The following is a 72,089-nucleotide window of genomic DNA, read 5'->3' as shown; positions in this document are numbered from 1 at the left end:
TCGTGATAGCTTGCACATATTGCTACCAGGCAAATTCATCCAGTATAAGAAAATGAATGCAATTAATTATTATATATGATAGTAACAAGCATGTTAATGTGACTGAAGTTTTATTTGGAAAGCGGGTACTAGCGTGATCTGTACTTTCATTGCCCGAACCAGTATGATCTGAACTCCATGGTCCGGATGAAGTGGTACAAAGATGCATGGCGAACACTTACATGTTTCAAACTAAAGTTGTCTGTACGAACGTACTGACGTGGTCAATGGTAATTATTTATAAACATAGTTTACTTTATTTTCTATCTATTGTATCTGAGGGCTAGATATCATCGTCCAACACGGAGCCAGAACACATGTTTTGACAGGCGAGCAGATCTTCCAAATACAGCCGGGGTCACGGGGCTCATGTACCTTTTAAGAAGTTCCGGAGAAGAAATAGTTCCTTCTTTAAAAGGCTGTATCTCAGTTGTTCTTGGGTCTACGTTCAAAACAATTAGTGTTCTGGAATCACCAGGACATCATCTACCATACTATCAAAATTATTGGGTATTCGATTGTGCATCTGTACAAGAAATTTGGAACTGTTGGAACAATCAGTTCTTGAGATATTTGCTGTCAAACGTTGAAATGTTGGAATTAATTTTGAATTATCGCCCCTTTGCTATTGGGCCAAGAACATAGAGATTTTTAAGGGGAATATCTACACCTCGGTGCGCATCTGTGTGATATTTTTAAGTGATTCGTTTGATACAAAAATCGGCGGAATAATAAATAATAATAATAATAATCCGAATGATTACAATAGGTCTCCTGCCTAGAGGCAAGGAGCCCTAACAAGCTTACCTGACCTAACGATTCTACACTTAGCTAACTAACTATTCTATACTTACCTGACCTAACGATTCTACACTTAGCTAACTAACTATTCTATACTTACCTGACCTAACGATTATACACTTAGCTAACTAACTATTCTATACTTACCTGACCTAACAATTCTACACTTAGGTAACTAACTAGTCTATACTTACCCGACTTCACTATCCCATGCACAGCAACCTTACTTATTCTCTACCCACAACGTAATACCTATACTTACCGAGAGTAATCATTCTATACCTACCTAACATAACCATTCACGACTTACCTGAAACCGATCTTGTCGGTAATGTTGAATCAAGCGGAGATGCAATATACATTGCACACTATTTGTGTGTATCACTCATTAAGCAAGAAAGTTTGTAAACACATATCATCCAACCAATATCGTTGATATATGCGATCAGTGTTGCACCAATGTTATCTAACAACAGTCACCATGTTACCAGTATCCACTAATACACAGCGACTGACTGCTGATACTAAATTGTGCACTATGGCAACGTTGACACCCTTATGTGTTAAGTGGCGAATGGGTTAGTTGCATGTAAAACAGTCATGCTAAAGTATTAACCTGAAGCTCCACACGTAATGGGGTATAGGATCACTGACACGAATGAATAGCTGTCGGTAAGATGAAAGTAGTTTAGTTGGGTGCTAGTCTTTACCATAACACGAATAGAGTCATTTTAATTGTGAATACGTGCCATGTGTTGCTTTGGAATATCGCAGTTGTTGTCAGCACACTGGCTTGTGTAACAAAAGTGAGTGGAGAAGTTCGGCTTTACACTTTTTGAGCAGTACTTTAGTCATGTTGTGGCTCGTCAGCTTCATGCAAGAAGAAGTGAGGAAGGTCGAAAGTCTGATTCATAACATCCCGTCACGCCTAAGGGACACAATCGATAACGATAGTTCAGCCCATCCGTACAGCCACATATACATTGTAATGGTGATAGAAAGTTCCAAGCAAAGGACCTGTCCCAATAGATATCAACCACGCCCAAAACAACATTACAGGTCCTTCAATCTTGTTTGAAACGCTGTCATGAGATACCTCCATAAATTCCATTAAGTCACATATTTTGGAGTTTGACAAGGATGCATCTTAAGTCCTCTACTTATTTTCAATAAATGAATTAATTCCAGAGATATGTATACCTTGTAGTCATTGCATTTTCATGTCACAAAGTATTGACATTAGACTGTGAACTATGCAATACTTTCAAATACTTTGATGGGTCTACAGCGATAGTAACATTGTGATAAATTCATCTATTAGAACCCATACTAACGCAAGTTTTGGAAAAAGAACCAATGTAATTGGGGGTTTTCAGATTGGTGGTATTATCGCTAGAAATGAAAATGGACTGTTCTGGGTAAATCGGTGAAAACTACAACATAAACCTAATGTCTTAGAGTTATATTTTCGTCGACGTTGAGGCATAGGCTTCTTGAAATCGTTACACTCAAGCTGGAAAGGTACTCATTCGAACATTTAATCTACATACATGTACATGTTTTCTTTTCTTGTGCATGTAATATTATTTATTTTCACAAACCATGTTCTGCATCTGAAATATTGGGAACGAAAGGAAGTAAGAAAGTTGGACCGTGTTCTGCTAAATTAAGTACTCCTTGGTAAACAGTTCGTTATTGTCTGCATATGCCTACTCAGATGCTAAATGTAAGATCATTATGAATAAACTGATTCAGATATCTCCAGCAATGTTATATTATGCAACACAATTGTATGAAACTGAAACATATTGTGCATCAAAGTACAATATTTCGTATTGATTTTACACATAAGTTTGTAAAAGTTGTCAAGTACTACAGACGTACATCTCCTCCGTTTATATATGTATATTGCTGCTGTACTGCTACTGCTTGTACTTGTGTCTTTATATGAGTCTCAATCACAATAAACTGACACCCTGATATAGGTAAAATACTGCTAAAACAATTTAATCGAATATCGTTCACCTTAAAGAAGAATAATTTTATTGATAGACAGCTTTATTGTCGGTGTAGAGGCTAACAACGTCACTAAGCAAGTGATCTATCGATAAAAATGCCACTTGAGGAAGTTGCTTGAAGTTCATAGTTTTGTCCTTCTAGATTTAATGGGAAATATATACTATTCACACTTTGCTAAGGATCAAATCATGGATTCAACAGAAAACTATGATGTGGGGTTAAATTTAGTTTAAATATCTAAGCTTATTGTAAGCATGGACCCTAGGTTTCAGTATTCCTTTCATCTTGTGGAACGTATATCTGCTACTGACAGGTGTTGTGTACTTGTCAATGACTCGTTCCATGATTTGCAAAATGGTTGATTGATGCCATGAAAAACATTTTTATAGTTACTCATGTATCAAGTGCATAAGGTAAGATTAAAGTGACTGTTTGCCTAAAGAGGGGTTACCATATTATTATTTATCCAGTTTTAAAGGGATACAATTTCAAGTTATGAATCTACGTTTAAGTAAAGTTGTGATTTTTTTGTGATCCTTATCAAAGTGTGTATGCAGTATGATTCGATAAGTGAAGGATTTTGCTTTACTCTGAGAACCATTATTAATATCCAGCAGGTTTTACTCGAACGTCTACAAATGACCAGACAAGAAGTCCTGAGACTTCTCCTTATCACAGAGCCGGAGCGATACCTGGCAGTCATGGGGGATCTGCACCAGGACGCTGCCCAGTACACAGACATGATTCCTCATTATGCCACGAGACATCATGTAAGTAATATTACATGGCATTCATTCCAATCATAACATGCACTGTTATTACCACGTACGTATGACGTGGGTGAAGACAGCAGTACGCAGACAGCAGTGACCAGAGCGTGAAGTCATCCCATAGACCACCTTGTCACCTTGTAACCTCTTTGTTCATATGGACAAGGCTTCCGACTTCGGATCAGAAGGTCCGTGGTTCGATTCCCAGCACGGTGTGTTAAATGTTATGGCCGCTACATTATGTATTCACTTACAATGTACAAGTAATGCTTGAAAGACTGCGTTTTACTTTTTTGCTAAAATCCATAGCCAATGTTAAGGCTGTAATTATGAAAAGGCATTTTCAAGTTTCTCCATACATATATAAATATTGTATTTTTAAGATAGGTTGAATATGAAACCGATTGCAGAATATGAAGTGGCATTTATATAACTTCTTGCAATTGTATTCCAGGCTGCCGTTGCAGATGAGGAACAATATGTGTTTACAGTTTACATAGGCCACTGCTTGCTGGTTGGCATGACAACATCGGACGTGCTCATGATGATAGAGGACAGAAGGAGAATGTTTCTGAATCTCCTATAATGAGATTAGACTTTGTTGGAGTCCATTGCCAAATCAATACATTTGTATCGCCAATACTTGGACTGCCACTATTATGTCTCTATTTCTGTCATTTCTAGATGTGTATTGATTTTTATATTGTATAATTTTGTATAATTGCACAATACAATCAGTAATTATGTCAGCTTGCCTTCTTGTTTGTTGAACTCAAATCAAATTCCTTTACATGCAGATTTCCTGTTAACTTTAATAATTCGAAGTAAACTTAATCTTTCTCAATTTTGAAATCGATACTGCTTCTCTCCTTGCGGATCTGTTCGTTGTGCATATGGATTTTAATATTCAGCTCAGGAAATGAGAATAAGGTAATTTGGTAAAATAGTTGAAAGTTTAAGCTTCAGTTATGTCGATGATCTGATATTGTTAAATAACCATCAGATTAACTAATCCCGGAAATATTATTTCTCTGCCGAATCGTTGCAGCGTTCTATAATACACTTATGAAATGTAATACATTGTTTCCGTCCTTGAAGACATTGAAAAGAACTATCTATGCATTAAATGGAGGTTCACCTGATTAATGAGTATCGAGGAAGTTATGTTTATCTACTACAGCGTTCTATATGTTTTCCGACCGTGAAGTCATTAGCAAGAATTATGCATTTTCTGCAGTCACTTGTGAATTGAACTAAATGAAGGCTCATCTGATTAATGAGTATCGAGGAAATTATGTTCATCTATAAATTAGACGCAGCCTCATGTTTTTCAAGACATCTCTCCGGAATATGCGTCTGTGAAGGCGTTCAGAGAATGACGATATTGCACAGTATTATTCATGAGATTCTTGTCAAAAGTAAGGTCGGATAATAGATCGATTTTATAAAGCAGTGTTGGCCCTGGGGCCTATAGTACGATTCGACTTCTCTTTTTCCTTGGGGTGCAGGCGACATTTTGCGTTTCCATTTTTGGTAAACCGGAAGTAAACAGAAAACGGAACTTTGGGATACATGGAAGCCCAGATAGATAGTTAGTTAACAACTAAGTACGTTTCCACGAACGCCATCATTTTCTAATTTGTGCAATAAACCTTTATGCCATGCCCTGCAAAAAGCTTTTGAAATATCACAAAACAGCATACAGTAAAGGTGGTGATTATCTAGGACTGAGCACATATTATGATAAATGTCTATGTTGAGATGTAGTAGAATGACTAGCAGTAAAACCTGACTGGAATTTACTTAAAATGTTATGTTCATGGAAATGGTCGTGCACATGCTTTACCATTATTCTTTCAAGGATTTTCCAAAGGATAGGTATTAAACTAATAGGTCTGTATTTAGTTGGGAGGGGTGCATTTCCTTCTTTCAAAATAGGAGTAACATTACCCGTTTTCCACAATGTAGGTAATACAGTCACTCAGTGATATATTATACAACAAAGAAAGAGGTTCAGCTATAGATGTACAAATTCGTTTTAACATCTAGGTCTTATCAGATACCTCCTTTTCGGTTACAATGACATTTGTTATACTGTTAACACAGCGATGGCTAACAGGTGGCAAAATCAGTAACATTTGAACAGATACAAAATATTCATGTTAATGTTTGAGCTTTATCCAAATCTGTAAAAACTGAAGGTATCCCAGAATCATCAGTGACAAGAAGGGGAATGGGTCCCGATGAAGTAGTAACCACCTGATTGAGTAGACTGAAGTTTCCCTTGGCTATTCTTTTCAGATTATTACTTTATTCCTTTGCTTTTTGTATTTAAATAGCTCAGAAGTATTCGGAGATCGAAATGCTTTTTTCCTTAGACGTTCTCATTTCTTTTAAGTATGTTACGAGGGGCGTTGAAAAAGTAGTCAAACTATTCTCGATGTCCAATGTTTAAAAAAATGCTTCCATTTTATTTTGAAGGAATCATTAGCAAAGTCATATCCAAAATTTCATGTGGGTAATGTGGGTAACGATATATTAGTCATCACCACATTGGGGTATTATGTTTCTTGCAAATTTGCAGAATATGGAAAACGATCTCCCATTTGGTATCTAGTAATAGTAATAGTCCGCTTATATGGCTCTCACATCCAGGCACATTGCCTGCTCACGGCGCTACGTACATTACTATCCCCGATCATAGGACACTATCGTAGTTTCCGATACTTTTTCAACTCCCTGGGGACTGTACAGCCATGCTGCCTGTTAGGCGCAATGAACTAAACACTCACATTGCCAGCACATACTCACGGGTACTCAGCTGGGTGAACTGAGACAGTGTAGATCTAAGTATCTTGTCCAAGGATACGACGCAAATGTACCCATCTCGTGAACCGAACCTCGGTGCCTCCTCGAAACAGGGCCTTCAGCGTGATAGGCAGACGCCTTACAACTGCACTATTGCGCTACCTCTTGGATAATGGTATCCCCTCAGATAGTATCATATAAAATATGTTCAGCATAGTATTGGATGACTTCCCGTTATCATCAACATTCAAAGATTTGGATTGCTTGATTTACAATTAGACGGAGACTGGGTTTTTTAGGACACCCTCATTTTAAATTTTCAAAAACATTGTGTCCAGATATACAACATATTGAGAGCTGACACTTGTGCGACCATTAAGTATTTAGTTTGAACCCTTGACACCATGTATGAATAAGTGAAAACTTTAGGATGAGTTTTATCCTTATGATGACGTCAACTGAAACGGGGTGGGTAGTGTCTCCAAAACAAGCCCTTTCAGTAAACATGAAGGGGGAGTCACTTGAACAAGCAAGTATAGTTTAAAATTGCCTTTTTGTGCAGTTTAATATCTAAGTTTGACTTTTACCAACATACAACATGGTTTTTGCATATTTTGTTTCAATTGGTGTAGGGGGATTCCCGCCAATACACCTTGATATACATTGGATCAAAATCTATAAACTCTTTCTTAAGTTCGCGGCTACCAAGCTTGGCATGTGCAAAACTGTTACACCTTCGATGTGACCTTTAAAATGACCTCAAGGTCACTAAATTCAAGTGGTGTCGGTAAATCTCGTCAATAAACCTTGGTACCAAATTTGAACAAAATCCATCATTTCTTTCTCGAGTTCTTTCAGTAAACCGAAGGGGGAGTCATTTGAACAAGCGATTGTAGTTTCAAGTTGCCTTTCTGTGCAGTTTAATATCTAAGTTTGATTCTAGCCGACCTCTACCAGTCTCAAACATACAAAAATGTTTCTTGCATATTTTGTTTCCTGAAGTTTAACTTGTGATGCATTTCATTGCTAGTCAGCTAGGCTATTCCATTTGTCCGAACCACAACATACGGAGACAGATCATTTAGCAGACCGGGTGCTGTACTCTGGAATTGATTACCTGAAAATGTCAGAAAATCGGACAATATCAACAGTTTCCGATCTTGTCGCAAAACCATCCTCTTCAAACGAGCATTCGACTAAGCGCACATGAACAGGACTCTTGATATGTAGCGCTATACAAATGTCTAATTTGATTTGATCTGATATATCCGTTAGAAACCAACCCCACCCCACCCCACTTTATATTTATACATATCAAAACCTCAAAAGATATTTGCGAAAAGACATGATACAGAGGACAGTTTATATCGATTATATATCAGGACGAATATCATTTTCGTCATTTGGCTAAGATTTGTCAATTCTTTCTTGGGTTATCGCGCTAACAATCTTTATATTGGCAAAACCCTCAGATTTTTGCTGTGAACTTGAAAATTATCTCAAGGTCACTCCATTTCACTTGTGTTGGTGAATCTCGCCAATATACCTTGGTACCAAATTTGAACAAAATCCATCTTTTCTTTCTTGAGTTATCGCCCTAACAAGCTTATTTGATGTATGAAATGCAACGAAAACCAAACACCCGCGTATTTACGAGTGATTAAAACTGTTATTACAATTTACGTAAATATTTATTACATTTTACCGCAACGAAAATTATTACAATATCCGTCAATTTTTATTACAATTTGCGTATTACAATTTACGTCAATTTTTTACAATTTACGTTTTTATTACAATTTACGTCGTAACAGCGGCGGGGCATACTACTGATCAAAGAAGTTAGAAAGTCGTGGTCCATGCTGTCCCAATATCCGACCACCTCTTCTTTCATTTCAGCAATATTTGTCAGATTTTTCTTATTGACACTTTCCTTCATATGTCCCCAAACATTTTCTATTGGATTTAGGTCAGGGCTATAGCTTGGCCAATCTAATAATATCATATTTTAGGTCCGAAACCAGGCCTGTGAATGCTTTGAACGATGTTTTGGGTCGTTGTCCTGCTGGAAAATCCAAAAATGTCCATAGAACACGTGAGCAGATGGAAGTCCCTCGAGAATATCGGTGTACCGCTCACTGTTCATATACCCTTTAAATACACAGAGGGGCGTTGCCCTTAACACAGATATGCCACCCCATACGTTAAATTTCGGACTGTACTTTGGGCGCTGATACAAAGGTTTTTCAGTTTGATTGGTCCAGAACTTCAGTGTATTAGGAAACAGCCACATAGAACTTTCATCTGAGAAAATCACATTGCCCTAGTTAAAATTGCTATGCTGGAAGCACGAGTTCAACCTTTGCCCCATTTTGTTCAGGTTTCATGATCGGTGACGGAATTCCTCGACTTTTTGCCAACCCATTGCATGCAGCTCAGTTCTAATTGTCTCCTTACAGACAACCACAGTTCCTCTATCAATCAAATCTTGCTTTAAACTCCTTCGTTTGTTTTAAAAAGAAGAATACCAAGCCGCCTCCTGTCACCGACAGCCAATTTTCTTGTCCTACCTGCGCCTCCCTGGTGCTCAATGCCATATCCATTTGCAATATTTTTCAAAACACAATAAACAGAAGACAAAGGGATGCCTGTTCTACTTGAAATCACTTTAGCTGATCTGTTGTCCTTGTTATAATACTCTAAAAGCAACTTCCTCTTCTCTAAATCATCCATACTGAGGATCACTGAAAATGTCGTCTGCTAGCAGGGGGGGATAACTCTTACAAACTAATGAAAATGGATTAACGGAGTTGTCTCTCTTGAATGAAACCAAGCACTTGATAGCTGGTCAAGGTTGTTTATACTAGAAATCCAATTAAATATATTTCTAAAATTCTCAATAACTTCTGGTCATACTATACCTTAAGTCCACGAGAACATCATAAATAATTTTTCGTAATATGTGGATCCTGTAAAATAATGGAATGGTGCTGTGTACTGTTTGCTAAGATAATGACTTCAGAGCCTGGAATGAATCGGTGGTTATGTGGCCAGTGGTCATGACAGATAGGTGAAGTAACAGACACAGATAAGTACTTTTGATGTGCTAAATATTTTTGTGCGTCCATACGGACGCGGTATTAGTGGTTTTCTGTATCCAATCTTCAAATTTGTGCGAACTGGACACACATTTGTGCGTCACTGAAAACCCTGCCTAATGCCATTCATCATTAAAATTGAGAAGAACGATACTGGGTGTCAAGTTTAGTGTGTCATATGCGTGTGACGAGGAAAAAAATGTGACAATCGTGAAAATATAATCTGCCAGTAAATCACTGTTGGAAACCTGTCCTCTGTGATAATCACACAGTTCAGCTGACGGGCCAAGCATAGGATAAAACTGAGGAAAAAAAATCATTGTCATGTGTGTTCACATGAATCACACACTTCATGTTTTGACCAATGCATCGATAAGGCAAAAGAAGGACAAAACGGTTGTTTTAAAGTCTTTAATAAAGGGTTTCCTGACATGTGAAACATGACGAGTTGTTGATGGCGACAAAACATATGATGACATTAATGTATACAATATCTTTTGTCAGACATTATCTCAAATGTTCTCGAAAATTATATCAGTTTGAACAATCGGTATCCGCTGTCATTTTGCTATGCATTGCAAGATGTTAGACGTCTGGAATGTGCTGGTTTAAGAAGGGACAATGAAGTTTTAGTACTTGTTTCTTTCATGGTGAAATAATTGTACTCTGATTTGTGCATTATGAAGTGGCTGTGCATGAACGGGATAGTGCTCCCCTGGTCTGGGTGTACTACATGTAATGATTGTAACATCAGTTTGTACTATGCAGGAAAGTTGTGGGTCGTGAATTGTACATATGCTTACGCCAAATACTAGAACAAAGACACGTGTTCGATGAGAGATTGTCTGTGTCAGTAACGGTGTCGAGCAGTACTATTTGTTGTTTTTTTTGGGTACCTATTGGATAATCTGCTAATCACAGACGTGAAATGTAACATAGTACATATTTAGGATTATATACTGAACATCATTGAAAACGCACCAGTCTAAAATTTTCCATATTTTCATCAAGATGGATTTCAGCATGACAATGATCAATGAATATAACTAACATGAAGTCGAAGGACATGTCCAGTTGAAAAAATGCTTTGGAAACAAATTCCTGTCCACAGTATGACTCTTAATTCCAAAATGCATCAACATGCAGCCGCGCCAAGAAAAAAGCGCGAATTTCATTCTGAAATCATACTGACTGTGACATTAAAAGCAGGTGTATGAGAACCGATTCTCATTGCTTCACTAACGATTGTGAAACGAGGACAGAGATGCCGAGGTTAACACCTCACGAAAGAGAAAGTGCACTAGGCATGATTCAGGTTGGCACCAGCAGCAGGGATATTGCTCGACAACTTGGACTTGGCCACTCCACCATCGTTAGGCTTCATAGACAACATCAGTAGACAGGCAGCACCCGTGACCTTCAATTACCTTGGCAACAACGTGTTACGACGCTCCATCAGGATCGCCATATTGACCTTGTCCATATCAGTGATTGAACACTGCCGACTGCAAGCACTGCTGCACTAGTTCAAGGTTGAGGTGGGGGTCATCAGCGCTGACTCCATGCGACGCCGTCTACACACGACAGGGCTCCATGCTCGACGTCCTTACGCTGGACCCATTCCGACTGACAGACACCGTAATGAGCGTATACAATGGGCTAGCAGGCATTTTCAGTAAAGGTTACAACAATGGCATGGTGTGGTAGTCACTGACGAGTCACGTCTTCATCTACGTAATGCTGACGGCCGATTACGTGTTGGGCGCAGACGTGGGGAACGTTATGCTTATGAGTGTGTGGTTCAGACAGACCTTTGGGCGGTGGGAGTGTCATGGTCTGGGATGGAATAAATTACAATCACAGGACTGCCTTCATGTCTATCAAGGGAGAGTTAATGCCCTTTATTACCGTGAGCAGATTCTTCAGAATCACATCGTATCTGTCTTCAATCACCACCAAGATGTCCATACTTTTCAACAGGAAAATGCACGGGCACACACAACAAGACTTTCCATGCAGTAACAGGCCCAGCAACACATCGTGGTTATTCATTGGCCAGCACAGTCACCGGTTGTATCCCCCATGGAGCAGTTGTGGGATGAAATTGGTCAAAGTCTTTCGCGGCGACAACAGATGCGAAACATCCGGGAACTTGAGGCTGCACTACTGCAGAAGTGGAATGCCATCCTCAAGAACTCTATTCGGACGCTTATTGACTCAATGAGGAGACGTTGAACTGCATGTGTCAATGCAAATGGCGGTCACACGCGATATTGACTTTTCAATTTGACCCCACGTGTGTTTGATCCTTTCTGACTGTGGAACTTGTCAATGAACGAGCGTCTGTTTGTGTTGTTGTTTTTGTCAGTCGTCCATCTGTTATTATCCACTCAAAAATATCAATTCCTTACACGTGCTTTTAATAATCTGAAATTTTATGGTGCGTTTTCAATGATGTTCAGTATACTTTCTCAGTTAAGTGCAGATTCAAGTGCTTTGTTAGGTTTGAGTCCCATCCGAGATTCGGAACCATACACTCAGAGCCATTCACCTAATGGCCATTTCACAAAGTCAGCGATCTAATCCACTCTGCCACCTCGGTTTCCACAAATATGGAAATCAGACAAATGGTCGTCTGGACTATGTACTTTATGTACCTGTCTGACAAAAGGTAACTGGTATGGCTCCCACGTCCCACGAAGCTATGCATACAGAATGGCATTAAGAATGCAAAAAACCATTCCGATTCAACGCGGTTCGATTTACTTCACTCACAGCTACTTCCAGAAAACCAATGCTTTGGGGTTTTTGGTTGTTGTTTAACTCTGCGCTAAGCAATGTTCCAGCTACATGATGGCGGTCTGGAAATAATTAAGTCTGGACAAGACAATCCTGTGATCAACAGCATGAGCATCAATCATTTGGGATACGATGACATGTATCAACCAAATCAGCGAGCCTGACCACCCGATCCCGTTAGTCGCCTCTTATGACAAGCATGGGTTACTGAGGATAAATTCTAACACAAATCATCATGGGTCTCCGTAAGTAAAGGATATATCGCCATATATCAAATGTTTCAGTGTCACGGATTCTTGGGAAACTGGATACACTTGGATACACATATTGGTGTTAACTAGATACGCATGTACAGCGATCAGCTCTTTTTATGTTTAGTCAGCAAGATGTTTAAAAACATCAAATGGAAAGTATAAATATTCCTTGATACTGCCAACGAATGAATATCCATGCGTATCCCACTTCAATATTGTGTCAGTCTCTTACCACTTCTTTTGATATCAGTGAAAATCTTTGATTAATCGACATTTGTCAATAATGATATGGTACATGTAGATTGTTTTGCTAAGTTAAATGAATGATTATATAGATATGTTCGCATTCGGGTTAATGATGAACAAATTCAGTGCAACGTACTGCAACACTTCAAACGTTGGTAAGACCTAACACTAAGAGCCAACAAGTGTTGTGATATGATTATAAAGTTGCTGCTGTTTGTAAGAAATACTGCGCGTCTGTTTAAGTATTATGAACGTATTGTGTCGATTTATGCTCAGTACAGAAACAGCATTTTGATATTTCCGAGAACGGTTTGTTAACAATGGCGCGATTGCTTCTGGACTTGTTCACTTGTGCAAAACGCAGTCACAGATCGTTAAGGGAATCTAGTCTGCTTCACATGCTGTGATAAAAGACTGACTGACTGAGTTTGGTTTTACGCCGCTTTTAGCAATATTCCAGCAACATCACGGCAGGGGACACCTGAAATGGGCTTCGCACATTGTACCCATGTGGGGATTCGAACCCGGGTCTTCGGCGTGACGAGCCAACGCTTTAACCACTAGGCTACCCCACCGCCCCTGTGATAAAAGAACTGTAAGGACAAAAACTATCTCTGAGTACGGCCATGTTGATGGGTCGGGATGTTTCACCTATGTAGCTTTGTCCACAATTACAGTTTATTTTATAAATAACACATTTCGGGTTGTTGTTGTTGATGGTGGGTTGTTTTCTTCCGTTGGCATGGAGGAGGTTGTTGAGGCTGGAGGACGCTGAGAAGGTTGTGTCTATGCCTGTCTGTTGTTTCAGGAGTCGGCTGATTTGATGTGATGGTTTACCTATGTAGGGAATGGATCATCAACACCCGAGTGAAAGAACATCGCACCTATGTTGCTAATTCCAACACCAAATCAGCTATCACATCAAAGCTAACCCCAATCATCAAATAGAGTGGTCCGACTTCACCATTCTCGCCAACAACCAAACGGACTTCACTAAACGCAAGCTCGCCGAAGCCATTCACATCAAACGCCATAAGCCCACCATCAACCGTGACCAAGGATACTTCATTCCATCAGCTTATGATCCACTCCTCCACCAAGCTCAATCTATTGTATAAACATCGCACCTATTGTATAAACATCTCCTTCATTGTAACTACTCTTGTATTTATACATCTCTGGGTTCCATTCACTATCCTTTGTGTACTCGCTGGCTTCATCAGCCTACTGCTTAACCAATTATGGCAATTATGTTGTTTCCTTTGTCAATTACAATGTATGTTGTTTCATTGTTATATACAGTATATATATGCAGCTCCTACACTTCATGTATCACTCTTGCTTGACAACGGTACAAGAATCTGTATCGAAACGGCGCACTCACGAAATAAAGAAGTTGTTATCCTTAAAAACTTGTTCCATATTGTACGTCTCAACTTCTAAAAATGCCACTCAAACAAACATATAGAGTCAGTGGAGATCCAGTACAAATCGAACATTATTTATGTGTGTGATTTATTACGCAATGACTGACTGAGTTTGGTTTTACGCCGCTTTTAGCAATATTCCAGCAACATCACGGCGGTATTACGCAATGAAGTGTGTGAATGCAATGAATAATAATAATGAGTTCATTAATATGGCGCCAACTGCATACACTATACAAATATCCTTCAATATCAATTGTAACTCTGTCAATGGGGACATATCAGCCAGTCAATACCAAATGGCATTATGTATTCACATACAGTCACAAATGACAGCACGTAATAAATAGGCTGTAATAAAACTTATAGACGGTCCGTAATGGGTCCCCAATGGGACGGGAGGCATGTGTATTCCCCGGCTTCGCACGATCCTTTCAAGTTTTGGATCGTGATTTTTTTGGCGTTTTGTCACAGTGGTTTCACCCTTGCTGCCTGTTTTGTCCAGGTTCTCACGGCAAGCTTGGTTGTATGGTAATCGATTCGTCCCGTTCTATCACGACACATCCAGGCGTGTGACGGTTTACAGGGCAGGCGAGATACGGCAGGTTACGTTCTCTGGCATTCCCTCTCTGCACCTGATGCTGGCGTTCTTGCTGACGCAAGGACTCAATAAATTCCCTCAGCAAACATACAAACGCAAAATCTTCTTCTTCTTGGGGGGTTTATGCTGCTCTTGTGTCTCAGGATACAATGGCTGCTACTGCTTGGGAGGCCTTATTTTTATATAGTGGGCACAAACGTGGTCCAAAGTCTTGACAGAACGCGCAAAACGTATCGAAACCTTAACCAGAACGTGAGAAACGTGAGAAACGTGAGCGAACCCATCAGAACGCGACAGGCCGGGAGGAAACGTAATGGCATCCGTATTGAACTGCGGGCCGAACCGTAGTGCGCCTTTGAGTTTCCGGGACTCAGCATCCCGAGTTTCCTAACGGCCCATCACGGATACCGTGGTAGACCGTGGGAAAACTTAGCAGGACCTTATACCCCCATTTCGCTGGGCACCGATCAAATCCAGACTTAATTTTGTTTTGAAATCGGGGAGAATCATGAATTGGTCTGTAATTGAACGGCAGAAATGGTTAATTGATCTTTAGATATCGGCAATGGTCTGGAATAGATCTCTATGATTTGGGAGAGCGGGATCAATCTTTGAGCCGGTTCAAAAACTTATCACGATCTAAGAAACTCGGCGGAATTAAACGGACGCAGGGAGGTTTACGTATGGCAACATACTTTCCATCAAGGGCCCCAATGGCATGAGGCTTATTCCAATTGAGTTCAAAGTCTAAGCTCAATCTTCGCCAGTCCTCAGATGTAACAGGGCAGTTCCACCTGGCATGAAATGCACGTCCTGCCTACAAGCACAAGGGGTCATCTCAAAGATATTTGGGGCGGTGGGGTAGCCTAGTGGTTAAAGCGTTGGCTCGTCACGCCGAAGGCCCGGGTTCGATTCTCCACATGGGCACAATGTGTTAAGCCCATTTCTGGTGTCCCCCGCCGTGATATTGCTGGAAAATTGCTAAAAGCAGCGTAAAACTAAACTCAGTCAGTCAGTCAGTCAAAGATATTTAATGCTTTTTCATGTGTGTTGAATATGTCTCATCTATTGATCATAAAGGGTAATAAAGGGTAGGATACCCATGGCCATGGAAAAGCTTAAATCAGCCATCGTATTAAATGTCTCAAAATATATAGGTGGCATGACCACCCGAAGATCGACAGGACTGGATATTATTTGTAAATTGTTATGACATTCCGTTTGCCTCCCAGTTTAATTCCCCTAAAGGATTATCTTCTCTATCCCCCAGTCCGACCCCCAACCACCGTCTGCGATGTCCGTCCTGGATTTGCTTTTGGGACGACCCCTTGTACCCGTTTCTTTTTATAGTGAACGTGAGACTCCATGGTAGCTACTTACTTCATAGATTCAGGGGCGGTGGGGTAGCCTAATGGTTAAAGTGTTGGCTCGTCACGTCGAAGACCCGGCTTCGAATCCCCACATGGGTACAATGTGTGAAGCCCATTTCAGGTGTCCGCCGCCGTGATGTTGCTGAAATATTGATTAAAGCGGCGTAAAGCTAAACTCAGTCAGTCAGTCAGTCATAGTTTCAGCCATCGTTTATAATGAAGCTAAGTTTAATTTCAAAATGGACATTTAAAAATTGTCCTTTGTAATATAATATCATTGCACACTAATTTGCATAAAGCCATGATCTGTTCCAAAGAAGTTGCATGTCATTTCTGCACTAATCTCTCCTCAACAAAGCCCTTTTCTACGTTTCCTATCTCCCTACCACCGAGACTGTGGTTAGGCCGAACTTAGTGTAACAGATATTTCACACTTACAAATATTAACTACATAAATTGTAGATATCAATGCGAAAAAACATTTTTTTTCTATTTCCGACAGTACTTTAGTTTTACCCAGCTATCTGTAAATGATGGAGTCTGGATAATACTATCCAGTGATCAACAGCATGAGCATCGATCTACGCAATTGGGATACGATGACATACCATACACAAGTCAGCGAGCCTGACCATCCGATCCCGTTACCCCTTACCACAAGCATGGGTTACTGAAGATCAATGCTAACCCGGATCTTCACGGGTCAGAAGCAAAGCAGACCGTTGAGACATCTGATCTGTTTAACAGTTGAGTTCTTTGGATAACGATTGCAACAACAACAAGGCATTGTATGCCATGCGGCATAAATTTCAATCTCAAACGCAACGTTCTCCATGCGTCGGACAATATTTCAGCAGCTGCATGCTTATGAGACAAAACCATGCATTCTCTGCAATTTCAAATGACGTTATAGAAAACTTGCACGTTTTATTTGATCAAGGTTACAACTTTGAAGGCTTCTGTAAAACTCGCAAAAAGTTTAAATAGAGACATGTAAAGGACAGATTCAAATCTGACACATCAGTGCAGAGTTCGAAATTACCGTCGGTCTTTAGGCTCGAAGCCGACTGAAAACCAATCGGACTCACAGTTTTTGTTTTCTACAGGTCCTTATGGCCTTGTTTGCTGGGAATTAGTAATATTGTAGCTAAATTTAGGGCCTACACATTCTGATCATGCCCCACAACATTTCATGGTTCTGGGCCCTTAGGGCCTGCATATTTTCAGGGTTAATGAAAAAATGGCATCCGGTGTAATTCCCTATTTTGACTGATGGCATTTGGCTCCCATAGGTTTTTCGGGTATACAGTCAGCTTGTCCCCTCGTCCACGATCTTCACTATTTGTTAGTGATTCATTGACATGTGCTCATGAGATTTTGTAACTCTGTTTCCGAACCCTGGTCTTCGGAGTGACAAGCGAACGTTTGAACCACTCGGTTACCCCCACCGCCCTAAATAAACGTCATGGCGTTACAGAGTAGGTATTTCCGAGGAACGAACGGCGTGAGAATTAATTCTATAATTTACTTGAAATCAGTCTGTATACGTGTTCATGAGATTTTGTAACTGTTTCTTGTAATGATTTCATATAACATCTGTCGTTTATGTCATTACGATTAAATGACACACACTACCAAATAAAACATCCATCCTTGCAGATGATGACTCTACAATGTCGACAACACGTAACGCATGCATATGTGTCCAGTTTACTTCCGTTTGCTCTGCTGATATTTGTATTTGTGTACACATATAGTTCCAATATATATTTGGACTTCCTATGTAAACATTTCCTTGTTGTGAGTAGTATATAAATCACAAACTAAAGTCTCTCTCTCTCTCTCTCTCTCTCTCTCTCTCTCTCTCTCTCTCTCTCTCTCTCTCTCTCTCTCTCTCTCTCTCTCTCTCTCTCTTTAAATGTTACAGCTTTACAGTTGCGGTATATTAACAATTTAGTAATATTCCAGCAATATCACGGCTCGGGAAGGGGGTGACCCCCAGAAATGGATCTCACACACGGTACCCATGTTGGGAATCAAACCTAGGTCCTTGGCGTGGCGAGGAAACGCTTTAACCACTAGGCAACCCCACCTATGTAGAGGGTAATGTCCGAGTAACTCTCCATTCCTTAAAAATAATGGAGCCGAGGCACATTATTTTTAAGACATGGAGAGTTACGAGGATATTACCCTACTTAAATTACATTCAAAGTATTGGGAATGTTTCTGTTATCAAAATTAAATGTCAAAGTGAGAAAATCAAGGTTTTATTTTGAAACTGGTACACATCGCTCCATTCCTGAAAAGTAATGGAGCGAACAGACAATGGGATGACGTCACAAATGTAATTTAATACGGAGTACTGTATTAAGGAGGACACCCGTAGTCTGCCGCCACACATGCAGCTCTTGTCGTTAGGGCTGGGACGAAGCTAGCTGCAGCCGCTGTGTTACCGGTCACACAATAGTTAAACAAGCAGTCAGGCATCAGAGTCAGTAGTATATCTCTGTCCACGGGTAAGGCGGGGTTTGCCAGTAAGCAGCTTGCGAAGGCGCTGTCGTAGAAGACCCCACAGCATCTAACAGCGTTAGCGAGTTGCTGGGGTGGGGCGCATAATGTACCGTTAGCCACCTGACGAAGTTCGGTACATCTTGGTCCGTCGGGGGTACTGCGAAAAAAAATTAAAAAAAATAATTGTGATAATAATTATAATCGTGTGCATTGTTCCAACTATATACAGCACCATACCGCGATAACGAGATTCACCAATAGGTAATGTTTAAGATGTGCACTATCGCTGACCAGCTTGTTACAGCGGTCTGTAAATAATTTCATCTGGATCACATAATCCAGTGATTTAAATCATCAGCATCACATGGGATACTATCACATTCATTTACCGAGTCAGAGAGTCACACCAATAATACGACGATCTAACGTTAACGATCACTTTTCTTTTAAAGACTCAATAAAACTTTGCACATAGTCGACACTCAACGCTGAAAACAAACTGACGTTGGTAAAAGAGGACCTGAGAATATAACAATTATGCGCCGCTGACGAGTTGAACATAGACTGTTCTCTGATGAAGCAATCTTCTCCGAGATCAATAGTTCGAAATCATATCCGAAAAACATGTTCATTGTCCTATTAGCAATATTTCTGTGTATCACAACCTTAGCGTATGCATTTAACAAAAACCTAACTTGAAACTCAAGGAACAATCAACCCCTCATTTCATGTTGGCTATGTGGTGTTATAGATGGTTTATCTGGTATGGAACTATTTGTAATATCCGTCAAGCTACACCACTTGGCCATTTTCGCTTTACTTGGTCTAAGGGAGGCTACTCTCAGTTGCAATTCGATGTTCATGGTGGGTACATTTGGGCTTATATCACACTTATCTAGGGATATTTTAGTCTGACTTTTTTGTTTCATTTATATTCTTTTCAGTAAAAATCCTTTTACAACTCCACAAATATGGAAGTCGGACAAGTGGAAGCGAGTCTGAGCGGGTTAGGCGGCTGACTTTGTGTGCTGGCGATTGGGTGCCTGACTCTGAGGGTGTCGGTTCGAATCACGGATGGGACTCAACCCAAAAAGTCCTAGAATCTGTACTTTACTAATCCTTTGTAATCCTAAATATAACATATGTTACAGCATTACAATATACGAATGCTTGGCGATATTACGTACCATTGGAATCAACCAGGAATAGAGTTACCGTTCTTGTTTAAAGTAGTTCGATGTTCATACGCAAATAAGAAGGACTCGCAATTCGGCTTGTCTCGGAATAACACGAGTTGGTCACGAATGGGGTTAATGTTGTAACAATGCTTGAACAATACATTGAGTTTATTGAACATGTATAATGCCTTGATACTTGCACTACTGCAAGACAATATTGAGAGTCTATTATCTCTACTGTAGGTTTAACGTATTTGTCCTCGACTTCCGTTATAGATCATTATTAAATACAGAATCTCAAGTGAAATATTTCAATCATAAAGCTTATGAATCTCTCGTGTTTTGTGAAAACCGAAATGTCTATCATAGTAGTACATAGTTCGTCCAGAACAAACTGCGCAAAAACGGACTCACTTATAATTCCCGCACGACATTTGTTTTGAAGTTAAATAATTTTGATTTCAATTTAAATAAGTTTAATTTCAGGTTCCGGCATGATTGTAGACTGCAAGAGTTGAAAATGTTGTATGAATGGAATGGAGATGAATGTTTGTTTAATATTTTCATGATTCATACAGACTAGGATTTACAAACCTTTGTTCAATGGAAAGCTCTCGAAGGCTGAACGCCATATCCGCTTCTCTAGCAGACACTCCCAGAAGTCCCTGGAACTCGTTGTCATCACCAGGGTTGCCGTTGCAGTTTCCACACAAGCCTTCATTGGGGAAAACTGCAGTGTTTGGAGCTCCAACTGCAGACGCCATCAGGATTGGATCAAACCCGATGATAGTGTTGTCGCACTCGGGTAGGAAGGCCCTCGCGAAGTCGTTGAACGGAGTTGGGGTAACGGTGATGTCCACGCCCGGAACGTCGTCGGGAACGCCGACGATGGCAGTACCCACGGGGGCAGCCTGGGAGTGGGTGATATAAAACAACCGATAATATTCGACTTGAAACTGTTGTTAAGTGACAATATAATTCACTGTGGAACAGTGTTACAATTCAGTTGAATTGTGTGAAGATTCAATTTCAGGATTGAATTTCAGGATGAATATCGTGTGTTGTGATTGGATGAATATTGTGTGTCGTGATTGGATGAATATTGTGTGTTGTGATTGGATGAATATCGTGTGTCGTGATTGGATGAATATCGGGTAGCACCGTTCGGCGACTCACCTCTTTTAATTGATTTGTTATTGTTTCAATGTAAGATTAATCTGTTATGTATTTCACGACGAATGTGTTCTGTCTCTCTTTCCATAGCCTACGGCTTAACGCCATTCTGAGGAGACTTTCCGTCTCCATACCGTGCCTTACCGTTATGACTCATGAGCAAAACTGCAAATCTAAATACGGAATCTGATGTAATTCTCTCATGGTTTTAGGGATGCATTTTTACCATATAACAGTAGTATTAAGTATCCACTTTTATGCACAACTATATAGATCATAGAGCCAACATAGGAAGGATTGACGGGCCATTGGCGTCCAAAAGAACATTCGGAAAGCAAACACTGGTCTTCGGTGTGACGAGCGAACGTTTTAACCACTAAGGTTACCCCAACGCCCTAAAAACGTCATGGTTTTCTGAATATTTTGCAAAATGGCTCAATTATTAAGTTAAGTTAGTCGATCTGGATGTTGAAGTATGGGACTGACAAAAAGACACAAACCGATCTATTAGATCTTCGGGAGAACCAATGATGAATGGCATGAGCAACGTCGCGCGCCGTTACAGAAGCTAAGCACCAAGGCAACCAAAAGCTTGATCATGGTGGAGGTCGGAATTATCCCACTATGCACTACCTCGGGTCTCCCATCTTTCCGACCTCCGTGGGCAGACGTGGAGGGCAGCGTCGCAATTTTCACATCGCCGTGTCCGTCGCATCGTCTTGCCCGGGGAACATAGGCAAATATCTGAGCCAGTGGCCAACCTGGCTCCTGTCCCCGTATAAAGAATACCCCGTAAATACGTTGGATTGTTAGACTTTCGCCTGAGAGTACTAAGCATTTTAAAAACCGACGTCCGGTTTGACCGACGTCAAAAGAGCTTTCTAATGATACCAATACAGGTATGTTGCAGAGAGGTATAACGGAGTTAGAAGCAAACAAAGACGTGATAAGGCAAAGCCTGAACAAGGGCGCATTTGAAAGGCCGCCGACACAAGAAGCGGCGGTATAAACCGACGTGTGTAACGTCTCAGCAGAACATCGCACATGTCTGAGTTAAACGTCGTTAGGAGCGTACTTTCGAGAGCTTTCGACTGCATTAGACATATTGAAAATCGAACCATGGACATATAAATTATACACTACATCCGCTGATGGCGCAGATGACACGAACACCACAGACGGCGGCATTTTCAGATGTGTGTAGCACCGTTGCAAAATACTCCACATGTGCATGTTATATATCGCTACAAGCGCACTGGAAAGGCCTTTCAAATGCGTTATAGATATTAAGAATCCAACCATGCATAATTAATTTATGACAGAAATCATCTTCCGCCGATAGCGTATGGGACACGGAAATGACCATTATACACGGACAAGACATTATATAGACATTATAGCTGAAAAAAGAGACCTTTTAAACATATGATATATATAAATTGTCATATAAATGAATGATAAATATTACGAAATACATGTACGTCTACATATCAAATAAGTTGCACAATGGTGATTTATAGCTCGTCGGAACCACCCCAAAGAAACATTTAAGAGCTATTCGTATTAACCAGCACTCACAACGTGGGGGTTGCTCTTTTAAGAGTGCCATTTTCATTTTCCTGCACCATTCCCACAACAGCAAGTTCGAACAGCGAACCCCTTTACTACTGTTGTATAAACCTAATGGGTCAAAACTGACATTAGGTTATGGAATTACAGGTTATATCCTATTACTTCTAGCCTATAGTTGATCATGGTTTGATCATGTTTCCCTGTTACTTTTACCTTTCCCTTCACCCTACCTTCCACTATCCACCTAATTTATTACCTTTTGGGCTTGATGAGTTTGCCTTTGCCTTTACTTTTGCCTTTCCCTTTCCCCTACCTTCGGGGTTTGGGGGCTGGGGCTGGGGCTGGGGCTGGGGCTGGGGCTGGGGCTGGGGCGCTGTTTCAATGGACGCCGAGGCAGGTTCCTCAACGTTTGATGCACTAGCTGCTTGCTTGATGACAACCGCTACAAATGCACACTCACTAGCAGCCTGTAAGGGTGTTTTTTAGCATAATATTTACTTACTGTTTTTTGGCCATGTGCAAGATAGTGTCTGGTCTTTCATTTTGCGTTATAGATATTAAGAATCCAACCATGCATAATGAATTTATGACAGAAATCATCTTCCGCCGATAGCGCATGGGACACGGAAATTACCATTATATACGGACAAGACTGGTACCTTTGCACAACGTCACAAATGTGCATGTTATACGTCGTTAGAAGCGCACTGGAAAGGCCTTTCAAAGATAATATAGCTGTCAAGGATCCAACATCAGATATAGAAATAATTACCAAACGAACCATGCGCTGATTTTCGCTGATAGTGTCGGCACAGCAGATGCGAAATGGCGCAGATGTACGTGTTATACGTTGTTAGAAACGAATTTGAAAGGGCTTTCATATGCATTATAGATATTTAAGTCGAACCATGGATATAGACATTATAGCTGAAAAAAGAGACCTTTTAAACATATAATATATATAAATTGTCATATAAATGAATGATAAATATTACGAAATACACGTACGTCTACATATCAAATAAGTTTCACAATGGTGATTTATAGCTCGTCGGAACCACCCAGAAATCCCTGGAACTCGTTGTCATCACCAGGGTTGCCGTTGCAGTTTCCACACAAGCCTTCATTGGGGAAAACTGCAGTGTTTGGAGCTCCAACTGCAGACGCCATCAGGATTGGATCAAACCCGATGATAGTGTTGTCGCACTCGGGTAGGAAGGCCCTCGCGAAGTCGTTGAACGGAGTTGGGGTAACGGTGATGTCCACGCCCGGAACGTCGTCGGGAACGCCGACGATGGCAGTACCCACGGGGGCAGCCTGGGAGTGGGTGATATAAAACAACCGATAATATTCGACTTGAAACTGTTGTTAAGTGACAATATAATTCACTGTGGAACAGTGTTACAATTCAGTTGAATTGTGTGAAGATTCAATTTCAGGATTGAATTTCAGGATGAATATCGTGTGTTGTGATTGGATGAATATTGTGTGTTGTGATTGGATGAATATCGTGTGTCGTGATTGGATGAATATCGGGTAGCATCGTTCGGCGACTCACCTCTTTTAATTGATTTGTTATTGTTTCAATGTAAGATTAATCTGTTATGTATTTCACGACGAATGTGTTCTGTCTCTCTTTCCATAGCCTACGGCTTAACGCCATTCTGAGGAGACTTTCCGTCTCCATACCGTGCCTTACCGTTATGACTCATGAGCAAAACTGCAAATCTAAATACGGAATCTGATGTAATTCTCTCATGGTTTTAGGGATGCATTTTTACCATATAACAGTAGTATTAAGTATCCACTTTTATGCACAACTATATAGATCATAGAGCCAACATAGGAAGGATTGACGGGCCATTGGCGTCCAAAAGAACATTCGGAAAGCAAACACTGGTCTTCGGTGTGACGAGCGAACGTTTTAACCACTAGGTTACCCCAACGCCCTAAAAAAACGTCATGGTTTTCTGAATATTTTGCAAAATGGCTCAATTATTAAGTTAAGTTAGTCGATCTGGATGTTGAAGTATGAGACTGACAAAAAGACACAAACCGATCTATTAGATCTTCGGGAGAACCAATGATGAATGGCATGAGCAACGTCGCGCGCCGTTACAGAAGCTAAGCACCAAGGCAACCAAAAGCTTGATCATGGTGGAGGTCGGAATTATCCCACTATGCACTACCTCGGGTCTCCCATCTTTCCGACCTCCGTGGGCAGACGTGGTGGGCAGCGTCGCAATTTTCACATCGCCGTGCCCGTCGCATCGTCTTGCCCGGGGAACATAGGCAAATATCTGAGCCAGTGGCCAACCTGGCTCCTGTCCCCCTATAAAGAATACCCCGTAAATACGTTGGATTGTTAGACTTTCGCCTGAGAGTACTAAGCATTTTAAAAACCGACGTCCGGTTTGACCGACGTCAAAAGAGCTTTCTAATGATACCAATACAGGTATGTTGCAGAGAGGTATAACGGAGTTAGAAGCAAACAAAGACGTGATAAGGCAAAGCCTGAACAAGGGCGCATTTGAAAGGCCGCCGACACAAGAAGCGGCGGTATAAACCGACGTGTGTAACGTCTCAGCAGAACATCACACATGTCTGAGTTAAACGTCGTTAGGAGCGTACTTTCGAGAGCTTTCGACTGCATTAGACATATTGAAAATCGAACCATGGACATATAAATTATACACTACATCCGCTGATGGCGCAGATGACACGAACACCACAGACGGCGGCATTTTCAGATGTGTGTAGCACCGTTGCAAAATACTCCACATGTGCATGTTATATATCCCAAAAGCGCACTGGAAAGGCCTTTCAAATGCGTTATAGATATTAAGAATCCAACCATGCATAATTAATTTATGACAGAAATCATCTTCCGCCGATAGCGCATGGGACACGGAAATGACCATTATACACGGACAAGACATTATATAGACATTATAGCTGAAAAAAAGAGACCTTTTAAACATATGATATATATAAATCGTCATATAAATGAATGATAAATATTACGAAATACATGTACGTCTACATATCAAATAAGTTGCACAATGGTGATTTATAGCTCGTCGGAACCAACCCAAAGAAACATTTAAGAGCTATTCGTATTAACCAGCACTCACCACGTGGAGGTTGCTCTTTTAACAGTGCCATTTTCATTTTCCTGCACCATTCCCACAACAGCAAGTTCGAACAGCGAACCCCTTTACTACTGTTGTATAAACCTAATGGGTCAAAACTGACATTACGTTATGAAATTACAGGTTATATCCTATTACTTCTAGCCTATAGTTGATTATGGTTTGATCATGTTTCCCTGTTACTTTTACCTTTCCCTCCCCCCTACCTTCCACTATCCACCTAATTTATTACCTTTTGGGCTTGATGAGTTTGCCTTTACTTTTGCCTTTTCCTTTCCCCCTACCTTTGGGGTTTGGGGGCTGGGGCTGGGGCGCTGTTGGAATGGTCGCCGAGGCAGGTTCCTCACCGTCGTTTGATGCACTAGCTGCTTGCTTGATGACACCCGCTACAAATGCACACTCACTAGCAGCCTGTAAGGGTGTTTTTAGCATAATATTTACTTACTGTTTTTTGGCCATGTGCAAGATAGTGTCTGGTCTTTCAAATGCGTTATAGATATTAAGAATCCAACCATGCATAATGAATTTATGACAGAAATAATCTTCCGCCGATAGCGCATGGGACACGGAAATTACCATTATATACGGACAAGACTGGTACCTTTGCACAACGTCACAAATGTGCATGTTATACGTCGTTAGAAGCGCACTGGAAAGGCCTTTCAAAGATAATATAGCTGTCAAGGATCCAACATCAGATATAGAAATAATTACCAAACGAACCATGCGCTGATTTTCGCTGATAGTGTCGGCACAGCAGATGCGAAATGGCGCAGATGTACGTGTTATACGTTGTTAGAAACGAATTTGAAAGGGCTTTCATATGCATTATAGATATTTAAGTCGAACCATGGATATAGACATTATAGCTGAAAAAAAGAGACCTTTTAAACATATAATATATATAAATTGTCATATAAATGAATGATAAATATTATGAAATACACGTACGTCTACATATCAAATAAGTTGCACAATGGTGATTTATAGCTCGTCGGAACCACCCCAAAGAAACATTTAAGAGCTATTCGTATTAACCAGCACTCACCACGTGGAGGTTGCTCTTTTAACAGTGCCATTTTCATTTTCCTGCACCATTCCCACAACAGCAAGTTCGAACAGCGAACCCCTTTACTACTGTTGTATAAACCTAATGGGTCAAAACTGACATTAGGTTATGGAATTACAGGTTATATCCTATTACTTCTAGCCTATAGTTGATTATGGTTTGATCATGTTTCCCTGTTACTTTTACCTTTCCCTTCCCCCTACCTTCCACTATCCACCTCACAGCTATTTAGGACCAGGCAACTTAGCTGGTACACACAGCGTAGCTGGCAGAGTCAGGAAGGCAGAGAGAGATAAGGCAGTGCGGTTGGCCTGTACCTACCAAAGCCCAGATCTAGGTCGCACATGCTATATTAAACCTGCGCGTGTGTTGCGTGTGCTCCCTTGCGGTACTAATACAAAATGGAATTTTGTCAAGGTTGTCACATACATCACTGCTATCTAATGATATTTAAGAAATATATATGAGGTGGATATATTCAGTCAAAAAGTTCACATTCCATTCATTTTCTAAACTTTATAATAAGAACAATTTGTCCATTTTCAAATCGCTTTAAGAGGTCTTTGTAGAGTTATTCCTGCAATTCAATATATATGTACACTGAGTATGATATCTAATTCTACCAATACAGTCATGCAATCATATTCAAGCAGGGTATATGACTTCAAAATGATAAGGAATTTGGACTCACTGTTTTGAAACTGCTAAATCCATCCACTGCAGTTAATATAAGAAATATGTACACACAGATAAAGTGAGTGTCAATATCACACTTGTACATGAGATCTAGTGTCCATAAAGAATTTCACAGACTGTCATGGGCAGGGTATCCACATTCTTAATGACAGATTATATATACATGTATTTTGTCATTGTCAGGGTATACAGGTTATCCACAATTCACCGTTTACCTGGTATAAACGATTATGTCATTTATTGGGATATCCGGTACAATGTATTGATGGCACATATCCATGTGTATCAATATAACAATGAGAAGAGTCCTTATGACTTTTCACTCTTTTGGTCGGGACTGGAAGTACGGCCTGGACACACGGTGATACCTGCATGTGATGTTCCCTCAGCATAATTTCATATTTCATCTTGTCAGATTTCACCCCCTATACACGCCGTTTTAACAGGTTGATGGTAGCGTGGACTTGTTCACCTCCCTGCTCCCCATGCAATCCTAATCCAAAACCCCAGGTGTTGATCCCGTCACACACATGATCCTCTAAAAAATGCATTTTGGGAGTAACACTACTGGATGGGAATTTGCGGCGATAAAAGGACATGTAGTCTTTTATCTTTTTTTGATTGTTGGCATTTCTTCAAAACCGATTGGCTTGTCATGACTGATAAGTTGATGAACAGCAGAAAATTTCCGGTTTAGTTTCTCTGGACTTTCTTCATCAGTCATGAGAGCATGTCCTCCGATGAGCATATCGAGCTCATGACATTCCCGTTCCAGCATTACATGATGTTTTTTAACTACTCCCAGTAAATATGCAAATATGGTGGGCATACTCTGTTGACATGCACTGGGAATACTGACTGACTGACTGAGTTTAGTTTTACGCCGCTTTTAGCAATATTCCAGCAATATCACGGCGGGGGTCACCAGAAATGGGCTTAACATATTGTGCCCATGTGGGGAATCGAACCCGGGCCTTCGGCGTGACGAGCCAACGCTTTAACCACTAGGCTACCCCACCGCCCCTGCACTGGGAATAGAGGCTGGTGGATAGCATTGTGGTATGTCCCGGCATTTCCAATTCTACCCTGTCCCTTTTCTACAAACTTTTTGTGATCTCTTTTCAGCGTTTTAAGTGTTCTACCTTCCACATATTCCCGATTTTCGGGGTCCTTCTGTATCTGTAATTTTGAAGCATGACACCGCATGAAAATTTGGTAGCTGCACCAGAAATGCCGTAGACCTTGGATAAGAAATCATAATCACCAAAGAAAAAGCTTTTAATGCGTTTTCCATGCCAAGTCTGTCCTTTAAATTGTTTGATTTGCTCACAGTATGTTAAAAGTGCTATTTCTAGATTTTTTCTGGTGTCCTTTGCCTCAAAAATTTTGAAAATGACAGTATTGTGTTTTGAATTTGGTCGTGAAAGATTTGCTATTTGTAAACAGAGTTTGAATGAACCACCGCCGTGGTCGCCACCAATTTTCAACCAAATTTCATCCTCTGGAATATGTTTGCAGTGCCATGTTAGTTGACCAGATTGAAGGTAATTATTGAGAAGTTCTGTAACGAATGTCGGCAGATCTTTCACATATGCCATCGGGACATCTGATTTTACCCGTTCACCATCATCATTGGTTGTTTCCATTTCAATCATTTTGGAGTCAATGTGGGGGCTTAAAAATTTGGGACTGTTCTTTTCTCTCAAATGTTTCGTTTCCAAATTTCACTCCAAGTTTTGACATTAATTTCTTTTGTTTTCGATATTGCGTCCGGGAAAGTCCCAAGTAAGCCTTGATTGCAAGCCCATATCTGGAGGAAGCTCTCAGTTTTCTTCTAATGCCTGCTTTTTGGCAAATAGTTTCACGTTTTTTCATGGGAAAGCTTTTCAACTCGGATGAAAACTGGCTTGTGCGGTCTTTTTCACCAGTTAAAATTAATCTTAATTTTGAAAGTTCCTGAGAGCGCCTTCTTTTCAAAGGGCTTTTGGCCTCTGAAGACAATTTCCGTGCTTTCTTTACACGCTGAAAACACAAGGGCTGTCCTTTTGTTTTACATTCTAGAGTTCTCTGCTTGTATTTAGCTTTCTCCGAACTAAATCGGTTTGTAATTTTTCTTCATATTTCGAAAGTGGTTCCATAACTGGTTTATTTAAACATTCATTTAAGGACTGTTCACGTGGATTGTCCTGAAACTGGAATGGTGACGTTTGAGCCTCTTTAAATTCCTTCATGGGACGGGGTGGTGTAGTATGCTGTGTCGCCACTGAACTTGAACCCTCACATGCACCATGTTCCATGATTTCTAATCCTAGAATCGATGTTTCATCATCATTTGCCCTTTTCTGTCTGTATTTTTTTGGCCTCCCCCCTTTACTTTGGGTTATAAATTGTACACATACCCAACAGTCATTGTCACATTGCTTAACCTCCCAAACATTTTCAAATTTATCTCCTTTGATAGTGTCCTGCATTTTCCTTTGTTTGTGAGTGAATGTCCTGTTGTAACAGGTCGCACAGAAAAACTTTGGGTGGAAACTATTGTCAGATAACACATCAGTACCATAGACATGATATAGTCTGTCAGTGAACTTCTTACATGGTCCAGACGTACTCTTTTTACCAAATGGTGTGAGTCTCCCAGCACATATCCGGCACAGTAATTCCAGTTTTTAAAGTGATCTTCACCTGCCGGCAACAGATCGTGCCTTATCAAAGTCAGCCAACTTCATACAGGATGCCACTGAAGGTCTTTGGGCATGACCAAGTTGAATTATCCCACAAGACAGGTACCGCATCACCAGGCGCTGATCTTCATTGGATTGTCGATCTGCCTTGGCCCGATCCAGGATGTCCCTCACCTCCTGTCTGGTTGCTGGATCCGTGTACCCCTTTTGAGCAACGGAAATGGGCGGCGGTTGTCTGGTTTCATCTCTGAATTCTGCAACAGATTTATGGGCTTCCTCGCGTTTATATTGTTTACTTACACCTGTATATGAACAATTTGTAGCACTTGTAAACCTACGCAAATTATCGAAAACCCTGGGTGACATATGTTTGACAGTAGGTGAGAAGGGATTTGACTGCTGCCATGTAATTTTTAATGGCACCTGCATAAACCATTTGCGAAAATACCAAGTTGAAATGATGTATTTCATCTACGTGCTCAAATATATCAAAATTGATACAAGCCATATTACTATTTGGGAATACCTGTTTTGGGATATAATAGAAAAACTTAGAAACGCGGCGACATGTGTCACCAGCATTACGCCCTGCTTTTTTAAGAATATTGGTTAAATATTGCTTGAACCCTGAAGTGTGGGTTCACTTTCAGGGAACCTATCATATATAGTTAGATTAGCTCTGACTGAGTTGTGTTGGTAATTATACCGAGTACCACTTCTGGTCGACCCAGTTAAACCAGTACTGGTACTCGGCATTGGATTATTATTTGAAGGAGAGGCTACAGGTGCGTCCTCTCCTTGTATTGTGTGACCAAAGTGTTTTAGTACCCTGATGTACTCAGGGATTTGGGTTTTGTTGATTGTGAATGTGCCACAAAATGCCAATAGAGCCGACATGGATACAAGCTGAGTAACGGTATAAGACTCGCTTTGGCGGCGATTTTGGGCATGAATGGCGTTTATAGCAGCAATGGAACTGTTAGGATAACAGTTTTTTAAATGCGCAACGCCTTTGTAATATGTTTTGCACTTTTGACAAACCACTGATACATTTGTGGAAGGCATATTGGCACAAATTCACTGTACTATGTTTCTGGGAGCTACAGAAAAGGGCCTGGATGTCACAGTTTTGTACTTGGATATTTTAAGAACCCTATTTATGCTATGTATCAGTTTGATATATTGAGCAGCGTAGATGACTTATTAAAAACAAGCAAAAGGTAACAAAAGTTCACTTGCCAATAGGGATCGTCAACGCCGACTGGCAATCGTCTACTAAGACACTCGGTCTGTGATGATGATATTGTGAGCATTCACTTATATTACCACGTCCCAGCCAGATAGCCAATGGAATGGTTTAGATGAAGCTCACTGTCATGTGACCAAGTCGGATGTTTTTAAGGGAGAGGAGGAAATTGTGAATTGCCCATCTCCATTCTATGCATGACGTCCATTTGGAGGGGCAAGGGCATGCCAAAAAGGTGTGAATTGCCCATGCCAAAGAAAACCAAGCATTCTATGCACAAGGTTGAAATCAGTCGGGCGACAAGATTATAAAATCACAAAGCTGCTTATCAAAAGGAGGTGGCCCAGGCAAAGTGATATTAACAAAACGTGAGCAAATCTCCACGGTGACGAAATTAAATTTGCTGATTAGTGGAACATCTCCGGCAATTACCTGCCACGCCTCAGACTAAACAGTGAACACAGCAGAGTGATGTACAGCTAATGAAGTGATAATTAGATTTACAGGAAGCTAGAGATGTGCATGTATATACAACCAATCAATGAGGACAGATCAAACAGACGTTATAGAAACAATGATGATATGTAGATGTGATATATAGAGTGTGATATACAGCTAATTAAGTGACAATAGAGGCGGCTTTTGTGATAAATTATAGCTGTCATAACGCCGACGGGCCGACGGAGCATGCACGCCAGATCATAGATTTGATCCGGTATCAGCAGAATATAATGGCGCGTATAGCCCGACTATCAGATAATTACTCTAGGTTAAAGCACCTACATTTACATTTTTGGGGCATGGTGTATTATTCCTTAATACCAACTATTCATATTTACTGTTAAAACACATCTGAGATGCCCCGTCAGCGAAATTGGCACCCGCCAGAAGCCGACGTAAAATCATTAAACTCGTCGTCGTCGTCGTCGACTATCAGATGTGACTCGAATGCACATTATACCTTGGCAGAACCGCATTTTCAAGGGCTTGCCGATACACTAAAAGTATAAATATTAACACTACAGGTATTGCTGTTATGGTTAGATTCCAAACTATTGTACTTTTTAGTTCTGTCAAGCATGTTCATTCCTGTATTGCGCAACTATCTAATGTTGCACAACAACATATTACATATTCCCAGAATCCCACATGAATGATCTTGCACATGCACTATAGATGTAAATATTAACACCGCCGGTATAGCCGGTGTACAGATTCATCTAAATTCCGCCAATCTATATCACGTCCCATATATTTTGCAGTTCGCACATTAATACTTATATAGCTCCACCACTGAATGTGCAACATGTGCGTATTATACATTGTCTAAAACACGCCTTAATAGGCTTTCAAACGCGCTATAGAAATGTATATTCTGAGGTGATGTGTAGGAATAGTAGCCGTTATATCATGACTGCGCGATGTTGGCGAAAATTGCTATATCACAGAAGAATTGAACTTCAGTAAAATTACACAAAACATCACGTCGGAGTTTCAATCTGGACTGGTTACCAGGGGCAGCACAATATTCACGTTTGAATATTTGGAGAGAGCGTTTCCTCATGTTTCCAACAACGTATAACATGCATAGATATGACAAAGTAGAAGGCTTGCAAAATGCAATGGCGCAGGCGACTTCCACCGGAGGCTGGGTGGAAGAAAAACACACAGCTTAAAATCACAGAAACCTTAATTGCTCGGCTATAAAGTTGCATAAAAACAAACGGGAACATTCTCCGTGTAGCTCCAGGACACAGCTATCCAACGACGCGCGGCATGCGCGTGTAAGGCGATTTATGCAGCTCCCAAGGGAGCCCTGCTGAAATAGGTGATACCATCTGGGAGGAATGGTATGTAAGTTGTCCAGCTATGAAAATTTCATGTTTAAGTATATTCGTTGATATAATACGCTCAGGTATATGTTTCAGCTAACAATGAAAAGGGAGTGAGTGAGTTAAAATTTTACATAGCATCGGCAATATTACAGCTTTATAGCGATGAAAACAAGGTAATCAATTTAAAATATGTGTCGACAATGGACCATAAAACCAACTAGACTATCACAGATATATATTTAAAACTAGTAATTAAATCTAAAATACTTTAACTATAGAGGACGATACAATATAAAAAACAGGCTATAGATCGCCAACAACTGAAGGTAGATCACCATATTAGGGACCATGGTGACTTACAGTACATTTGCTTCCTGCATGGGCCCTAGCTGGATAACAATGAATAGGGGACAACATGGACGGGATACACCAGTACCTGAAACGACATGTTGACCACGGTGCCTGTTGCCGTAACAACGAAGCGTTGCCATGGTTTCAACTTTATCTCCGATTTTCTTTGAAACGTTCAAGAAAATGCTTTGAAAAATGTTGAGTTGCTGAACGCATTATCAGCTCTTTACTGGAGTGTATACACAGTTTCACGATTTGCCCTGGAAGCAAACCAAGCCTTAAATACTGTAAAACTTATAATAAACGGAGAGACATATAAGGAGAGAGATTTGTAACACTATTCAGGAGAAAACTAAAAAAAACGCCTGAGTCAAACCCGTTTTCGACTTTGTGTTTCCACTTCTGAAATGATATTAGAGAATAAGACAAAAACATTTCATTGGTAACACCTTTATTTATTTCAATAAAATCAAAAATTCTAAATTTCGTACATCCAAAAATATTTAATCAAGTTTACACAAAATATTTCCTCTGTATTGGAGAGCTAAAAGGCAAATAAAATAAGCTCCTCACTCCCTCAATATGTTATTGGCTGACATGTCTGTAACCTTCTATAAACAGAGTTACAACTTTCCATGTAACTCAACATCAGTGAGTGAGTGAAATACACAAAAGAGCATGGTGTCATACTGATTTTAGGAAGCAAATGTCAGATTTCCTGGTTTTCCTGAACCGAAGTAGCACATGAGTGAGTGAGTGAAGTTTTACATAGGTTTAACAATATTCAAGCAATAACAGCAGGGACACCAGAAATGGGCTTCACACATTGTACCCATGTTGGGAATAGAACTCGGTCTCGGTGTGACTAATGAACGCTTTAACCACAACGTTACCTCACTGCCCCCTTAATACATGAATTCTTACATGCGTTCGTACAATCATTATGACATAACAAAAGTGTAACAATTTGTTTATTTCTCATTACTTTCTAAACTTTTTGAGCAACCTTTGTAGAAAATTGCATACTTAATTTTTATTGCAGCCATTACTTAGTAAAGGTTTGATACAACCAGACCTGATCACCACAAGTGTCTCAGAATACCACTGTGGACTCCATCACCCATCTTCAGCTGTGACTTTCTTTCCAGTGTAATGTCATCACGACATTACATCACATAAACACTGCCAACGCTGAGTAGCGTAAGGACAAGCCACTCCTTGAAGCTTAAAAATCATATACACAGTCTTCAGATTCACTTAAATTTATGGAAGGTATGCTTCTACACGGCCACATCTTTCAAATCAGAACCTGACCCGTGAAGATCCGGGTTAGATTGGTCTTGAGCAAACCATGCTTGTCAGAAACCCATGCTTAACTAAAGAGATTGGGTGATCAGGCTTGCTCACTTGGTTGACACATGCCATTATATCCCAATTGCCTAGATCGATGCTCATGCTGTTGATCACTGGATTGTCTGGTCAAGACTCAATTATTTACAGACCGCTGCCATATAGCTGGAATATTGCTGAGTGTGGCGTAAAACCAAACTCACTCACTATTACAATTATGATGCAATTCCCTTGATAAAAGAGGATGTGTCCAATCATCACCAGGCAAAGTGAGTTAAACACAATATGCTAAATCAGACAAATTAAACAGCAATAAGTTGGTACTTATGGTTGCTAACATAAGCCAATGCATTTAAAGCAGATCTTCACTATCACACTAAAAGGCAAGCCAGCCATATTACAGCAAGAAATCACCCTTTAAACACAATTCACAAAATCCACTAAAATGAAACATGATAAATGTAAAAACAAAACATAAATATTTTGAATGATTTTTCATTCAGATTACCTTCATAATGTTTGTCATGTTTGTATTCCCAAACATTTATCATCATTTGTTTCATATATAAAGTTCTCCCATAGCAAAAAAAGTCCCTTTTATGAACACATCCATAAAAAGGTTGTAAAAAACACAAAAAAGACCCACAAAGCTGAAAACCTACAAAAATCAATAATATCTAAATGGTCTCATGTTAATGGGTATGACATATCACATGAGAAAACAGAATACTGTGTAATACTCCAAGCAAATAAATCCACACTTGATTATCTTTCCATATTAAAACCAACAATCTACACACTACATGTTAAAATATTTTGATATTTGAAGCTTTAATTAACATTGTTTAGTGGCGTGTGTGTGTGTGTGAGTGTGCACATGTGCATGCTTGTGCACTTGTTGGACATGTAATATCAAATTTGAAAAGATAAATAAATTGTTCAGCTCCACCTTTCAGAGCAAAAAACCCAAATGGTATGCCATGAAGTAATCCAAAAAATATCCTGTGTCTATCACAAACCCCATGATTTTCTTAAGCAAGCCAGATAGGAAATGCCACTTTGGATTGTGTTTCAATTACATCACAGTATGGTGGGAGAAAAGCAAATATTTCTTTGGTGAACCTCTTAAGCACAGGTGTGGTTCTGATAGTTCAAGACCATAAACATGGTGAATCTGAACTGGGGATCCTGCCACAGCCAAGGGACACAACTGTGAAAAGCAATGTGTGATACCTTATGTGATTAGTTACTGTAAGTGTGACATTACATTCCTACAAAATCCAGCATAAAGAGATTGAAGAAGATTGACTTCTATCTGTCTTGTTTGATGAATAACGTAGAGAGTTGTTAACATAGATAATTTTTTTCTCTCTCATTATTTATAATTGTCATGTAAGTAAAGATCAGGAACATAAAACTACAAACTGTTAAATATACCATTAAACTGATAAGTAAAAATAGAATTCAGTACAGAAGGGGAAAAACATTACAAAATCTACATAAAAGTGGAATGTGTAAAAAGCATTATGAATATGACAAAACATATATACAAATGTAAAATTGAGGTTAGCATTTGTTATAAGTCAGATTTAATTGCAAGCTCATAAGGAGAGGGATTCTTGCTAAAATGTGTTACCATGGTTACTATTGAAGCTTGGTAACCAATCATAGTGCAGCCCTCTAAGTCTGCACATTCTATTCCTTCATGAACTCAGATTTCAATGAATAATAATAACATAGAATAATAATGGAGTCTGAGATGTCTTTGTGCATAGACATTAATGAGGTTTACCACTTTTATGGCATCACAGTGATCAGGCACCTTGAAAGAGAGTGGCCACCTCTTACAGAAAAAAGGTGTTTTTTGTAATACAAACATGGGTATTTCTTGTATGGGAACATTTTGAATTTGAAATTGATGGATTAATATTTCATTAAATTTACATTTACTTAAGAATGTGCTTCAAACCTTGTGATGATGTAGGGATTTGAACCTGGGTCATTTCCTTCAACAGTAAATGCTTTAACCAATAGGCTAAGCTGATCTTTGAGTTTAACACATACGAAGCTGATAATACAAATATGCTGTGGGTGTTGATATGCCTCTCCTACCAATGTTCCAGCAACATTGTGAAAATATAAACATGAATAAATACAGATGTAAACATATTATTAGTATTATTATAGATCATATTGAAGTGTACACTGATGCATCTGTGAATTGTGACACCCTAAGAAAATACACTTATGACAGTGTAGGAAAGATAGCCCGTCCCGACGTCCGAGACGGGTGAATTTTGTGGAGGACGGGTTAAAAAAATATCTGGTCCGTTCTCATGTCGGGTCAATTTTAGCAAACCAATGACATATATATAATGATTATAACCTTTTTGAATATTTACTGCCGAAGGTGTTTTATTTATATTTGGAGGACAGGCTAGATTTTGGCAGGACTGGTAAAATATTTGACCTGCCAGTCCTGTGGACAGGCTAGATTTTCTACATCTTTCCTACACTGGTTATGAAGTAATGACTGACAATGTTTGGAATTTTCTCACAGAGTAAATGTATAACGAAACTGGCAAGATTATGGTTTGACAGAAGGCATAGTACATTACAATGAAAAATGCTACATGCAATGGTAAAGTGGAACCAACATAGTTGTGAATTTAGACCAAAATCTCTGTTTAACCTTGGTTGACACAAACTATTTGCAAAGTAACAATGACTGAGTGACATAAATGGACAGTCACTTCCTGATGGTTCTCTGCCAGTCAGCTAAACTAAGTTACATGGCAAGGCTTAACAAGGGGGACAACTTGTATTTTCACTTCTTCAACAAGCCTTGCAGACAAGTCAACAGTACAGTATCCAGAGAAGCCAACCCTATTTTGGGCCTAAGTGTAATACTAGAGGTCAAATTGTGTAATTTGGACCTAAAAAGTGTAATACTTGTCTGACGATCGCTTCAACATGCTACACGTTTTCACGAAAGGAAGATTCTAGACAGAAACACATGTGACCAATCATTATGAAGCTCCATACATCAAAAATTGTTGGTCATGTGACTGAAAATACTTTAATTCCTTGCAAGTTAATTGGAATGAGTGCGATGCTAAGAGTAAGCGATTCCTATTGGTGAAAGGCCATTTCTGCACCCCTGCACCTGATTATCGTAAAACGAGTAGAAAAGCGTAATTTTCGCAGATTAAGTGTAATGGCGTAATTTAATGGTCAAAATCGTAATAATTACGCCTAAAACGTAAGGGTTGGCATCTCTGAGTATCTCTGAATTCATTGTGGGTTGTGTGGCATATTGGTGCTGAGTTCAGATACTCAAGTATGGTTCAGATTTTGAGACACAAGTACCTGATTCGAATATTTTCTATCCATCTACTTCCGGCTGAAAAATATGATCTCATAAATCTGCAACAAGTGGATAGAGTTCTACACATTGTGAAACCCAGATGATTAAACTCCCATGTCTTCTCATGACATCTTACCTGATAACATGACAACAATATTACTGTCTTTGCAATTCATGCCAGTTTGCTATGCTGAAACTACTGAATTAGGTAATTACATATCCCCACTGCATATCTAAATATGCCAAAATAATTGTCATTTATTATGGAAAAATGAATGACAATGACTCTTTTGACACATAAAATGGGACGACGACACAACCTGTGGCACAGGTTACGTGTCTTTTGTGTTCAGGATATCACTTGATTCTTTTTGCAATGATGACCCTCTACATCTATGACCTTCCAAACAATTCACTTTTTTGATGATTTTTTTTACACTCTTCATGAATCTTATCTAGATGGAAGTAAAAATTTCATAATATTTTACATGGGTATCAGACATAGAAGAGAAACAAAGTGTAATGGTGTCTTTTTTCAATAACATGATGCTTATCATCCACGATAATCACCGGGGTATACGTTCCGATAAATTTCCACTATACCCTGGATGCATCTCTGCCCCATGATTATATTACCTCCCTTGGCTGGCTTTTTATCCAATCAGGTGTCCTGCTGTGAAGTAGACTGTACCAATCACAACTCACTTTGTCTTCTTTTATCTAAACGGCAGCTTAGCTGATTGGCTACTATGAGAATGCGGAGCCAGCAAAGGGAGGTAATAAAATTATCGGGCTGAGCCATTGATGCATCCAGGGTACAGTGGAGATTTATCAGAACGTACACCCTGGAGATTATTGATGCTTATAAAAAAAGACAAAATGTGGATTGTATGGCACATAAACACTGAAACAGGTAGGCAAGTTTTGTAACACAGGTACTGGACTCCATGTTTTTCTACTGCTGCAGATTGCTTACATCTGAATAAAATTATTCATAAAGTCACAAGGAGTCCTACTTACAAATTCCTGTCTGACATTTGGAGGGACAGTAACAGGATGGACAGTATCAATGTTTGATTCACAAAGAATTTATATTTGATAGTTATTTGTCATGCACTGTTTTGAAATGATGACATGGCCAGGGTTTTACATGACGTGTGATTCCTGCGTATTTGACACAACAATTTTGTAAAAGACTCAAAATATTATCATACGAGTCAAGCTTGACACAAGTTTTATGAGTGACACTCAGAATTCAGTTCAGAGTCACTAAATTCGATTTGATAAGCAAACAATGATAGTTTTCATGAGATCTTCATTGATTTAGATATTTCTTTCAATTCATGTTAATAACTGTATGTTACAGTGAATAAATCACAATACAGATTATTTGTTCAGTATACTGGAGTTTGTTATGACTGAACTGAACAATGAAAAATATACTATTTAGTGTCTAACATATAAATGACAATACAACACAAAACAATAAAATCTTTGCTTTTTGATATACACACATAAATATTACGCTAAAATTTGAATGACTCCCAAATACTTAAAATGAGTCACAAAAATAAATACTAAGGGTCACCATGACTCTCTTTTGTCAAAGTCTGTGTAAAACCCTGCATGGTTATTGAAATTTGTGGCACATCTTTCATGTGTTATTCCCACAAGCAATAAACAGTTGTAATTAAATAACTTTTCGTTGATATAAAATGCTATTTCTTTGATGACTAATAGTTAGGATTCTTGGCTCCACTGCTTCCTATCGGTAAAAGATTAAGTCCGACATACAGCAGGTGTGTTTCACTACAATGCAAAGCCTTAAGTGCCATAATGTGGAGATTTACTGTCATGTCTCCAAGTGGTTTTCATTTTCTTAGAGATGAATCATTGAATCATGCACTGAATCCCCCGAGTACCCATTGGCTGGTAAATAATGTTAAAACTGTACTCGTTGATCAGTTTCTACAAACTTGGAGAGAAAGTAAATCACAATCATCGAAAGGCCTATATTACAATATGTTTAAGGATAATCTTTATATTGAAACTTATTTGTTGCAACTTCCACTAGATTTACGTATTTATACTACAAAACTTAGAACTTGTAACCACAGACTCCCTATCGAAACTGGCAGATGGCATAAAATTGATAAAGAAAATAGATTGTGTACATCATGCAAGAGTAAAATTGGGGATGAATTTCACTTTATATTAGAATGCAATGAGTTAAACGAATTACGAAACAAATATCTCCCTGCATATTATTGTAAACATCCCACTGTGGACAAATATATTTGACTTATGGCTATCACATACAAACCAATACCTGTTAAACTTGCTCTTTTTGTGAAATGGGGCTTGCGTACGCTCCGTTAATGTAGTATGTATTTGTTTCATTGTTTTGCACATGTATTTGTTTTACTCTATGTCATGTATATTACTCATGAGAATAAACTTTGAATTGAATTGAATTGAATTGAGTAGAGTAGGACATCATCAACCAGGACCAAGATGGCAATGATTCACCGAGTCAAATATCAGGAGGGCATCAATTAAATTGCAAAACAAAAACATAGTTCTCTCTTCACAACCATATTCTCTTATATATCTTGTGTCAATAAACATCACATAAAATCAAATCTGTAAATACTTTGTTAATATGGCATGTTGAAAGCTATCTTAGTAATTGTCAAACATATGAAATGTACTCTATACATATTACACAGTGTAAATCTGAATTGTTTCCATTCCTTAGGCTGGAGTTGTGATTGATTGCCTTATTATTGATTTAACATTTGTCTTGGTTATTGATCTTATAATGTTTAATTATAACTCTTATAGTAATAAATGTTAGACCAAAAAATAAAATTGTGACTTAATGTTAGTCTGAGAACCTTTCTCAAGATTGAATACACAATGCCATTTAGATAGTGGTCAAATGTAACATATGTTATATTTGGGATTACACTTTCTTAGTAAAGTACAGATTCTAGTACATTATTCTAGTACAAAGTCAGACACCCAACTCACCTGGTGGAAGCCATGGTGGCTGAACAGGTTTGGCATTTAACTTTGAGTGATTAGGTGCCTGACTCTTGAGGGTGTGGGTTCAAATCCCGGATTAGAGTCAACCCAACAAAAGTACTAGAATCTGTACTTTACTAAGATAGTGTAATCCCAAATATAACATATGTTAGATTCTTCAAGATTCACCGTAACTTAACAACCATCATGGTATTGTCAGTAATTTGGGGAAATGGTGTACTCTTGTTGCACTTCACAAAAGATAAAGCAGCTGTTACCTTCATCTGAAACAATGTGTTTACTGACATCCTACAAATAAATGTCTATTTTTGGACGGGTTGAAGGAAGACAACACATCTATTATTCTGGTCACATCAATAGGAATAAAGGTTGACCAATCTTACAGATGGTGCCAAGATTTGTCTCAGTTTGACATCACAAAAGTGGCTCAAAAAAGGTTGAGTTTGGTTCTCAATTTCGTAACAATTTCATAAGCATTGTCTGTACAACAAAACTGATTTCTTTAACAATCTTCAGCATGTTAAAGACACTTTCAGATTATTGTTACAAGGTATAACCATGATAAGAGTACAATATGCAAAAAGCAAAGCCATAACGCCATTACCTTTACAAAATTGAATGTGGAATATATAAGCATGCTGACAAAATCTGTCATCGGCTAATCAAAATGAACAAAGTCTTTGTCATGGTAGAGATGAGCCATTAGCCTCATAACATGAAAACCAAGCTTTTTCTTACACAGGGGCAGCTTCACAACACGGACACAGAGTTTTGTCTTACACAGATGCAATCAACAGTTCATCTTGCAAGTAATCATGTTTGATGATGATGATAATGATGATGATGATATGTTGATAATGACGATGATGATGATGCCGATGATGATGACGACAATGATGTACATGAAGAATGGCTGCCATTTGATCAATACAGTTCTACACAAATCAATTCTAGTGCTACATTGTCACAAGCCGACATGAATCCACATCTGTGTAAATATTTCAAGGCGACACCTTTGAGTTGATAACTCAGCTGGGCACTGTTTGCAGTGTGTTAATGGTGTGTCATTGCCTGCATGTCTGTGTATCTCTGACGCTTCTCACAGTCCTAGTACCAAAATGTCTATGTGGAACTGGAAAAATCCAAGGCATGTTTCAACAGAATGCAGAAAACCCTCTCTCACTTCCCACCTGTGCCTATCCTGAACAACATCCACATCTTCTTCCTCATCCTCCATGACATTAATCCAATGACCACAGCCACAGCACATGTAATGATCCCAGAAAACTGGACTCCATATTGTCTGGTCTTTCTGGAACGTAACTTTTTCCTTGTCAGCTTAGCCATATACCTGCTGTGGTCTTCGGGAGGGAGGGGAGGCTGCATGGGAATATTTCTGAGTTCTTTAATGCGTTGGAACACCCCTTCCCCTGGTTCACCAAATGTTCCATGGCTCTTCTGAACAATCCATATCCTATCGACTTTTTCATTGTTGCTTGCAGAAAGTACCTCCCAGAACAAATGAGACGCATTGATGATGTCAAGCTTAGCAAATAATTCCTTCTCTATCCCAGGGTATCGGTAAGATGACCACTTTCCCCCAGGCTTGACAAACTTTTCTTTGTGATATTCAGCACCCATGGAACCAATGGTCAGATGAATTGGTCCTTTTGGGTTTTTATAATGATATTCATCAAACAGCCTTTCTCTGTATACCGGCCATGTACGTTCATAGTTGTGTTGATGTCCAGCTATGTACAGATCTACCCCATAGCGGAAAAGAATATCATCAAGTTCTTTCCGAAGAGCTGGCTGTTCTTTCAAACATTCCTCCTCCTCTTTGTTACATGATGCATACATTGGCTTGTGGCCAAACATGATAATCCAGGGATGTTTGGGTCTCTGCTCCTTATTGTTGATTGAAAGATCATTTTTAAGCCAGGATAACTGGGCTTCTTTTAGTTCATGGTTCTCAGCACAAAGGACTTCAGTGTTAATAACAACAAAGTGAGCACTTCCTAGGTTATAGCTGTACCAGAGTTTCTCGTAAGACATTGGCCATGAAGAGCCTGGCATGGAGAACCGGTACCTGTAGTGGACATATTGCTGGAACTTCTCCTGGTCTCCGGGACAAGTCATGTAAGGAACCTGGGCAGCCATTTTCTGAATTCGCTTAAGGTATCTATCACCAACCACACCTTCTCCACGGTGCAAGTCATTAGCTATATCTCCAATATGTATCACAGCTTCATAACCACCATTCAAAGCCTCTTGAACTAAGAAATCCAATGTTTTCGAGGATATTCCCATGTCTGCAAGAATCATCACAGAATGAATTGAATTCCTCTTGAGAGATGGTACAGTAAAGGAAAGTTGTTCACTGACGCCTCCAGCACCTCTACCGGCGTTGACTCTGTAGAAATACTGTTGACCATCTTTCAAATCAGATAAATACGCCCGGTGCCAATATTTTGTTCCTTCCTTATTCGCTTCCTCAAACTGAGTAGCCTCTGCAGTTGCTTTTCTCAGATTTGCATCTCTGCCATATTCAATGTAAGGCTCATCAATCTTTTTCTTTGAGGCCCAGATAATAACCATGTCATTTATTTTCTCACCAAATGATATATGTATTTGTTCAGGTCTAACCATTTCCATTAGACTCTGTTTAATGTTATTTCCACGCCTGTGATTGTGTAACAATGGGTGGAGTTTAGTCTCGACTGAATTTACTTCAACAATCTTCAAAAGAAGTACCCATGTTAAAGAAAAAAATAAAAATGGTGAAAACATGTTTTTGCATCCAGTGTGGAGAACTTGATTCATCTGCAAGATCAAATTAAAGATTGACGATGAAAATCACTTTGATCATTGGACAATATAAAAGCAATGTTCGTTTTGGCATCAGACGACAACAATATATGTTGGAAGCTTAAAACAAGGTGACAAACACATAGGTGTGGTGTTTTGATTTGACGAATTCTTTTGTAGACGCTATAAATGTTCACTTCAGACACTTGTGAAGTTGTTTTGATCAATTTTCCAGGAGATCCCTCACCCTGTACTTTTTGCCACATCAAAGTTGATAAAGTAGTCTTTGTCTTTCAGTTCCACATTCTGGAATGGAGTGTAACTGCTTACAAATTATCTTTATAACATCGACATTAATGTTTTCACCATGGAGGCTGCCATATTGAAGTAACGCAGTGAATGAAGTGCCAAATTATACAAAAATACTTTGTTTAGTATTTGTTTGTCGGTAATATTTATTTAATGGATGTTTAACTCCAGTAAATTATAACGCATATTTTAGATTTTAAAAGGGGTACATTGTTAATATTCACTTCGGGATTAAGGTACTCGAACAGGAAATGACTGACAAATAGGAAAACTGAGAGAAACTAAACATATTTAGCCTTATTTGTTATGTCCGAGTCGGCAGGCGTTGTCAGTAAACTCACGGACGGGTTTCTTAGTTTTGGGGAATCGTTCATACCAAGTTCCTATGTGACGTCCTTCAGGGAACTCATCTTGGACAACGAAAATACGATCGCGCTTCAAATTCTGGTGATCCTTGTAGTGTGGTTGTTGTTGAACCTCTGTCTAATACGATCGGCTTGGAGCATTTACTCAAGTGATGTGCATAGTATTATAACAGCACAAGGTATAATGCACTTTAACTTTAACCAAACGTGTAACTTATTATAATCATTTTAAATCAATGTCACCCAATCAAATGAAACCAGCCTGCTGTATTATTTTTCTATGTTGAGAAATAGTCTAGTAGTTAGGCTGAAGGGGTCGTTGTCGGCACAGGTACTACAGATATGTATCTCAGGTACGTTTCTGTATACTAAAATGGGTAAGAGTTCCGCCCGTAACCCCCGCTTGAAAAGTATTCTAATTATTATGATTATTTCAAGGGATTAGGGTTTAGATTCAGCATTATGTTAGGGTTAGGGTTAGGATGGGCTTTCTATAAAAAAACATCTATTCTTACTATAAATCTTAGGCATAGAATGGTAAGAAAACGGGAGTTTCGGGCGGCAATATTTCCCTAAAATGTTCCCCAAACCAAGTCAACCTCAAATGGGACGAGTCTAACACCAAACAAGTTGTATGTAGTTGTTCATGTTCAACTGATTGAGTGCTATTGTGCATCATGAAATATTTGTTACAGAGTATGCTCGCTTCATAAATAATGCAATCAAATGCAAATAATACAACATTATGACAGTTCCAATCAAGAAAGGAGGCGGTGGGGTAGCCTTGTGGTTAAAGTGTTTGCTCGTCACGCCGAAGACCCGAGTTTGATTCCCCACATGGGTACAATGTATGAAGCCCATTTCTGGTGTCCCCTCCTGTGATATTACTGGAATATTGCTTAAAGTGCCATAAAACTAAACTCACTCACTCACTCACTCCAATCAAGAAAACAGCACAATGCGGAATGGACTCATCCTAGGGTACGTTTCTGCATTCTGATTTTGGCCTGGGGTACACATCTGTAGTACCTTGAGTACCTATGCCAACAACGACCCCTTCAGCGGAAGTTAGTAAGGCCATCATCGAGTAGATCACTAAGTTACATACTCATTGTTAGAACTCCACCCTTGTCAACAGCCATGAAATTATACATTGACTTACCAATGCACATATCAATAGAATTATCACCTATGTCTACCTCATGTCCTGTGCTTATAATCATAATAATGTTCAGAGTTATTATTATGTGATATACATCAATTATACTTTTATTGATAATTTGTATCCTCACACATGTATCATAATCATTTATACCTCTCCCTCTACTAACTCATCTTTGGCTGTAACAGTACACTGATGTATAGGTTTTCGCCAATGATTTGTTCCTTGATATGTGTAATTTGAGGTCATCATTTGATGCAAAATGGGCATATGTAATAGGTGTATCAAATTCACTTTGAGGTGAATATGATACGTATTACAAATATTCACAAGTAAGTATTTGGTAATAAATGCAGTAACATGTCAGCAGTTGATGTGTTATTCGTTATTCAGTGAAACAATAACAAAATAGATTTTTTATATGTTTTGACCATGTTGATGGTGTTAATTCATAATGACACTGACCAGTGACCACATTAATGTCAAGTTATACAAGATACTGCGTGGAGCGCAGTAGTGCAGTGGTAAGGCTTTTGCCTATCACGCTGAAGGCCTGGGTTCGATCCCCGGTGGAGGCACCTAGGTTCGGGTCCCGAGGTGGGCACATTTGCGTAGTAACCTTGGACAAGATACTTAGATCCACATTGTCTCAGTTCACCCAGCTGTAAAATGTGTACCTGTGAGGATGTGCTGGCAATGTGAGTGTTAAGTTCATTGCGCCTAACAGGCAGCATGGCTGTATGATCCCCAGGGAGTATCGGAAAGTACGATTGTGTCCTATGACCGGGGATAGTAAATGTACGTAGCGCCGTGAGCAGGCAATGTGCCTGGATATGAACGCCATATAAGCGGACTATTACTATTACTATATCTAAGAATGTTGACTATTACTCTGCCTGACTTGGATATATTCCATTTTGTACATCTCATTTGATGAATAACACCCAAATTCAAGTAAAAACACCCCTTTCTAAAATTCATGAATATTTGATCTAGTGGTCACGAATAATGTCTCTTCACTTTTGACTCTGGTTGAACTGGAAGTGCATATAACTTCCTATTTTAGGTGGCAGCAGTATGCTGAGTCAGCAACTTAAACCACTAGACCAAAGCCAGGGTCTAGTAAAATTCTGTTTGGTCTAGTAAGCTCAGCTAATAACCGTCTGTATAGTAATACTAGATTTTACTGAAAATTATGCAAGGAGCCAGGGTTGAGATAGTACTCTCAAATGTTTAACACACAAACTGTAAGCTGTATAATATGAGTGATTTTAACATGATAAACGTTCATGCTTTTTTACATTCATGGTTTGTAAATCATATTTGGAAGAGGTATAAGGCAGAACTGTACAAATTTTAAATTAAAATAATTGTTTTCTTTTAAAGACAGGTATCTCTTTCTGTCAACATTGGTGTCTTGACTCGCTTATGTTGCTTTGTTTCAGGCCGCAGTCAGTCCATTCCCCGGGAAAGAGAACGCAGAGAGTCAGATAATGACCATATGAAAAGAGAGTGACACGTCTGGATCTGACCTATACTCTTACAAAAGTAGGGGATCATGACATACATATGTTAAAACTAAGTATTTGAACTAATATAAATGCTGATGATAAATATCCTTTGCATAAACGTTAATGTCTGTAGATGCAAAGGGGCGGTGGGGTAGCCTAATGGTTAAAGCGTTGGCTCGTCACGCCAAAGACCCGGGTTCGAATCCCCACATGGGCACAATGTGTGAAGCCCATTTCTGGTGTCCCCCGCCGTGATGTTGCTGGAATATTGCTAAAAGCGGCGTAAAACCAAACTCAGTCAGTCAGTCAGTAGATGCAAAACTGTAAAACCGATCACAAAATACGTCCTGTAATTAGTACTGGTTATCACTCACAGTTTGCAGGTTGATAATTGGAGCCGAGTCCTCGATCAATAACAGATTGTGATCATGCACCCCACCACAAACTTCATGTTGGCAATAATGGGACACAATCATAACATTGTGCAGCTAAAACAGGCACTGATTAACGCAACGATCAAGATGATCGAGGATACTTCCTGTTGACTTGTTTACATTGTAGTATTACGTGTCAGGAAAAAGTTGTTTATGTCTTGATTTAACATAACAGTTAGAAACATACTTTCTATTGTTTGATTTGATGTTTCATTATGTGTGAACATCATTTGGTCTCCTCAGTGATTAATAATCACTGATGCAAGCGAGATGGATCAATTACCGGGTAACTGATTATTTAATCAATTGCTCCAGCGCTATCTGTAATACTTCCTATAGTTGGTACATTCCACAAGCAGTAGTGCAGCAAACGTGGTCGTTCATGACCTGCCATTTCTGATTTTGATGCTATCAGTAAAGGTCAGTCAATTCCCCTGGACCATTATTTTTGGCTATTTCCACTATTGTTTTTACTGATTCAGCTTATTATACAGTTGTCATTGACTTAATTGACTTTTATTAACTGCTTGTGAATGAACCAGAAATGTGAATGAACCATCTGGGAGTGAGTGAGTAAGTTTAGTTTTACGCCGCACTCAGCAATATTCCAGCTGTATGATGGTGGTCTATAAATAATCGAGTCTGGACCAGGCAGTCGAGTGATCAACATCATGAGCATCAATTTACACAATTGACATACAATGACATGTGCCATCTGCAATGTGTGGAGCATTTATGGGTTCTTGTCAGGATAGAAACTGGCAGAAGTCCGTATGGCAGTATGTTCAGTGTTGCACAGTTCGTGACTCAAATGTTGACAATTGGCCCTGCATCCCAGGTCAACGACGATTGATACAGAACAAGGCTCTTACTAATCGAGCTCAAAGGGAAAGTAGAATTGATGAAAACTTTATTTAGGAACTGCAGTACAAGTAACGGGTCAGACAATTGGAAATCCTCCACTTGCAGATCATCTTTATGTACGACTGCCTCGTGTTGTGCAGCCATGTACATATCATCAACTTCGAAATCACTCATCTTACCTTCAAGATAGTTGGGCGGTCATACTTCATTACCAGTTAATTAGTTCTTTATTGTCTTCGAGCTATGAAACTTGAAAGCTATACTTGAAACTAGTGTCTTTACATTGTTATAAAACTTTTCTATATCTTTTTACTTTTTTAGAGTATAGAAGTAACTCTTCCCACATTTACCAGCAGGTTGAACCAAAGACTGACAATGGCAGCCATCAAGAGATTCTTCCAGAAGAAGAAGCTAGATGTGAAGTTTAAGAAGGCAGGAGAAGGTCACAAGCTGACCGAGGAAAGACACCCTGCCCCAAGACCAACTGGGCAGATGTTCGCCTCCAGTTCAAACCGACCTCAAACCACGGCAGATGCAAAGAGAGCTGGTGAAGCGGCTCTTGCCAGATTCGAGACAGAAAAGACTGTTCAAGGTTGGTTTAGTATCCACCATCCACTCTTGAAGCATTTTGTTGAGGTTAGGGATTCATTTTGGGAAATGAAATGCAGGTCATTGCAGATACAGAAACACATTTTGTTTTTCCAAGTGAACAGACGGCACAGATCACATAATTGTTTAAGGTGCCGCTATTCACTGCAGAGTTGTGTCCCCTGGAAACATTAGAAATCTGTGATTGTTGGTTCAAATCATGTTTTCTCCGATTATGTTTCCAGGTTTCTGAGCACTCTGTACATGCTCAGGTGGCGGTGGTGTAGCCAAGTGGTTTCTGGTCTCCTCTGCCATGATATTGCTGGAATATTGCTAAAAGCGTCGTAAAACCATACTCACTCACTCACTATACATGCTCGTTGTAATATCTGCTGTCTTGGAGCATGCATATGACCGTCGTCCACAGACAACACAACAGCTGCATAGCTTTTCTAGAGAGTGACTTTATTTTAGAGTTGTCTCCCTTGGACCATTCAATCAAGCCAGTGGGCGTGGTCAGCTGCAATCGCTGTTGTTACACTCGTGGGATTCAAGGAAGTGTAAAATGTCTGTGACCTGCATCACTTTAGGCTTTCCCCCCTCCCATATTAAGATGACATTCCATGATAAAACAGAAATCGCGCTGAAAGTGATATTAACCCTACTCACTCAATGTCATTCACTCTCTTTCTCATTTGCTCACTTAAACACTCTCTTTTTGCATCTTTCATTCACTTCATCACACACTTCATCACTTGCATGCTTTATCACTCACTTAATCTTTCTTTCATTCACTGCATCTTTCATTCACTGCATCTTTCACTCACTGCATCTTTCACTCACCGCATCTTTCACTCACTGCATCTTTCACCACTCACTTCATCACTTGCATGCTTCATCACTCACTTAAACACTCACTGCATCTTTCCTCACTGCATCTTTCACTCACTGCATCTTTCACTCACTGCATCTTTCACTCACTGCATCTTTCACTTACTGTATCTTTCACTCACTGCATCTTTCACTTACTGTATCTTTCACTTACTGTATCTTTCACTCACTGCATCTTTCACTCACTGCATCTTTCACTTACTGTATCTTTCACTCACTGCATCTTTCACTCACTGCATCTTTCACTTACTGTATCTTTCACTCACTGCATCTTTCACCACTCACTTCATCACTTGCATGCTTTATCATTCACTTAAACACTCACTGTATCTTTCACTCACTGCATCTTTCATTCACTTCATCACTTGCATGCTTCATCACGAACTTAAACGCTCACTGCATCTTTCACTCACTGCATCTTTCACCACACACTTCATCACTTGCATGCTTCATCACTCACTTAAACTCTCACTGTATCTTTCACTCACTGCATCTTTCATTCACTTCATCACACACTTCATCACTTGCATGCTTCATCACTCACTTAAACACTCACTGCATCTTTCACTCACTGCATCTTTCACTTACTGCATCTTTCACTCACTGCATCTTTCACCACTCACTTCATCACTTGCATGCTTCATCACTAACTTAAACGCTCACTGCATCTCTCACACACTTCATTGCTTGCTCGCTTCATCACTTACTGTATATTACCGTAGATAAGCCGACCCCATAGATATGCCAACCCCCAAACTTGACCCTTAAAATCAGTGTCAAAATGGTATGTTTCGTACATAGCCGGGGCCCTTAGCCGGGGCAATCGGGGCAAACACAGACCACAGACAACTGGCAGTTACCGATAATTATAACTTTGGTCCACATTATTCAAAGAATTCACAATCATATTGCGTCTACTCACGCATCTAAATGAAGTGTAGTTGACAGAAAATGGATAATATATTTTGTTTCGCTAAATATCATACTTATTGTAGCTTTTTGGTCCTCAAAATTCGGCTTATCTACGGTAATATACGGTACTTAAACACTCACTACATCTTTCACTCACTTCATCACTTGCTCGCTTCATCACTCACATAAACACTCACTGTATCTTTCACTCACTTCATCATTTTCTCACTTCATCACTCACTCATTGTTTCAGATGATCAGAGTTTCCAGTTGGCACGAGTCAGGATGAAGAAGCAGATGGAGGCTGAGAAGAAAGCTATTGCAGAGGCAGAGGCCGCAGGAGCAGGGTACAGAGCAGAACCCACCACAGTAGTCAAGGACTCTGCCCCAGTGCTCTCTGAAGTCCTCTTTAAGTGCCGGAGATCGGCCCCGTCGTCCTGACCAAGATGGAGATGGAAGCGTACATCCACGAGTACCTCCTGGGGAGCCTAGTGGAGGAGCCCGAAATGACCTCAGCCCTCATGATCCACACCCTCAACAAGAACAAGGACAAGGTGAAGGTCGGGATCGATACCCTCCTGAAGTACATTGACAACATCATTGCTCACCCAGGGGAGGAGAAGTACAGCAAGATCCGGGTCAACAATAAAGCATTCCAGGAGAGGGTAGCCAGTTTGGAGGGAACTCATGAGTTCCTTCAGTCAGCGAGGTTCAACGTTGTAACGCTTCCACTTGAAGACCATGAAGAACAGTTCTATGTCATGTCCACTGAGGAGACCAAAGAAGAAGAAAGGCTGAAAAATCTGAAAGAAGTTTTGCTAGCTGCAGAACCTTTAAGGCCTCAGCTTGACCGATGTTTGAGAGTATTTCATGCATCAGGTTCCGCATCCAAGTTCGTTATTCCTGATGAGTTTTACAACATTACACCGGAGGAGTTGAAGAAAGAGCAACAGCGACAGACTGATGCTGTTGAGAAGCTGGGCATGCTCCGAACAAAAGCTATGCGAGAGAGGGACGAACAGCGTGAGCTTCGACGGTACCGTTATGCTTTACTTAGAGTTAAATTCCCGAATGGAATTCTGTTGCAAGGGACTTTCAGGACTGTTGAGAAATTGCAAGCAGTTCGTGAGTTCATTCGTGAGAACCTGGAAGAAGATTGGATGCCCTTCCAGCTTATTACCTCATCTGGGCACAAGCTGACCGATGATGCTTTGACAATAGCCGAAGCAGGATTGGCACCAGCAGCTGTTGTGAACTTTTCATGGGACCCTACTGTCATGGCGGAGATCACTGCCCAAAAGGGTAAAACGCAGGAAGGGAACTATTTAAAATCTGATGTTCTTGCTTTGATACAGTCGTTGTGAGGTTGAGTGAGTCTTCTGCATGCTGGTCACCTTGACAACCCTGATACATCTCTGTGGATAACGCTGTCCCTATCTAATTTTGGTTGTGATGTGAGTCTAGTTAGCAAGTCAGGATTAGTTCTACCGAGGGTGAATTCTGACATAGTGCTGTAGCAAGGATTGATCTTCACCTGCTCAGAGGCCAGTGCTGGGCACAAGTCTGCAGCAATATCCATGAAATCTCCAAATTGGAATTAACCATATCTCAGTTTGTGTTGATACAGTTTATTTGATGTAATGAGGGGCGGTGGATTAGCCTATGGTTAAAGCGTTCGCTCGTCACACCTAAGGCCTGGGTTCGATTCCCTACATGGGTAAAATGTGTGAAGCCCATTTCTGGTGTCCCCCCCTGTGTTGTTGCTGGAATATTGCTAAAAGTGGCATAAAACCAAACACACTAATTGATGTAATTACTGTGTAGAGTTTACAAGAATATAACTGATAACTAATATAGATGAATGAGATTAATTCTTAAGCCAATAATGCACTTAATGCAGCATGAGCACTTTTGTCAGAAATAGCATGATTAAACAAACAAAACACCAATTTTAGAAAAAAGAAGACTGTTTTCCAATATGTCTGCCACGGGAACCTCGTGTAGAATGTGTGATAAATCCCTGTGTAAGTGGCTCTGCAGAGTTGTGTCCCTTTGGTGTAGCAGGTATCTATGGTCCTGGGTTTGAATCCTAGATTTATCATGTTCATCCAGTTTGTACTTTTAGGTTCGTCATCTTCATCCTCATGGTCTGAGAGGTATTATTTCGTACATTTTGTAGGACAATAAAGTTTGAGTCGTGTATGTATGAAGCAAGTTATTTTCGCAATCATTGTGCCAGAGAGAAGGGAAATCATGACAAATTTCAACAAAAAATATATCATGTTATATGATTTGTGTTATATAATTTATAAAGTGTTGTCTCTGAAGCAAATCAGTGTAGCATCGTGATGTTAATGATGATGATAATGACCATGATGATGAATATGATAAAGGACTTGATGATGAACTAGATCAGGATGATGGTGATGATGAACAAGATAATGATGACAGCGATGGTGGTGGTGATGATGATGATGATGATGATGATGATGATGAAGAAGACTGTGATGATGATGATAATAGACAATTCATTGTTCTGTGAGTTGTCGAGGTTCTGCATGCCATCATGTAGTTTGAGTGTTACATTGTTACATGTGTTAAATTTGTTGTCAGGTTACCATGGTGATTTAAATTCTTGGATTTATCCAACACATCACTTGTTTGTAAAGAATTTCAGATGTTCCAGGTTTCCTCCCTTCAGCTGAGATACTAGCATTAGCATGTATTTGATTTGGTGCTCTCTCACTTGATCTCACTGTTTGAGACCTTCACGTTTCAGAATGTTTTGATTATTTACAAACAAGATCTACTGTATTTTGTCGACTCCTAGAAAGTGTTTTATTATCTTTGTAAATGACTTATTTAGACCTGTCCATGCCTTATCCTAGATACTCCATTCGATTACAAGGCATATGTAGCATTTCAAACATTATTTTAATTACCTGGCCACAATTTGTATGTTCTCAACTCTTGGTTAGGGACCATTCATTAACTAGCTAGGGATGATGAGGATGATGATTTTTACGGAGTAGCATGTACAATGTGAATGACCACCCCTAAAATTTATGTTCAAGTTAGTCCCCCCCCTTCTCCCCCCCATGTCACGTACAAAATCATGACACCCCTAGTACATGCATGAATCCCCACCACCACACACACATCTCCCCCAGAACAAAATAGGTGACCCCACCTTTAAAGTTAAAGTCAACATCACCCCCTAGCCTTAAATTATGTTGAGTCCCTTACAATATGTTGATGAAATGCTGTGTTAAGATATTGTTAAGTGAGATTTGGATGATGTTGGTATGTGTGACCAAATTACTTACTGTCACCACTACTCAGCACTATCATCTTGGCCATTCCCTACCCTTTTTGTCTGTCTGAAGTACTGACAGAGCAACATATATTCAACCTTGTTCCTGTATATAGTCGGAATATTAGTGGAAGCAGTCAGAGTTGTCCCCAAACATGGACATGATATTAAACCAGATAGCTAGTACCTGCCATACCCTCCAGTATGTTTAACGGTGTGCAGATCCCAGATAGCAGTGTAGAAAGAATGGAAGTGTGTGGTGTGATCTGATTGGCTGAATCTTGAGTTATATAGTTAGACAAAACAGACCTGTGTTATTGAACTGACCCTTATCTGGAACTCCCTGCTCTAATCTACTTTGTCTTCTTTTTATCAAATTGAACCATAGATGTTCTATATAATCTGCCACCAGCTTAAATTTAGTGTGTTTCATCTCAGATAAACCAGTCATCTGCAAGCAATTATTTTTAATATAGAAAAGAAAAAATGAGGAGAGAAAATATAGAATTTTGGATGGGCTGAAATGCGAAACACATAATGTTAGAAACATTAATTTATCAACAGAGATGATCAGTCTGTTATGTATTATCATGATTATTATCATGATGCATAATTATGATGTTAATGAAGGTTGTTCACTGATAACGTTCAACTAATGGTCTTCTTATCAGCAAGCTGACACCGTGTGAAAGCTTCTGTCAAGATGACAAGGCTTCCTATGAACATGTCTTCATAAAAGGCCAGAAAGCAAATTGCTGCAAGACTGGTGTTTATCAGACCCAGCAGCTTTGCTCTGATTGGCTCCATGTGTGGCTCCATGTGTGTGTGGCTCCATGTGTGGCGGTGGCTCCATGTGGCTCCATCTGTGGCTGCATGTGGCTCCATCTGTGGCTTCACTGATTACCAACCCTCTTGTATTCTTAGGATCAGATTTGCTAGGGAAGGTTACCCATCGGTTGCTAATCTCCCTCTTGTAAGCATTTGTGATTCCCTGAACATACACTGTTTTGGAATCGTTTAGAATCAGTAGTGTTTGCAATCAATGTCCCATCCACTTATGATCTTTTAACAAATGTTTCCATTTGGTGATTCCATAATTTTAAAGTCATGTTTTAAGTTTTGAGGGTAAAAAGTTACGAATGGGTGCACACAAAATGATTGTTTTCATAAATGCTTATGTTTGATTATAGGGTTAGTCAATCTTTCAGCAAACAAGTATTAAATATGTATGATAGTGGCAGTGGTTCCATGGTATGGCTTTATTAGCCATCTTTGACGCTTCCAATTCAATCCTACTGTACCCATAATAGTGTTGATTGGAAGAGGAAAATATAGGCCGCTTAAATTGCATGCTTACCCAATGTCTATGTGCTTGTGCATATGAATACTTTGATTGGATTGTGGTCTGTAAATTTGTTTTTGTATATTTATAAATTTATTATTGACTGGTGAATGGTTCAGTTTGTTATTTATGTACAGTGAAACTTTGTTAACTCGAACTTCATTTGTGACCTGATACATCGTTATGTACTGTAACCATGTTTATTGTGTAGTGGACAGGTATTGTGTGGTTAAAGTGTTCTCTAGCCTGGGTTTGATTCCAAACTTAGATCCAGTGTTTGAAACCCATTTCTAGTGTCCCCATCATTGTTTTGTTGGAATATTCCCTAAAAGAAAATAGCACCACATTGACGTCCTCCCTGTCAAGTATAGTGTTATTGGGGCGATGGGGTTGCCTAGAGGTTAAAAGTGTTCATTCGTTACGCTGAAGACCCGGGTTTGATTCCCCACATGGGTGCAATGTGTGAAGCCCATTTCTGGTGTTCCCTGCCGTGATGTTGCTGGAATATTGCTAATACATGTAGCAGCGTAAAACTAAACTCACTCACTCGCTATAGCACTATCGATGCAGTAATCCAGTCTGATGCAAGAATCAGGATCTAATGAATATGCAAATGAGGTCACCCAAGAACTATGGTAAGCTCTGTACATTAATGCTTAATTATTAATGCAGGATACTAAACAATGTCTGTGGTTGCCTGTATTACAATTTGATTTATTCCAGTCTAAGTAAACTTAGGCTCAGTATTATTTGTTACACTGCTATACTGAGTCTAACAAAACCTTGTGGAAGGTCGCGTCAGATAACCTTTTCAATTGACCAATCAGAACACAGCTTACCAAATCGCGAAAGTTGACATTCGCACATACCTTTTGAACTTTTACCTCCAAAAAGTTTGTACCGAACGATTCCGAATGCTATTTTCCGTACGATCGGTTCCTAGTGAGGCACGCCACAGAAGTGAGTAAACAGTCGCTGAAAATAGCGTTTTGTCAGTAGTCAAGCATGTCAGCTAGCTGAAACATTAGCTAATGATAGCCATGTCAACAGAAACCCCAAAGCGTATATACTGCAGGGCAAATATCTGTGTTTTATGCAATTTTCATTTGTTGGGAGATCAGTGTTGGCGAACGGGAAGAGAAAATCCATTTTGTAAGTCCCGCCAAACCCTAAATAGTAGCTGTTGTCTGATTGGTTAAATCCGTTCGTCCGTCTCCGCGTTTGATTGGACGGTCATAGGTCGCTCAAAGGTTACCTGACGCGACCTTCCACAAGGTTTTGTTAGACTCAGTATAGCAGTGTAACGAATAATACTGAGTCTAAGTTTACTTAGACTGTGATTTATTCATATTTCTGTAAACAAAATGGCTGCCAGTCAATTCAGTTATTTGAAAATTGGGATGTTTATTTACATTACTTAAGTGGTTGGTTATGTCAGTTGGTTTAAGAATGTATTTATTTGATATATTTGTTATTACCTGCATTTCCATACCATAAATGCCATATATTCAATGATGTTCAGTGAAAAGTACATATTCTAACACAGGCTCACACAATACACATTGCATTCCTAATATTTGATATTGATGAAACACATGGCTTATAATCTATTTTAACTGAAGTTTTATGTATATTGCTAATAGAGCTGGCTATCAATATTGATCATAGAGATTGATACTTGTTAACTAAATATTGATCAATTATTGATGAATACTGGAGACGTAACTTTGAGCAAAAATGCCAAAAATGTCTGAAAGAAATTAACATATTTCATATCACTGGTGAGTGGTGACATGTTTTACATGGATTATTAACAAAACAGCGTCCTGAACATAATTTAGAAGCAGGCCATGAATAAAGTCCTAAATTTATATAACTTTTCTGTCACAAAAGTCAATGTACGATATTTTTTAAATTGATAATTATTTATAGTTTTTCCTATTGATGATATTTCTGATTATTGATCATTTTAGCCAGCCTTAATAACTATATATTATTACCTTGTATTGACTCTCAACAACTTGATATGTGTTATAGCTTGGTACTAGCTCAGGAACTTCGAGATAACAAGTTTCACTTTATTCATGATTATTCTTAATTTATTGATTTCACATATTCATGATTGCATTGTGATGGAAGCTCAACTGAGATGGTCTGATCATTCCTTTACATGGGTAATTGCTACATTATCCTTTATAGTCTGTTTGCAGTGAAAACGTACCGATGAATGTCAGTTTAAACCAAAAGGTAAAGCAAATAAAGTGAAATTAAGACTACGAATCCTCATGATTTTACCTTGCCATTTGAACATTTAAATCTCAGAATTTTATTCGACTTAGGATAAAAGTTGTTTAACAAACGATCATAGTCTCGCATGGCTATTGTTGGTTTGTATTACAAGAGGGTATGCACATCAAATGAAACACCGAAAACGACAAGGGTTGTTATAAGTTAACGCTCTTCACATACTGCACATGCATTTGTTTCACTGTTCCAACTACTGCGCTTACCCCATTGCAATGCAAACCAGTATTAGCGATTTGAATCTATGATCGTTTGTTAAACAACTTTTATCCTAATTTGAATAAAATTTTGAGATTTAAATGTTCAATTGGCAAGGTAAAATTATGAGGATTCGCAATCTTAATTTCACTTTATTTGATTTACTTTTTTTTTAAAGTGAAATTCATTGGTACGTTTTCGCTGCAAACAGACTATAGTCATGTCTGTTTGCTCAGCAGCTGTAGCAGGAGAATAATTGATGTGGGATGAGTGATGGGTCTCCATTGTCTTGAACTGATTCTTTGTATCCAAATTAGTTCTGTTATGAGTCCTGTGTCTGTGTTAGAGTACTGCCAAAGACTTGAGTTGAATAATAAAATAATGGTCATTTCTAAAGTGCCTGTATCCACACACCTGTATCCACGCATTGAGCATTCATAAGTGTGTGGACATTTGCGCTTTATAAGTGACATTATTATTATTATTATTATTATTATTACTTGTGCATGCTCAAGGTGCTAACACTGATTATCCTGGATAGCCCAAGCTGCCTTTGAGGCGCTAGAAGGACTTATCCCATTGGGTACCCACTCACTGCTGGGTAAACAATTCATAAACAAACTCACTTGGCTAAGGTGAGACTACATGTGTCACCTGTGCTTCGATGTGGGGCAGGACTGAAGTCCGAGAAACTCTCTAGAGTCAAGCTGCCAAACACGGTCACCCATCTAAGGACTGTCCGCCTCCATTGTTGCTTAACTTCAACTCATTAGTGACCTGGGCTCCATGCACAGTTGGGGCGGTGGGGTAGCCTAGTGGTTAAAGCGTTTACTCGTCACGCTGAAGACCCGGGTTCGATTCCCCAAATGGGTACAATGTGTGAAGCCCATTTCTGGTGTCCCCTGCCATGATATTGTTAGAAAATTGCCGAAAGCAGCATAAAACCAAACTCAGTCAGTCACTCTTTCATGATTAAAAGGTTGTATTGTTTTTGAAGATTTAGACATAATTTACAGTCACCTGTTTTGAATATAGTACATGGTTAAGATATTGAAAAACTCAAATTTTAGCCTCCAAGCGGAAGAATATATTGCCATTTCATACAAATTTGATGTCAGGAATTAATATAAAGGGTATCAGCGTAGGGTAGGGTAATAGGGGGTGGAGTACCGTGGTAGAAAATTTGAACCCGTCCCAGCCCTACTGGACTAGAGACTTGTGCCACATAACAAGCCAAGATATGATAACAGGAATTTTTGGACCACAGGATCTACAGTATTGTAACAAATATGTAAAAACTCTAGAAATGTATTTTGATGTAAGAAGTAAGAAGTATTCAAATGAATGAAAACTAGAATTATGCAATCTGCTTGCATCGTAGTTCTGACAAAGCTAAATTTATATGTTACACTTTAGGTGTTGCAAAATTGATTTGTGAGGTTTTCAGTGAATAGTTTGTAAAAATGTTGTCCATGCTAAATTTCAGAGGAGGTGAAGATTAACTTATCGAAAATATCATCTTTGTCAGAGCTTCATTCATTCATTTTAATAATGCTTGTGTATGTGAACATGCCAGAAGTTAAGATGTCTGCTATTTGAACATACCTTCATTATGAAAAATAATTTTTCTTTTTCTTGTGGTTCAAAATGGTCTCACCTATTGCCTTTTCCTTCAAATTCTGAATAACATGAATAAATATGAAAATCTGGTACATTTATCAATACTCGTGTGTATGGAACAAAACAACCACATCCTTAATGCTCCCAGCTGTATTTGTGATGAATCCTGTTATGAACCAAACCAAAGCCAGAATGTACCACAGCAAATGGGTGTGACTATGCAAAGGGAGACAACTCTCCCACAATTACGTTTTGCAGATTCCAGAATGTATTTTTATTGGTGTGTGGCTTTCTTTGTTCATTAGTACAGTTGCACTTGCATGATATTTCTTATAACAGTCTCTTACCAAGATTATCAAATGATATTTATTTGAGCTTTGTCAAGTTTATATTTGTCTTTTGTTATGCATGTGATCCACATCATCATCTTCTGGGGAATCATGTATTTCAGTAAAGCAGCAAATGCAGTGATTGTTCTAGAACTGGTCAGGAGCCAAAGTCTGTGGAATTTTAAAAAAAGAATATCCAGAATTGTAATTATATATGATTAAATCTTAATGTAGCCATAGGGGCGGTGGGGTAGCCTAGTGGTTAAAGCTTTCGCTCGTCACACCGAGACCCGGTTCGATTCCCCACATGGGTACAATGTGTGAAGCCCATTTCTGGTGTCCCCCGCTGTGATGTTGCTGGAATATTGCTAAATGCGACGTAAAACCATACTCACTCACTCACTCACTAATGTAGCCATAACTAATGGAGCTTGTTCAAGGGGACTTATAGCCAACAGAGTGATAACTGCAGAAAAAAAGAGCAATTGTAGTTAACGCTAAATTTTACATTATTGCACTAAGTGGAATATCAGGGTAACTTCAGAGTCTAATGAAAAATGATTTTAAACCAATTACAGTTAAGGACATGATACTTTTGGACCAATTGGTATTTGGAGACTGGAGTCCTAGATACTAGATGCCCACAGAAATGCTTCCAGTGATAATCAACGGTGAATGTGTTGAGACAGTGTCGGAGTAAAAGTATCTGGGAACCTTCATTGACTCTAAGCTGAACTGGAACTCTAACACTGAAGCCCTATACAAAAAGTGTCAACAACGTCTTCATCTCATGCGTAAACTGAGATCTTTTAATGTTAACTCATCTGTGATGTCATCTTTTTATGCAGCATTTATTCAGAGTAATTTAACATTTTCCTTCCATTGTTGGTACGGGTCTCTCTCAGTTCATCTCAAATCTAAAATAGACAAAATTGTTAACACTGCAAGTGAAATTGCTGGAGTCAGATTTGAATGTTTATCATCAAAATATGAGCGGCAAATCGTGAATCAAGCTGTCAAAATCATATCTGACCATACTCACTACTTAAATTCGCGGAATACAACCTCCTCCCTTCAGGCCGCCGCTACAAAGTTCCAATTGTGAAAACTAAGAGAGCCGGTACATCCTTTATTCCAAGTACCACATCTCTCTTGAACAAATGTGAAGATACCTAAATCAATGAATTTATGTAAATATGTTTTGTATCTTTCTGATGTGTCAGTAGCTCTGCTGATGTAACACAATTTCCTGAAAAGGCATTAAAGTATTATTCTATTCTATTCTATTCTAGATAGATAGTCCCTCCAGCGATTGCCCATATATGCAGAGCCAGTGTAAGATGGGTTAGTTCCCATTGGACAAAAACAATGTTGGACTGCATAATAAATTTTGTAAACTGAATATCATGTATAATGATAATTATACAGAATGTGTATTATCAGAATGCAATGATTAACCACTATCGGTAGGATAAGGAAAATAAAGGTCATGATTATTTTTTTATTTGTTGTTTTGGCTGTTTCAAGGTCTTTTGACAAAAATAATCATGATTTTAAAGACCATGTTCAACTTAAAACAAAAACCCATTCAAACTATGCGTGACTAATGTCCCATCCAATATACATGTGCATTGATACTGGACCGACTTTTATGTTGTTAAGAAGTCGGGGGAGATTGTTTCTATGTTGTCATGGGCATTCAAAATTATGTCCTCCAGTAGATGTGTCCATCATGGTGTCTTTTCTCTGAGGGTTCGAATCCCCACATGGGTACAATGTGTGAAGCCCATTTCTGGTGTCCCCCGCCGTGATGTTGCTGGAATATTGCTAAAAGTGGCGTAAAACCAAACTCAGTCAGTCAGTCAGTCTTTTCTGTGAAAAGATGCTCTTCTTACCTATTACTAGGGATCATAATCAGTCATGACATAAACACAACAATTTGTTGCAGGACAATCAAACTATTGGAGGGTGAACTTTTGAGGGTGGACATTAGTTGAAAACTATTGTTGGTCTTGGGTCTACTATTCAGACTATTGGTTATTTTCAATATGAATGCACATCAACTAAGATTCATCTGATTTTGGGGGCGGTGGGGTAGCCCAGTGGTTAAAGCGTCAGGCCGAAGGCCTGGGTTCGATTCCCCACATGGGTACAATGTGTGAAGCCCATTTCTGGTGTCCCCTGCCGTGATATTGCTGGAATATTGCTAACAGCGGCGTAAAACCCAACTCACTCATCTGAGTTTGTTTAAGTTTTCATGGGTCATAAAAGAACTCTTTGTTATGCGATATGATATTTTGTTGTTGTGTGTTACAGATTGTAGAGTTCAGAAGTTGCATGTTTGACTTCCCAATCTGAGTATCTTAAACTGTCAAGTTATCCTCTTCCACAGATACATGTACTATCAGGAATTGAAAATTAAATTCTGGAATTCATCTATACCTTGTGTTATGTATAGAAATAATGGTTCGACTTTATTTATGTGTTGCTCGTTCTTCAAGTGTCGACTGCCTCCGTGGTGTAGTGGTTAGAGCGTCCGCCCAGAGAGTTGAAGGTCGCGGGTTCGATCCCCGACCGAGTCATACCAAAATACGTTAAAGGTCACATGCAACGTAAAACACAACTTTGCAGATTCTGATACCTTTCGGTATGGACTTACCGAAACAAATCGTCAAAAACGCAAATTCAACTTATAAAGTTGAAAAATAATGCGATGAAAAAAAAAAGCGCGAAATCGGAGTTCAAACGTTTCACTAATTTTCCCCCGACGGGTTTCAACAGCTGGGCTGCGCTCATAGCACGTGCGCAGTGAAATAGGTTCACGCAGCTTGGAAGCGGGTTGTCCGGTGAATACTCGGTGAAGGCTTTGGTGTGAGCTATTTTTCTAATGTTTTGTTGATATCTCACAGGCGCGAGCTTTTTTATATGTCATGACAGTAAATTAACTGTTTATATAATTTCACCACACGTTCTTCTTACCGAGTCACTTTCTCAGTTCGATACTTAAAAGCAATGTCATTATTTAGCGTTGACAGAATTTCTAACTGTGATATAGATATGTCGTTGTCACAGACAAAACTGAATGTCTTGTTTTATTGACACCTGTGTGTCTGCCTGCCTGTCTGCTAATGACAATATTTAATACACAGCTGCTATCACTGACCACATGCAATTTGAACTTAACACCAATCAAGCTATACACCATAAACAAAATGCATTGATTTATGGCCCGAGTTCGGTCTCTGTCACATTATGTAATTACACAGACAGGCAGGTGTGATAGTTGAACACTTGACATGTTATGATGTCTGTTGATTGCAAAATGTTATACACAAAAAATGAGCATGTATTTACAAAACCCAACATCTCTACATATACACACCGTGAGGGCATACGCAAATGAACCAGCCGTTACACTTGAGTGCACACCCACCCGCTCTGACTGGGTTCGGTATCCCGGCTGCTTCGTTTTTTGGGAAGTAAACCGAAGTACACAATATTGCACTTTTGATTTGCGATTGTACGCTTATAATTTTGTTTATATGTTTTTTCATAACCAGCAATGTATATTATATGTCACGAATAAGTGATAATTGTGTTTTAATTATGTTTGATTTTTTGGTTGCATGTGACCTTTAAACTATGGTACTTGTTGGTCCCTGCCTGGCGCTCGGCATTAATGGGTACAACAAGGACTGGTCGGCTCGGAGTCAGTATAATGTGTCTGAATGGGGTATTCATGCTTCTCTGTCACATTATGTAATTACACAGACAGGCAGGTGTGATAGTTGAACACTTGACATGTTATGATGTCTGTTGATTGCAAAATGTTATACACAAAAAATGAGCATGTATTTACAAAACCCAACATCTCTACATATACACACCGTGAGGGCATACGCAAATGAACCAGCCGTTACACTTGAGTGCACACCCACCCGCTCTGACTGGGTTCGGTATCCCGGCTGCTTCGTTTTTTGGGAAGTAAACCGAAGTACACAATATTGCACTTTTGATTTGCGATTGTACGCTTATAATTTTGTTTATATGTTTTTTCATAACCAGCAATGTATATTATATGTCACGAATAAGTGATAATTGTGTTTTAATTATGTTTGATTTTTTGGTTGCATGTGACCTTTAAACTATGGTACTTGTTGGTCCCTGCCTGGCGCTCGGCATTAATGGGTACAACAAGGACTGGTCGGCTCGGAGTCAGTATAATGTGTCTGAATGGGGTATTCATGCACACGCATGCACGTTGTCATTTGAGCGAAATATTCTCAAGCACAACGTTAAACCCAATTTCACTTCACCTCTTTAAGTGTCAGAAGCAGGTATGATGAAGAGGAACACATTTTATGGATTGCATCTATTGCTATAAAGAAGTCAATCCATTAAATTTTATTCCTCTTAATTTGTGGCTCACCTGATTTAAAGTGAGTGAGTGAGTTTAGTTTTGGCAGGGAGACTCTATAAGGGGGAGTGGTCACTCCTCGGAAAGCTCCTAAGCTATGCCTCGGCTCGTCACGTGACCAGTGTAGCCAATATGGCGGCAGCGTAGTTTTTAAGATTTAGCCCGGTATATTTTCAACAGCTGATTACATACGCTGAGTGTTGTGACAACTGAAAACCTACATGTAGAAGATAAGTTACCTATTCTGTCACTTCATTTCAAGTCAAATAATTGTTATTAGTGTCAGTATAAGTACAGTAGCTTTGTAGTAAAGTTTCAAGTGGGCATGTTGTAGCTCACTGGCTTCAATTCTCAGTACACAGCGAAGAAAGACTAAATTATATCGCTAAAAACTTCTTTCACATATTCGTTTAATTTTTAGAAGGGAAATATACCTTTAGTTGAAAGGTGTTTGCAAGTAATAGTGATAGTTTTATAACTAAAAAAATTTGCTAGGGTGTATTTGAGGTGTGTGAAAAATATGACATATCGCCGATCTGCCATTGAAATACTACAGGGCGTTGTTTGAGTGTTTCTAGTTAGTGTTCAAAAACATCTTTCACATATACCTTTAATTTTTATGAGGGGAATATACCATCAGGTGAAAGGTGTTTGCAAGTAATAGTAATAGTTTTATAATTTAAAAAAAATTGTTAGTGTGTATTTGAGGTGTGTGAAAAATATGACATATCGCCGATCTGCCATTGAAATACTGCAGGGCGTTGTTTGAGTGTTTCTAGTTAGTGTTCAAAAACATCTTTCACATACACCTTCAATTTTTATGAGGGGAATATACCATCAGGTGAAAGGTGTTTGCAAGTAATAGTGATAGTTTTATAATTTAAAAAACATTGTTAGTGTGTATTTGAGGTGTGTGAAAAATATGACATATCGCCGATCTGCCATTGAAATACTACAGGGCGTTGTTTGAGTGTTTCTAGTTAGTGTTCAAAAACATCTTTCACATACACCTTTAATTTTTATGAGGGGAATATACCATCAGGTGAAAGGTGTTTGCAAGTAATAGTGATAGTTTTATAATTTAAAAACATTGTTAGTGTGTATTTGAGGTGTGTGAAAAATATGACATATCGCCGATCTGCCATTGAAATACTACAGGGCGTTGTTTGAGTGTTTCTAGTTAGTGTTCAAAAACATCTTTCACATACACCTTTAATTTTTATGAGGGGAATATACCATCAGGTGAAAGGTTTTTGCAAGTAACATTGATACTTTTTTTTTTTTTTGTTTTGTTGTTAGTGTGTATTTGAGGTGTGTGAAAATATGACATATCGCCATTGGTGCTTGTGATGCTTGAGTGTTATAGTTCTAAAACTTCTTTCTTTCTTGTTGATCTTAGTATTTGACAAAACTGGAAAGGTGTTTACAACGCTTTGTGATAGTTCTAAACTTTCTGTTCTTGAGGGGTCTGTGACAGTGTCAGTTAACATTCTGTCAATGCCCATGTCATTCCACACATGCAATAAGATATCTGAATTAGTTACTAATGTAAAAACATGTCTCAAAGTAATTTTTTTTGAAAAAGGACAGCTGATGTTAACATTTGTGTTCTACCGATAGTTTTGCGTTCTTTAACATGTTTGGGGAGGGATGGCCGTGGTGTATCATTTATTCTTTCATTCATTCACATATGTTCTTTTTCTTTTGTTCTTTTTCTTAATTTCTTTCATTCATTCACATAAAATTCTTGCTCTTAATTCATTCATTCATTCATTCATTCATTGTAAAATTCCGACTGATACAATACACTGGCTGAAGTACTGTTAAACGCAGCCGAAGTTGCGCTGGGACCGAACCAAGTCACTGTGTGCGTTGGAGCATGACGAGGCACACGTTAATTAGTACAAATGGTAAAGAAAGCAAGCGAGTGACCTATCCCTGTTGTAGAGCTATCCCTGGGTACAATGTGTGATGAGCTTGACACATTGTACACATGTGGGGAATCGAACCCGCGTATTCGGCGTGCCGAGCGGACGCTTTAACCATTAGGCTACCCCACCTCCCTGTTATGTATGAGCACAGCAAATTTATGAAGAATATCCACATTGGCCGGATGATATGGGGGTGATGACTTTGATAAGTAGGGGTTTTCAATATAATAGACAGGTACATATTTATATCTTAGTTCATTCTAGTATGGTCAGATCAATAGTACATGGTATTCATCGTCAACAGAATCAATAAATAATTGCAAGTTATTATTTCTAATTCTGGGCTTTTCGATTGTCTATATTCAATGGCATTGTATTGCACCTGAATTTAGTCATTGCTCTACGTAACGGCCCTGGGGGTATACACAAGTACCTTTCAGGTTAAATGTGTGATGTATTTTCCAAAACCTTGAACAGCATACGAGGCGGTGTGGTAGCCTAGTGGTTAAAGCGTTCCCTCGTCACGCCGAAGACCCCGGGTTCGAATCCCCACATGGGTACAATGTGTGAAGCCCATTTCTGGTGTCCCCTGCCGTGATGTTGCTGGAATATTGCTAAAAGTGGCGTAAAACCAAAACTCAGTCAGTCAGTTGAACAGCATACGCCATGATACCATTCCCGGTGAAAATATCTCCACATATCTGTTTGAATTGTCTAACAAATGTAGTATGAAACTTGACTATACACTGGCCGTTACCAATTTTTGCAATAATATCATCACCCAGTAGTAAAATGTCCATGTTTGCATACACGGTACACAGTTCCAAGAGATCAGTCCCTGTATGGTCTTTGTTTGTAATCCTAGTAGTAGTAAATTCGGAGACATATACAAAATCTAGACTTATTGATTTCAAATTAATGAGTTGTCTGCGACAGAAATAAACAATCAGTCCATCCATTGTGGATGCGTTTAAATATATTATCCACAGTTCTCCTTTAGTACACGTCCATGTATCGACAAGGAACAATATATACTATTCACACTTTGCTAAGGATCAAATCATGGATTCAACAGAAAACTATGATGTGGGGTCAAATTTGGTTTAAATATCTAAGCTTATTGTAAGCATGGATCCTAGGTTTCAGTATGTCATTTCATCTTGTGGATCCCATACCTGCTACTGACAGGTGTTGTGTACTTGTCAATAACTCGTTCCATGATTTGCAAAATGGTTGATTGGTGCCATGAAAACCATTTTTATGGTTACTCATGTATCAAGTGAGTAAGGTTAGATTAAAGTGACTGATGGCCTAAAGAGGGGTTACCATATTTTTATTTATCCAGTTTTAAATGGATACAATTTCAAATTATGAATCTACGTTTAAGTAAAGTTGTGAATTTTTGTGATCCTTAGCAAAGTGTGAGTAGTATACTTGACGCGGGTCAATACAACTGGCAATGGCAATTGCAATTTTATTCTCCCATGTCAAACCGACAAAATAGGAACTGGAATATTGTTCAAAATGCCGTTTTACCATCTCACTCACTCAACCGATCAACTAGTTTCCCCCCATGATCCAAAAAGGACAGGGCTACATAATTTCAAAAGGGGCACCCCAATTCCAAAAAAGGCATCCAAAAAGAACTTTGCGTTTATAAGATAAAACAATATGCTGAAACGAAACCACAGTGGATGAAACGACAGAACAACAACTATTGAAGCAATAGTATATAACAATGACTGTACTGAAACGATAGCACAATACGATAACGATGTAACAATGACTGTACTGAAACGATAGCACAATGCGATAACGATGTAACAATGACTGTACTGAAACGATAGTACAATACGATAACGATATAACAATGACTGTACTGAAACGATAGTACAATACAATAACGATATAACAATGACTGTACTGAAACGATAGCACAATACGATAACGATATAACAATGACTGTACTGAAACGATAGCACAATGCGATAACGATGTAACAATGACTGTACTGAAACGATAGTACAATACGATAACGATATAACAATGACTGTACTGAAACGATAGTACAATACAATAACGATGTAACAATGACTGTTCTGAAGCGATAGTACAATACGATAACGATGTAACAATGACTGTTCTGAAGCGATAGTACAATACGATAACGATGTAACAATGACTGTTCTGAAACGATAGTACAATACGATAACGATGTAACAATGACTGTTCTGAAACGATAGTACAGTGCCATGAAATGACAGAACAATGCTTGTACTAAAACGATATTTAAAACAAGGCGATGGAAAAGAAAAAAAAATAGAATAGGGTCATGAGATGAAGACGATAAAAATACATTGAAAGAAGAAACAAATGTGGGTGGTGGTATTGGTGTCGATTGGTGCCCGAGTGCAAGGTGGCTACTTATAATAAGACTACTATACGCGGCTGCACGTTACTATTTTAGTAGGGTTTAACAGATTTTATTAGGTTTTGCAAAAATCCTTTGATTTATTGTACAAAGGCCCTTCTTAAAAATCTAAATATGTTTGCCGATTTACAAGAAAATGAAAACAACCATTAAGGAAACGCATATGGAATGTAAATGCAAATACATATCTGCCCGAAAAAGTGTCTTTATTATCCATGTATCAGGGCCTATAATGTAAATGTAATAAAGTCCATTTTTGGCGATATTGCTAAAAGCGGCATAAAACTATACTCACTCGCTTATAGTTCCCTGATGTGCAGATAACATGGAAGATATATCATGATGGTAGCACGTCCGTAACAGAGAACAAACCATTACAAAATGAACGTGCTGAAACTAAAGAATAACGTTTTGAAAAAATATTAATTAGAGCAGAAAGAGAACTTTGCTTAATCCCAACTTTATCAACATATTCAGTAATCGCAGAATCAACATCAATTATATACATGGTATACATTAGCATGTTGAAGATATGTGATTCCAGGTATCTGGGTATGTAATGTGAATATACTTCTTCAGTTGTACGCGGGTTCGATCCCCGACCGCGTCATACCAAAAGACGTTACAATATGGTACTTGTTGGTCCCTGCCTGGCGCTCGGCATTAATGGGTACAACAAGGACTGGTCGGCTCGGAGTCAGTACAATGTGTCTGAGTGGGGTATTCATGCTTCACTGCGGCATGGTATCTCAGTGGGCTAGCACTATAAAACCAGCTTACGTCTGGGCTAGTACAAGCAGCTGCACATACACATACACACGCATGCACGTCGTCACATGAGCGAAATATTCTCAAGCACGACGTAAAACCCAATTTCACCTCACCTCACCTCACCTCACCTTACCTCACCTTACCTCACGTACGTCAGCAGCATGTACTATCGGCTTTCGTCCCAATTAGGATAACGAGCAGGAGTAATGCGTTTCCTTTTATTGATAAACAAAGACAACCATAGGTATTATATCTCGGACAAAATAACAACAATTTTCTCTTCACCTTATCACGTTTACTGCTAATTGCTTCCGTCCAGGGAGTGGTTTCTGAGTTGAGTAAGTACTAAATGAGTCGACTTTGTTAACGGTTAGCTGAGCTTTGGCCTATGAAAGTATAAACAGCGAAACAAATAGACGATATAGGATGCTTTGGCGTTCAAAGAAACATATGGTTTAAACATATATATTTCCAAAAGAGGAACAGTATGGTGCTTATCTGAATACCGCTCCGGAATACAGATAAATTATAGATATAATAATCGTGCGGAGAAAAGCATGATATTAACAAACGATAAAACAATAGCTTTCTGGAAATGTAATAGTCATAAACAGTAATATAGCCGCTTTTAACGTTAGAGCCATTAGTGTCGGAAAATATTTAATACTAAGTGCAATTTCGTTTTTAATATTACAACACAAATCTGCCTGACAGTACAGAATCTTGTTCCAAAGCTTAAATTGAAGTAATTTTGACTATTATTATTTGACCTATTAATCTGTTTTTTAAAACTATACCAAAGTAGCCGTTTTTCTATAATCGGTAGACAAACAATTCCACAATCTTACTGTATCTCATATAAAACCATGATGTTCAAAGAATAGTTTCAGTGGGGCTTGATCTTGTTTGTGATTCAAAATTAGCATTATTCTAAAGTGCCCTTAAAACAGGATATAGTTGTGTATTGAAAAGTATCTCCCTCATCAGTCCCTAGTGAGCTGTATTGAAGGTCTTCTTTCTAGTTCATGATTTTACAAAGTCAAATCTTTCGGGATCGATGATTCGCAATACCTTTAGATAAACTTAAGATATTGTTATATGGTAAAAATGCATCCCAAAAACCATGAGAGAATTCCATCAGATTCGTATTTAGATTTGCAGTTTTGCTCATGAGTCATAGCGGTTAGGCACGGTATGGAGACGGAAAGTTTCCATAGATGGCGTTTAGCCGTAGGCTATGGAAAGAGAGACAGAACACATTTGTTGTGAAAGACATAACAGATTAATCTTATATTGAAACAAACAACAAAGGGGAGAGTGACCGAACGATTCTTACCGGTACTTTTCCAATCGTAATATTCATGAGTGCAAGGTCGGATACAGGCTAACCGAATCAAAACGATTAGTTGAAACATGTGATCAAGATCAGTCCAGGCTCGAACCATATAAAAAGACAGGTTGGGCACTGAGCTGAGTGGTGCGCGCTTTTTAGTGACGGAAGCCAGTCCACGCCACTCAGTTGCCCCGTGTGGTACGAAGCTGCTCTGTCTGATGTTGAAGTTGTAGCTAGAGAGATGGACTGAGACAGAGTAAAACTATGTGAGTATAAACTTGGTGTTGCGTTTTATCTTTGAATGCATGTGTGCCAGTACATGAATGCTATGTGGTTAATTAGGAGTCACGGTCATCCGAACCCTCACTCCTTGACTTAGCATCCTGCTACGGACCAAGCGAGTGGAGCGCCAGAGCTACCATCTCCCCGAACAATGTGGAACGATCATAATTATATAGGTAACTGTGGTAGGGTTTACTAACACCCAAACGCCAGATACGACATGGTGGAGTCTGCGGGTTCTTCTTGAACAAAATGTTTGAGACAATCCATTTCGCTGTTTTTCTTATGGTCGTTCCTACCCTTCTATTCCTTTGCGTTGACGTTTGACGGTAGGTTCCATTTTCGCGGCTGGGATATGTTATCTGCAGTTTTCCCTCAGGATATTTGGAATTTTTGTAATGCCTCGTGGAAATGATTCAGATTCATCTACGTCCTATGACAGTCCGGTCCAATCTCGTCCCATCACTTCTAACATTTTTACTAATCCAACCCGACTTGGCATAATACAAC

The 72,089-nt window shown here is 39.2% G+C and overlaps 2 protein-coding genes and 1 long non-coding RNA gene across 3 annotated transcripts; 2 read left to right on the top strand and 1 right to left on the bottom strand.

Moving 5' to 3' along the window:
* Positions 1 to 42,643: 42,643 nt before the first annotated feature.
* LOC124262155 (acid phosphatase type 7-like) lies at positions 42,644 to 44,062 on the bottom strand. The gene has a single exon (XM_046696617.1). It carries the CDS (start codon positions 44,060 to 44,062, stop codon positions 42,644 to 42,646), a length of 1,419 nt encoding a protein of 472 aa, XP_046552573.1.
* Positions 44,063 to 44,826: 764 nt separating this feature from the next.
* Positions 44,827 to 56,074, top strand: LOC124262150 (UBX domain-containing protein 6-like). The gene is given in 5 exon segments (XM_046696611.1): positions 44,827 to 45,028; positions 47,554 to 47,656; positions 49,271 to 49,509; positions 51,562 to 51,723; positions 51,726 to 56,074. Coding segments are annotated over 3 exon segments (1,326 nt in total). The 5' UTR covers positions 44,827 to 45,028; positions 47,554 to 47,656; positions 49,271 to 49,292; the 3' UTR covers positions 52,673 to 56,074.
* Positions 56,075 to 59,406: 3,332 nt separating this feature from the next.
* Positions 59,407 to 71,574, top strand: LOC124262159. Its single transcript, XR_006894505.1, has 3 exons — positions 59,407 to 59,418; positions 60,674 to 60,675; positions 71,053 to 71,574. It is a non-coding gene; the product is annotated as an uncharacterized LOC124262159 (long non-coding RNA).
* Positions 71,575 to 72,089: the final 515 nt, after the last annotated feature.

The sequence above is a fragment of the Haliotis rubra genome, unplaced genomic scaffold (genome assembly GCF_003918875.1).
Source record: "Haliotis rubra isolate DU_JTF1 unplaced genomic scaffold, ASM391887v1 Scf824, whole genome shotgun sequence".
Classification (NCBI taxonomy): Eukaryota; Metazoa; Mollusca; class Gastropoda; order Lepetellida; family Haliotidae; genus Haliotis; species Haliotis rubra.
This window is presented reverse-complemented; position numbering and strand designations above follow the sequence as displayed.

Coding starts and splice junctions, on each gene's coding strand:
- LOC124262155 (XM_046696617.1), bottom strand. CDS start 44,062: ATGGTTATTATCTGGGCCTCAAAGAAAAAGATTGATGAGCCTTACATT.